The sequence below is a fragment of the Miscanthus floridulus genome, chromosome 1 (assembly GCF_019320115.1).
Source record: "Miscanthus floridulus cultivar M001 chromosome 1, ASM1932011v1, whole genome shotgun sequence".
Classification (NCBI taxonomy): Eukaryota; Viridiplantae; Streptophyta; class Magnoliopsida; order Poales; family Poaceae; genus Miscanthus; species Miscanthus floridulus.
Window position 1 is genome coordinate 30,252,291 of NC_089580.1, and position 72,089 is coordinate 30,324,379.

Consider the following 72,089-nt stretch of genomic DNA (forward strand, 5'->3'; position numbering starts at 1 on the left):
TAGCTCCCTTGCGTGGCTAATTTGGTTTTAGTAACCTTGTTAGTCACATTGCTTAGTTTGTGTAGCTAAGTATTTGCGCTCTCTAATTAGGCATTGGTTGCCTTGTTATTGAGCTTTGCTAGTGAGCTTAATTGGCTTTGTGCTTTTGCTTACTAGCATGTGTAGGAGCTCTCTTGTTGCTTAAAATACTAGTGGCATAGGTTTGTGTAACCTTGCTCTTAGAATTGTTTAGGAGAGCTCTAGCTAGCCTGGCACCTTTGTTGCATAATTGTTATCTTTGCAAGGTGCTAGTGAACATATATAGTGGGGTATAGTCTTGGCTAGACCGATAGTTTTAATTCCGCATTTGTATCGGTTAGCCGACGCGATTAAGTTTTAGAAAAGACTATTCACCCCCCCTCTAGTCGCCATCTCGACCCTTCACTAGCCCGTTAACTGCTAATCGAGCACCATGGTTCGTCCACCGAGGAAAACCTGGCACGGCTCAACCCCTCCGTTTTGTTGAAAAAACGCTTGAGGAAGAACGATTGCAAGACGAGGCGACCCCTCGATCGGACCCCCACAAAGTGCGGGGGCTCAGGGGGAATTGGACTCACGAAGAGACCGAATACGCGGTCGCGTGACAACGGCGGATCGATCGGGTCCTAAGAGGGGCCAGAATTAAGGACAATCCTCTCTAGTCCCCAAAGAAATCCCACAGCTACATGCCCTCGAAAGGAGTCTGGTCACAACAAAAAGGGATCGTAACCCACCAAGGCGTCCTACGGGCAGCAGAAGATCGAAGCCCTCGAAGTGGTGCGTGGCTCCGTCTCGCCCGACCCCTCGGGCGTGGGCTCCGTCTCGCTCGACGGGGTCCGTACCACCCCAACCACTATGGGTCCAAGCATGTGGGCCTAGGTCAAGCCTCTGGCCCTAGAAGGGGTGCGAGCATGCCTTGACATGACTCGCGACCACGACAGGCCATGCCTAGGGGTTCGCATCGCCAACAGTGATAGGTGTGTGGGCGCTGTGCTGCCTAATCCTCTTAGGACCGCTGACAAGCACGTCGGTTCACCACGCTGTCCCTCGGGACAGGATGGAACGCCACGACCAGCTGATGACGTCGAGGCATAGCACCAGTGGTGAATAGGAGCCCAACGTGGAGCCGTCCCTGTCACCATCCACAACATGAAGGAGAAGAAGGACGCGGTGGTCCCAGAGGGCTTCTTCTCCTCGATTTTCTCCCTCTTTCTCTCTCTCTTCTATTTTTCTGATGTAACATGCATCTTCCCCTTCTTCTATAAAAGGGGAACACAACACAACACAACAAGAGGGAGAGAGGCACGAGCACACGGCTGAGCAGCTAAACAAACTCTCAGCACTTTTCAATCCTTCCACCAGAGACCTGGGATCTGCTCTCTCTCTCTCGCCCATCTGTAACCCTACTACAGACAATGCCAATAACACAAGCAGCAGCAGACTGGACGTAGGGACGTTCTGCCCGAACTAGTATAATCCTTGTGTTCTCTGAGCACACCATCCAGGCTAGACACGCAAACTAGAAATTTACTAGTCGGTGATCCAAAACACCGACAATTAGGCATCTCTTTTACTATGAGCAATTTGAGTAGGTGCATGTCCAACTTGAGTGATGATCATTTGAAAGCACTTTAGACGGTTTTGTTCTACTCAAAGCTACGATGAGAGATTCATTATTTAAGACACCTAACTATGCTTGAAGGTTATAGTGATTTGAACTGATATCTGATGTTGATGAGTTTTATACCATAAGTGGGTATGTGTCTACTCTCGGTAGTGGTGCAGTTTCATGGAGGTCTTGAGAATATACCATTTTGACGAGGTCAACCATGAAAACAAAACTTTTCCTGCTTTGTATACAGCTACTGCAGAGCCAGAATAGTTATGTGAGCCCTTTATGGACTTTAATGTGATTGAAAAACAAAATTGGCTATCCTTATGAACCAGACAAGAAAGCAGTTGTTGTCAAAGTGAAGAGTGCTAAGGATTGCTTCAAGTATGTCACGAAACTCCAAAGTGAAAGTTGTGGCTTATGAACTAGTGAATCATGTGATAAAAAATACATCAAGGGCTATCACAGAATGTCATAGAAAATATATCGAGGGAGATACATTTAAAAAAAACTAGGAGATACTTTAGAAAAGGGCTACACAAAATGTGATAGAAAATATATTGAGGGAGATGGGTATGAGCCCCGTATGAGTTTTACCATAGTAATAATCCAACTTTTTTTTATTGGAGATCCCTTGAATAGGACGTGGAAAAGCCAAGTTGTTGGTTAAAATAGGAGAATAATCTACAACCCACTCTAAGTAAAGATGTAATACTCTCATAGTTGTAAGGCAGGTTGACGAGATGCTTTAATGTGTTTCTAATGGCTTTAACAAACAAAGATGCTATCATACAGAGCATTTTTGGAAGAACACAACAGTATGAGTCTGGCTGTTAAACATTGCGGTATATGAGACTTGGATGATCTATATATAGTAACCTCATGAAGAGACCAGGGAGTATGACGAATGTGCCACAATGGCTTTCTATTATTGATTATCTCCCCCTATGTTTTTATTATAGTTGTCGATGTCTTTCTTTGCCTCATGCCCAATGTCCCAAAAGCACTATTTCACAACGTATCATTGATGATCTCCCCATTCCCCATCCTACGATCATAGATGATGCCCTTTTCTCCTCCTTGCTTCAGCATAGGTTGTTCATTTGGTTAAGGACAACCTTGATGCTTTTGCCAATGCCACTGGTCTAGAACCAATTACCACAAAACTTCTTTTCCTCCCATTAATGTACCTCCTAGCTTTATAGACCGGTGATCGCAAGGTGGACATTCTTGGTGCTCTGGTTGGCTCCTTTCAGTAGCTTTACCCTAGGCTCCCCCCTACGACGCACATGATCATCGTCGACTGCCGCCCTCTCATTGCTAGCTGTGACAAATACCTTGCTAGTTCATGTGACACATTACTCAATTGCGCTGGGAGGCTTAGTTTCTCCTCTGTTGTCCTTAGTTCTCTCCCCCTTCACTACATGGTAGCCATCAAACTACCCAAGGGTGTTATTAAGGCTATTGACCGTAGGTGTGTCATGCTTTCTTTTGGATTAGGGAGGATACTTGCCATGGACACTAGTGGCTTGGGCCTAAAGGATCTCGTTATTAAGGCCTCTTTGCTTGGGAACAAATTTGTGCCCCAAGAACACTAGTGGCTTGGGCCTAAAGGACCTGGAGACCCAAAACAAGTTCATACTCATCAGATTTGTTGGTAAACTCTTCTCCAACAATCTCCCCCTTGGAAGCATTGGATTCTTGGAGAGGTCAATGAACATGGCCTCACCGCCCACATATCCTCTTTCCTACCTTTTGCTCATCATAAACGAACACCTTAACTCTTATCGCGCTCTCGCCAACATCTCCATAGGGAATGGGGCAACAACCGCCTTTTGGGTTGATACTTGGTTGGTTTCTAAAACTCTAGTCACTTTCTATCTTGCTCCTTTCTCTCACAACAATTGGCGTAATGTTTTAATTCAATATGTTTTTTAGAATGAGATGGAATTGCACCTTAGGGTGCAATCGACAAAGTTGTCTAGTGCGACCTGACTCTTTTTTACTTTCAAACCTCTATTAGGTATAAGCTAACATCTTCCACAAGCATGTCGTCGATGGAGAGGACTGCTAGCGGTGCGGTGCCACTACTAAAATGAGGGCTCGCCGTTTCTTCAAGTGCCCTGAAAGCTCGAGATTCTAAGACACTCCGTCTTGAAAATCTTGTCTAAGCACAAGTAGGCGAAATCTAGACTTTGACCGATCTTCTTGACGTCCCGCTCGCTTGGTTAGGTGGCACTCGATGCTCACGATTCTTTGGAGAATCTAGGAAGCAAGAAACAGTTTCACCTTTTGGCATGAACTGTTTGTTGTCCGCTGCATACTTTCGATTGTTTGTGGTGATCTAGACATTTGGATTCACCATTTTGTAAACCCGCTTCACTAGATCCCAATGTAATTTTCCAAACTCCTCCCCTTTATAGCTCTTGCTATCTCGCTTTTTTGAATAAAATATTCGGGTGAGGACCCTCTCCCCCCTCCTAGTTGCATTAAGAAGACAAACGTGCCCTACATACGGGGTGGTACTACTACTAGTTTGACTTTGAGTGGAACCATGATCAAAATAACCACACATCTCACTTTTCGAGGAGTCATTAAAAAAACTAAATTTATAGAAAATATTGTCAACATTTTTATCTTCTTATATTATAAAACTACTCTACTATTAATCTAATGATACTTATCCAAATCATAAATATATTTCCATATATAGTCTATCGAACTTTAAAAAGTTTTCTTTAAATAGTGTGATATGTATTTAGTTTGGCACGGAGGGAGTAGTCAGTAGCAGACCCAAAACCTTATACAAGCCTGGGCGGATCTAATGGCTATGTATGAGATTAAGTCTAATCTCTTAAATATTTAGGCTAAACAATATTTTTTCATAAGAGAATCGGCGTCGATGAGCCCGGGCGGCAGCCCAGGGTCGCCGGGCCCTGGGTCAGCCAGTGGGAATAGTTCAGAAATGTGATTGGTACCCACTAGGACAATTTTGGAGTATTGACACCAGTGCTATATTTGGCGCACAGCCGGTATCAGCTGCTCTTGTTGCCATGCATGCAAACGAGCAGAGCAGGAGCTGCAGACGGATAGGTAGACAGATACTGAATAAAGAGATTTGAGGCTGATTTTGCTGAATGTTTTCAGTATGCGTCCGGCCGGCCGGACGGATCAGATGGCAGAGCACGATACAGCCGATGATATCGGGATTGATTGCAGAAGCGGGTGTATGTGTACTAGTCAGCGTAGTCAATCCCACAACCAATAGCGTAAGATTTTGAATACTGAATCTACGAGATTCAGAAAACTGAATCCACACAGGCTTGACCACCAGAAAAAACAACGCAAATCAGTGAGATCTCGGCACTTAGGTGAGCAGTTAAATAAACATGGAGTGTATTAAGCCAAGGTCACCGAGACATCCGATGGCAGCAGTAAAAAAAAATAGCAATGGCAACAGAAATTGAATCCAAGTATAAGTACACAGGGTGATTCCCATTTGCTTGTATGTCAGGGTACGAACAAAGAGTGACTGCATGAAGGTAACTAGAACAATTTTGATGAGCTTCAGTCTTCACAGCTAAGCACTACAAATGTTGTACAGTGTTCCCAAAAACATTGTTACCAGTTAAGCACTACAAATGTTGTACGGTTAGCCCCCTCACTGCATAATAAGCAAAATACACCAGCGTTAGCATGTGAGAATAGATAGGGTATATGCATGCAATAAGCTGTCTGCTAAACAACACTGCGCAAAGCACATAATGAACAAAGGTTTAATTAGACTACACAATGGAAAGCTTTTTTTTGCTCAACCATTACAAAGACCTTTGCGATTTCATTATATGAACAAGAGTCAGGCAGAGAAGAATTCTGAGTCAGGCAGAGAAGAATTCTGAGTCAGGCAGTGAGCTTATGCTCAGATTCCAAGCCAACAAAGAAACATTGGATTGTCTAACTGTCAACCATATACAATGATATGAGTACCCATCCTTCTACAGTTCAAAGTTTAAAACCAACTAGATATCATCTGGTACTGTAAAATCTACAACCTATGGTATTCATGAATGCTGTCATATGATATGGGCCGGATAAGTTCACTTGGCAAAGCTTAGCAGAAATGCTGGCCCCATTTGTTGAGAGAACAGTTTAAAAGAGCAGTAAAAAGAATTATGGAATAACTGATCGAAACCTTTTCATCTGCCTTCCATTATAGTCATAAAGATGCAGATATGAAAATGAACAATTGATGGTCAATCAAACAACTAATATGGATCGTGAATAGCAGCAATACAATTGTTATTAGACCTGCTTCACAAATTGATCATGGAAGACAAACATGAAACAATAATACTATTTGAAAAAGTAAAATCTTGAGGACTAATTGGAAGAGATGAACCTAACTACATACACATACAGAAATACTTCATGTTATTAGTATAGCAAAAAGGTGAGTCTAGCCACATATTAAGAAAGAGTAGCCAAAAAATTTAATCAGAAGGTGATCAAGGAGCACTTACCAGTAAGTTGTTGGAATCTGACTTCACAAGGTCTGGTTTCATGCCAGTGGAAGCCGGTATGCCAATTTTCTGCTGACTTCCCTTGACGTGACTCAATCTGCTATCGTATGAGTTGTCCATTTGGTTCCCCATGTAGCCATAGTCTATGATTCCAGAAGGTGTGTAATGATAGGGATATGGGTATGGATAAGCCAAATAAGGACCATTGTAGTAAGGGACATAGGGTAAACTGTGCAGAGAGTACATTCCACCGTTGGCCATGTCCATTGAATCATAATACCTACTGTGCGGAGAGTACATTCCGCCCTTGACCATGTCCATTGAATAATAATAATAATGGTGTCCATTTTGATACCTGCGCCGATCCCTTGGTTCAGCATTTTTAGTTTCCACTTTTATCCCGTTCAAATAATGAAACCTATCCTTTAAAACCTTGACTGTAGCTTCCTTGGAATCAAATGTGACAAAGCCAAAACCCCTTGGCTTTCTTGTGTCTCTATGAGAAATTACGACAACATCAGTTATCGTGCCAAACCTCTCAAAATAATCTATGAGATGGTCTTTGGTGACATTATCCCCAAACCCTCCCACAAAGACCTTCAAATCAGAATTTGAACTTGAGGTAGTGCTAGTCTGTGCAGATCTTATTTCTTGTTTCTTTTCTGCCCTCTTCACATCGACCTATACATCACCAGCATCAAAATCATATATACAAAGAATTTTTCTAAGGAATAAAATTGCTTACAAAAAAAAAAGAACATAGTAGAATTTGTATAACTTTGGACCAATTTTTTTTGCAAAAAAGACACAGCACACAAGCTTATATCAGTAGATAAATGAAAACAACTGATTCAACAAACCGACCAACAAAATATTAAATAGAACAAAATAAGTTTGCATTAACCAGAAAAATATCACATTGAGCTTCTTCTTGGCAAGTCACAGACCTGATAGGCATACGAGTCAACTATCAGAAAGAAGAACATGATAGATCTATAGGCAGTAGGGACAAACATCTCTATAGCCACACTTCCTACAAAATACATGAAATCATCAAGAACTATCGATTTTTATACTTGAAAATCTTGCTTCTTATGGGTTGAAAACATGTGCCACCTCGCACATTCTCACTACACATATACAAGTAACCAAAGTATAAAGTTCTGAACTGCAGATAAGCTGCAGGCTGTGCACCTCCACCCTACAGATACCACATTGACTATGTAGAGTCCGAACTTATGGACCACGACAACCAAAATAAAGGGTGTGCCCATATAGAAGGATTTGAAATACAGTTGGTCAGCTTGCATTGGGGACAAGCAAGCAAGAACTAGTGGTTTTAGCAGAAGGATGCAATCCTCATTCACTTGCATCTTCTCTTACGAAGCAAGCTATGGATTTGGAGTTTACCGAAATTATCTAGACAGGCTTCAATTTTTCAACAGGAATTTTACATACATAGCTAAACTCAACTCGTGTTTTTTAAGCACCTCAATTTCACAGTAGTAGTGAAAGCTTCAATTTTTCAGCAGGAATTTTACATACTACATAGCTAAACTCAACTCGTGTTTTTTATGGACCTCAATTTCACAATAGTAGTGAAAGGAACAATCTGATCCACGAGGCTAGGCAAATCAGTGCCACACCACAATTCCCGTAAGCAAAACTTAGATTGATCCCACACTGTCTTAATGTCTAGTAATCCCATAAGCTCTAAGCGCACAAAACACAGTATCAACTACAGCTAAAAGTTGCGATTTCTTAGTAAGAGAAACACAGACCATCCAAACGTCGCAGCCGCAAAGCGGTTAATTTTAAACGCCGGCGATAAATTAATAAGGATTAAAAAACTCACCTTGCAGCTGAAAAAGGCGTCGTGCCTGTCGCTCTCCTTGGAGTCCAGCGCCCTGAGGACCGCCTCCTCGTCCTCAAACTCGACGAAGCCGAAACCGCGGCCGAAGCCGTCCGGGTACGCCATGACCAGCGCTTCCACCACGTGCCCGTAGCGGGCGAAGTGGGCCCTGACCATGTCCACAGTGAGCCCCAAACGCGGGATCCCGCCGATGAAGAGCTTCCGCGGCTCGTGCTCTTTTTTCTCCATCCCGCCCGCCGAAGAGCGCTTCTGCCTGAGCCGCTGCCGGTGGGGCACGAGATGGCGAGGAGTGGGGGACGGCGGTTAGAGAGGACTGGAGAGAGGGAGCGCGGTTTCGAAAGAGGCGGAGAACTGAAACGGCTTTGCGCTAGGGTTGGTTGGGTTTTGGGCTGCCAGAGATTTAAGCGGGTGAAGGGGTGGACGCGGCCCGTGTTTGGTCAGGACTCTGCTTCCTGGGCCAGTGTACATTCGACGCGCTAACGTCCCGAATTCTGTTGGACTCGGTCGGTCTTGAGACGGACTCCGCGGAGGCCGGGTCGGGCCTTTCTCGGGGAGTCAAGAGTCCATGAACGCGACGATGACGAGTGTTTTTGCCGTGTGCAACGCGGCGCGAGTTCTGTCGAGACTCTAGACAGTCCAACTACAGCTGCAGGTCTACTGCAGCACTACAGCCAGACGCGTAAGAGCATGTTTAATTTTTTACAATTTGATCTTTTTTTTAAAAAAAAATTTACGTTTAGCCCCCTAAAAGATTTAAACTCATCTTTGGATTCAGGGGTCGGCGCCAGGACTCATGGCGCCGAGGTAACACGTCTCGGCGCCACAGATCTTGGTGCCGAGGTGCCTGGCCGAGTACAACAAGCCATCCTAGGTAACGTTTACGTGGCCGGTACCTCGGCGTCACAGATCTTGACGCCGAGCTCAGCGCCACAGATCTTGGCGCTGAGCTCGGCGCCATGTATTCTAGCGTCGAGCATTGATTCAAAACCCGCGGCCGCAGCTCTCTCTCTCTCTCTCTCGTGCTCTGTCTCTGCCTCTCACCGCCGCCGTCTACACCCTGTCCGCGCCGTCGTCGACCGCGCCTCCTGCGCCGTCAGCAGGCCACCGTCGGTCGTCCGGTCTCTGCGCCTCCTCCCTTTCCCGGCTCCTGCGCCCCCGCGCAACCGCCCGCAGCAGGCCGCCGCGGCGCCCCCGTTGCCGTGCGAAGCCCGGCCGCCCTCGTCGCCCCTTCCCTCCTCCTCATCTCTGTCCGACGGTGAGGGCGGCCCGCCACCGCTCGCCGGAGCTCCCGCCGGCCAGTTGGGCTCCGGGCCCTGCGCCCCTGCCCCTCCGGTTCTCTGCGCCCCCCTGCCCCTCCGGGCCGTGCGCGAGCAGCCCATCCAGGTATGCTTATTTATTACATAGGTTTAGTTAATTAGATAATGTACTTTAGATAATTTAGTTAGTAATTTTTTAGAATATTTAGCAAATTTAATTACACAGGTTGAAAGTTAGATGCTTATTTATTTAGTTATATTATATACTTAGGAATATATGTATGTAGCTTATTTAGTTAGATTAGATTGTTAGAGACATAATTAGGGAGTTAGTTACCTATTGATTTAGTTAGCTAGTTAGTAAGTGTAGTTACCAAATCTCTTATCTTGTTATAGCGATAGTTAGACAGTTAGATACTTATTTGTTTAGATCAATAGTTAGGTAATTTAGTTAGCAAATGTAGTTAGATATTATGGTTAGTTATCTTATAATAATATACCCGTAATAACTTGGTTGATGTGCATACCAACTAGATGGACAACGTAGTAACCTTGTATCATGAAGAAAGTGTGGAGGAAGATGAGTTTGGTAATGTCAGTTTTGTTGTAATGCAAAGGGTGCCAGTGATATTCGATGATCGGCCATTGTTTTGTGAGTTGTTTGGTAGGGCCGGTGATGAGTTTAAATGCAATTCAAATGAAGATGCCATCTTAGTTGAGGGGGTACTTCAACATGGCAGGTCAGGGACAATTTTGAGGCGGTTGGTCCCAATTGCATCAGAGGCTCAATGGGACAAATATGTCAAAATTGTCATGAAGAATGAGTTTTAATGTTTGGATTTGGTTGTGCAGAAGTTGTCCAATGATCCCACCCCTCATGGGTATTCACCCCCTAATGTTCATTCACCCCCTCATGGGTTGTCGCCAGCACCAGAGAATCCGGCACCCTATGAGCCTCTGTTACCCGTTGGGACAAACGTGGAACCCGGAAGAGGACGATGCATAAGATGGTCATGGATCAGGTTTCTGGTAGAACGAGGCGAGGGAGAGCAACCCCCTTTCTTACTAACCCCAAGTAGAACTAATGTGGCAAATGTGGTAGACTTGGGCATAATTCACGTACATGCCATTGGCCGCTTAGTCAAGTGTAAATAACTAATGTTTCACATGCATGTTTACTAATACCAAAAAGTTATTTATTTGTTCATATAAAACTACTATGTACTTTGTCATTAGGATGGAGCCGTTCCACCTGCTGGAGCCATACTACGAGGAGAACCACCGAGGACGACTCACCACGGAGGGGGAGGTAACGACTTTACTTCTGCATGTTATTTTTTCTCTGCACATGTACTTGTGTTCATGAATTAATATAATAATTTCTATTTTTTGTAGGAACGGAACCCTCTTCGTCCTCGTTCCCATGATAAGTTTGAGGACATACGGTACGATGATAGGTACACTCCTCTCCTTGAGAGGGCTGGACTTGATGTTGTATCATTCTAGGTTCGCCGTGGGGTGCCTGCCTTCAACCCCACGACGATCTCTGCTCTAGTCGACAGGTACCAAAATTATGAACAAATTCACTTCCATTTATATTTTTAGTTCTCGATGTGCATATAACCTTAGTACTTCTTTCTTGTTTTGTAGATGGAGGCCGGAGATGCACAGCTTCTACCTACCTTGCGGAGAGATGACCGTTACTCTTTAGGACACGCAGAAGTTCCTAGGTGTCCGTATAAGTGGTCGTCCTGTTATCGGCCCCTGCACTGCTGCTGGTTGGAGAGGTAGAGTGGAGGCCTTCCTTCGAATAGAGATTCCTCCAGAGACACCGGGTGCCCGCTCCTCTGGAGTACTCATTAGTTGGCTAAGGCAGAACTTTGGTCAGTGTCCTGATCATGCAGACGAGCAGACAGTTACCTACTACTGCAGGGCATGGATCATGCATCTTTTTCGTTGTGTTATGTTCCCCGACGCGATGGGAGACACCGCGTCATGGATGTACCTGCCCTGTCTCACTAACTGGGACATGGCAGGGGCTACAGATGGGGTTCCGCAGTGCTGGGGTACCTGTATTGGCAGCTTTGCGAGGCTTGTCGCCGGAGTTCGGCGAACTCTTCATTAGGAGGATGTGTTTACCTACTCCAGCTTTGGATGTGGTCTCGTTTACCGGTCGGTAGGCCCCAAGTTGGTGATCATCGTCCCTTGTTCGAGGTGCATGGCCTTCGACGTCGGCCGACGTATGCCTACCTTTGGGACCAGGTTAAGGGTCCCTTCGCCCGGAGTAAACGCGCCTACATCGAGTTCGCGAACGAGCTCGACGCACTCACGCCAGGGCTGGTGAGTTAGCTGCATTTCACATACTAATTTGTTTTCCTGATGTAAGCACTACATGACTGAAGAATCAAATGCAGGTTACTTGGGAGCCGTACAACGACGAACAGTACGAGCACATTGGGTTCAGCATCATGTGTAAGATGGATGAAGACTTGTACCTGATGTGGTGTCCGTTGATCTATTTCTACGCGGTTGAGTTCCACCTGTCACACCGGGTTGCACGCCAGTTTGGGTTGAGGCAGGAATGGCCCGTGGAGCCATGCTCGACGTCAATAGACTTGCACAAGTAAGCGTCTTTGAACTGTTGTATACTTTATTGAATATGATGACGCCATTAGACAGAATAAATAAATTTACCACTTTTATAATGTTAGCCGTAAATATTAGTAAACATGCTCATTCAATATAAGAGAATAAATTGTTTGATTAGGCATATATACAATATAACTACTTAATAAATAAAAGAACATTTATGGCACACATCAGTTCTAGAAGTAAAAATATTGTCTCTGCTTCTTTGATTTGAATTTGGGACACCAGCGATGTTGTATAGAAAGCCAATAGCAAAATGGTACATGTTAATTGTTAAGCATTTGAATAATATATTCAACATCTAGCCACAACGTATCATTAAGGTAGAGAGAAAAGTACACGAGTCCAGAAGGACCCTACAAGAACACCACTCAAACCAACACCCCAGAGAGTAAGCTACAGACTCGCCACAGGCTACTAGAAAAATAGGACCAGTGGCTATAGGCCTAAAAACCAATGGCCAGCAACCTAGGCATGAGCTCCTAGAGCTTTGAAGGCCCTGCAGAACACAAGAGCCCACCCTCTAAGCTTACAGCCCTAAGCACAGTCTGAATGCATGGCCTCAAATTCTCAAACACACAGTCATTTGGGTGTTTCCAAACCTCCCATGCTACCAAGATTAAGGAGTTGAGGCCCTACGCACTTCTTTTGGTACTGCTTTGATTACTTTCCTCCACCATCTAGAGAAACGACTCACTGAAGGGCCAGGAACTAATTGCATTAAGCCCAAGAGCTGAAAAATCGATGCCCAGACTTGGTGAGAGAAGTCATTGCTTATCTTTAGGAGTCATCACAGATGACCATGCGTACATAGTTGAATGCTCACCCAATGATGCATAATCTGATTTTAGAACACCTAACTTATGTCCTGAGGTTTGATCTGCAATAGCTACACTTCCAAAAGTCGAACCAGCAATAATAGGAGGATACTTTGGAGAAGGTGCAACACAATTTGCTATGTGGCCACACTACTAGGACAAACCAATCTTTTTAACAGGCGACATCCATGTGTTTGTTTTTTTGTTTTAATCATCTAAGGCATGTTAGGGTTAGTCGAAGGAAATATGTACCCTTGTTTGGTACATGTTTTCACATGCCATTTAATGTGCTTGTTGTTTGTTTCAATTACCTAAGGCATGTTAGGTTTAGTCCAGGACCTCTGTACCCTAGTTTGGTACATGTTATCACATGCCATTTTATGTGTTGTGTGTGTTGAATTAGGTAATCCACTACTTCGTTACGTTTTATTTGCACTATGTGACCTCGTTTCACTAAATATGCAATATTAAACTCAATATTATGACAACAAATAATGAAACCAATAACACTATGAAAGGTCCAATAATAGAGCACATTAATCAACATAACAACATTTGAAGTATATGACGACAAACTAAAAGTACATTACATGACAACACAATGCAAAGTCCAAGATTAGACAACATTATTCATGAATATACTATAGAAATAGCAAGTTATGAAGACTACTGAGTGCAGCGAGGCCACTTTCTCTTCCTCTGGGCATCGGGATTCTCCTCCATCGCTGCCTTCGCTTGCTGCGCACGCTCAAGCTTTCTCTCCCTCTCCTCCCTGTGCGAAGCAACACGCCTCCTTTCCTCCTCTTCCTTGTGCTCCTTTTCTAGAGCCTCCTCTCTGCGTCTCTTCTCCATCATCTCCTTGTCCTCTGCCTCCCACAGTAACAATTTCTGCATCCACTCCTTGTCTTCCGGCTTGATCTCGGTGTTGATCCACTGCTCAAAATCACAGAGCGGTGGAGGGGTCTACAACAATGCAATTGTTACAAAACAAATAAATCATGCAAGACTTCATTTGACACAAAATAAATATTACACAACATCAATTTCTCACCATCTTGTTAATGCGGCGCTGACGAAGTGTATGCTCAAACGCAAAATTGGCACACATCCAATACCTCTGCCTATATGTGTCCTCTTCATCGGACTTGGCTACCTTGCAAGGATCACCACAAAAGCATATGGGCACTGGAACATCACTAGGCAGAGGCAACCGGTCGAAGGCATTTCCAGTCATCCGGCCATAACTACAATTGAACATAAATACAAAAAATAAAACATAATACAAAAAATAAAAACATAATATAACACGATGATAAAAGATTACCTTGGCTTACTAGCTTTACCACGTCTTGGCATCCTACCATCACATAATACAAAAAATAAAAAATCACTTCAAACATTAGGTACTAGCGTATCTAGGGTTGCAAAATAGACGTAATATATACCAAATCAATGCATAAAATTTGATAAGGGGAGAGGATACCTTGCTCGCGAAGATGTATGGATCAAATCCAAGTATCCAAGCTCAAATCCATCGATTCAAGAGATTGGGCGGGGTAGGGAGAGGAAGAAACCGAGAGGGGGATGAAGAAATGAGAGCAGCGTCGGCAAGGGAAACTTGGTTTTGGATTTTGAATCAATGCTCGGCGCCAGAATACATGGCGCCGAGCTCGGCACCAAGATCTATGGCGCTGAGCTCAGCGCCAAGATCCGTGGCGCCGAGATTAGCGCCAAGATCTGTGGCACCGAGCTCGGTGCCAAGATCTATGGCACCGAGGTACCGGCCACGTAAACGCCACCTAAGATGGCTTGCTGTGCTCGGCCAGGCACCTCGGCGCTAAGATCTGTGGCACCGAGACGTGTTACCTTGGTGCCTTGAGTCCTGGCGCAGACCCCCAGGGTCCAAAGATGAGTTTAAGTCTCCCAGGGGGCCAAACGTAAATTTTCTTCAAAAAAGGGTCAAATTGTAAAAAATTAGGTAAGAGCATGCATAAGCATGAGTATAACATCGTCTCTCTCTCTCTCTAAAAAAGCATGAGTACAACGGGGTGCTTAGAGAATGAGTTTAACGAAAAATTTGACTTTTTAGCTATACTATATATCATTGCACCAGGTGTGTCCAAAGAATATATAAAATGCTTTGCAAATGCTCTTCTTAGGGGCATCCGGACGCTTGGACTCTCACGTTACCATGGGCCATGATGGCCAGAATGGCCCAACTAGAATGTCCATGCTCGTCGTAACTCTATTCATTTGGCTATCGTCTTCAGCAGTCTCTAGAAACATCATTTCTACTCGCCGTGAGTTCCCTATGTCGGTGCGGCATGCTCTACCATGGCCGCACTGCCACTGCGCTCTCCAGCAGCCCAGCCGACCGCCATACCCTCTTTGCACTGCACTAGAGAGCCGTCGCCCGTGAAAGGATCAAGATGTCCAAGAGGGGGGTGAATTAGCTAATTCCAAAATTCTTTGCAATAATTAAACCCTACGGTTAGCCCAATTAACCCCTTGTGCCTAGAAAGTGTTTCTATTGATCTACCGTACAAAAGTTTAGCAACCTATGTTCCAATCCTACTCTAGCATAGCAATTCTATGAATGTAAATGACAAGAATTGAATTGCTAAAAGTAAATGCTCAAAGTAAAGAGAGAAGGAGGAACACAGCGATGTTTTGTCGAGGTATCGGAGAGTCGTCACTCCCCACTAATCCTCGTTGGAGCACCCACACAAGGGTGTAGCTCCCACTTGATCCGCGCAAGGATCAAGTGCTCTCTACGGGTTAATTCTTTGACACTCCGTCGCGATGAATCACCCACAACCGCTCACAACTTGAGTTGGGCCATCCACAAGCTCGGGCGAATGATCACCAAACTCCCAATCACCACCAAGCCATCTAGGTGATGGCGATCACCAAGAGTAACAAGCACGAACTCTCACTTGACCATGACAAGCCTAATGAGAAGGGTGGATGCACACTTTGCTACTCTTGCTTTCACTAATGAGGGCTTTCTTTGGGATTCTCAAATCTCAATCACCTCACTAGGACCTTGCTCTTCTTGGCACTCTCAAGGGTGTTTCTTAGCTGTTGGAATAAGCAAAAGTACCCCTATACACGAATGGAGGAAGTATTTATACACACGGCTGAAAAATGAACCGTTATGTGCCTCTGCGGGGTGATCGGACGCTCCGGTCCTGTTGACCGGATGCTCCGGTCAGTTCTCCCCAAACTCTAGTGTTTAAGTTGTGACTGAATGCTGGACAGCGTCCAGTTAGCACTGACCGGATGCGTCCGGTCACGATTTTTCCTCTCTGAAACCTTACTGGAGTCGATCGGACGTTGGGACTCAACGTCCGGTCACTCACCTCTCAGCATCCGGTCACACTAGACGAAATCACCTTGATCGAATGAACTGACCAAACTCTGTGGTAGCGTCCGGTCACTCCAGAACCAGCGTTCGGTCAGTATTTGACCCTCCATTCACTTTTAACTTTCGATCATATGTGAATGAAGTTTGCTCCAATGGATCTAAGGGCTTTTTAGGAGCTACCTAGTGCTAGATTTAGTAAGTGTGCACCACGCCTAACCCACTAGACTCACCTAGGTCAAGCTACCCGTCCATACCCCCCTTAATAGTATGGCCAAAGGAAAAACAAAGTCCTAAACTACTCTAAGTGTCTCCTCAACATCGAACGACACTTAGAACTAGTCCATCCTTAACCTTGTCATCCATCCTTTGAAAACTAAAATGATTTCCATCGTAGGGGCATGACCACCATGATAGCCCAATCGATCTCTATTACCATGATCTAACTTAAGTGCCTCTACAAAACACATATTTGTCGCAGTAATCACGTATTGTCATTAATCATCGAAACCCAACTAGGGGCCTAGATGCTTTCAATCTCCCCCTTTTTGGTGATTGATGACAATACCACCTCGAGTATGTGAAAGAGATGAGGTTTTTAGCATGCTTGGTTCATATAAGCTTTTGTCAACAAGAACAAAAGAGTTAGGCAAGCTTATATGACCCAAGCCAACATAATGTACTCCAAAGATATGAAATAAGCATGAGTACAAGTAATAAAGCTCATTTGCATCGGAGTAAAACATGGAAGAAAAGCGAATGAGCATAACACAAGTGATATGACATATAAATAATTCAAAGTAGAGAGCACACATGTCACATATCACATAAATATCATGATCACATTAATATCACGATTACGATCACACTTAAGTAGTTCAATGCATAATAGTAAACATGAGTGCATAATATATCACACATAAAACTCCAAATGTAATAGATAAGCTATAAGCTAATAGATAGACTTCCCCTAAATATATCGCTCCCCCTAAGACTAACATACTCGATCCCTCTCCCCCTTTGGCGTCAAACACCAAAACCTAAAGGTCGGTCGGCGAGGCTACAGCGGATGAGTCGAGCGCTGAGGTGCGAGGAGCAAGCTGGAACTATGTGCCATCATCATCTGATCTTGAGCTCTGAGCAGTCTGACCCCCTTAGCTAGAAGTGATGCTGAAGTGGTCTAGGTCGGATCTATAACTGGCGCTGCCTGCTTTGATGATGCAACTGATAAAGGGAGCATCTCTATAGTCTTGGTAATAGGTGCAACTATGGAAGGACCTAAGACATGTAGCTCTGGTGGAGTAGGCTGCCCTGTCAACTCACTGAATGAAGCACCAAGGCTCCTAGAAACTAGGATGAGCACTAACGAACTCTGAGGCGAAGTAAAGCCCGTATGAAGAGGAGTGAACTATGGGGCTAGCACTAGCGAAGCAAACCACTGGGACACCTGCTCTGTAGGTGAAGGAAACTATGGCGCTAGCTGTCCCTAACACTAAAGCCCACTAGGCTAGAAAGCTAGAGTCATAAAAGTGGTGGCAGGCTGACCAAGCTGGGGTGAAGGTTGTGGTGGTGGAGCCCCAATAGCTATCACTACATGCTGCATAAATCCAAGTAGCTGCTGCTGTGTGAGAAGCTACTACTAATGCATGGCCTACAGCTGCTGCTGTATAGCCTACTGTTGCTGCTGCTAGATCGCCTGCTGTTGTCGCTGGAAGTCATCCTACCGAGTCTAAAACTGTGCAAATATAGCAGCGGTCTCCTGAGCCTGGTGAGCCTGATCCTGCCTCATCCGCTCAAGTATAGCAAGTAGAGCGGGATCTGTCTATGTTGCAGGTGGAGCTAAACTAGAGCTACCGACCTTATGATCATGTCATCGTGGAGGCATCTGAGGGATAGGCTAGTAGTCATCATCTGAGCTATCACTAGGGTCGCTCACGACCATCCCCTCCTACTGAGCATCTTACTGCTCCTCAGTAGCTGCTATGCCCCTGATGGTCTCATCCTGCTGGACTACAGTCTCTGGCACCTCTAGACGACGGTGCGGCTAGCTAGGAGTCCTCACTGCACTATGGTGGATCATCTGAGTCATGTTGTATGTAGGGAACTCTGTATTAGCACCACTATACTCTACCAGCATCTTAGGTGACCTCATAGTAACTGCTCTATGGACCAAGAATGTAATATAGTGAGCATATGGCAGCTGCATGTGACCCCTGAACCCGTCTACAATAGTATCCTCCATCTCTGATAAAAGGAGATCACAAATGTCAAACACAGTCTGCTGCACCAGAGAGTTCAGTAGCCATAACTGTATGCGAGTCAAGCCCTCACAATACCCTATCCTCGGAAGCAATGTCCTCCTCATAATAGCATCAAGCACTCTATCAGTAGGAGTGAGATCACTAGGTGTCCTGCTCGACCCCTCACCGAAAGGCTCTAAGAAGCAATGGCAGACTAGATCTATAGGGGGCACAAGACCACTGTGAGGGCATCTAGGAGGCACTGTCTATCTATAGCAAACCTCATGTAGCCGGATGAGCTGCTCCTGAAGTCTAAGTATCTCTCTGACCCTAGAGCTCATCAGCCTATAATCTCTGCCTCTGAAAGCAAAGTGAATGAATCTGTGCAGCGGGTCAATCCAAAGTGTAGCATAGAACTCATGGACCCAAGATGGAACATATAAGCCTATCCATCTAAGTAAATCTGTCAGCCCTAGCAGGTAAGATAGGAAAGGGTGAATATGCTCTCTAGCTGCTGCTATAATGGACTCAATGTTGCACACTCTCTGAGATTTGAATACTGCCCCACTGTTAAGATGTGCATTATAAAAATCTTCCTGCAGTGGTGTATAGAAGCCCTTTGAAGCTCGGTCATCCCTCATCGGCGGGAACCACTGCTCAAAGTCCACAAATCTGAGTTGCTGCACCTGTTTTGCCGTGGCGGACCTCAAATCTAGATGAGTCACTGGAGGCGGACCCTATGGTCTAGGAGGCGGACGAGAACTCCTCCGCTATGTCTCTGGTAGGGATGAAAATGGATTGGATATGAACGGATATCACTCATATTATATTTGTTTTCATATTTCTGTTCGGATTCGGATTCGGACACGGATAGTGTTCGGATACATATATGAATACGGATTGACTCGGTTACGGATACGAATAATGAGTATTGAATACGGTATGAATTGGATTCGGAGAAGGTCGGATACAAATATCTATTTGGATATTGAGTAAAAGCAGTATATATATATATATATATCATACGTGCGCAAACCATTACACCACTCTATGAGTCCATAATCCATCTAGATTAAGCCGAAAGACTAAAGAGTAAAGCAACAAATAAGATAAAGATACAGATTGTCTCAAACGTTTGAACACCAAGTTTGTTCAGCTCATCAAGATCTACAATCCTTATATATGCCATTTTTTCATTTGAGAAAGTTTGAACAAAATGTAGTTCAAATTTCACAAGTGTGTGACATAGTTTCAGAAAGTCTATATGAGATTCAAGAATTTGTGACTAGTGTTTGATAAAACTTTCTCAAATGGGAAAATGAGCTATGTAACAATTGTAGATCTTGCTGAGATGATCAAACTTGGTATTCAGAGTTTTTTCATCTGAGGTCATTTAGTGTCTCATTTAAGCAAGTTTGACCAAGTCAAATTTGGTCAAATGAAAAAACAACACTTTGACTCTAGTATTATGAACTCTAAATGACTTCAAATTGAAAAGTTTTGAATACCAAGTTTGTTCAACTCATCAATATCCACAATTGTTGTTTTGGTCAACTTTCCATTTGAGATAGTTTGGACGGTTCAAATTTGTGATTTTTAAATTTCGACGCCTATAAACTAGTTTTCGAAACCCTAGATTGTCTCAAATTGAAAAGTTTTGAATATCAAATTTGTTCAGCTCATCAAGATCTACAATCCTTATATAGGCCATTTTTTCATTTGAGAAAGTTTGAACAAAATGTAGTTCAAATTTGACAAGTGTGTGACATAGTTTCAGAAAGTCTATATGAGATTCAAGAATTTGTGACTAGTGTTTGATAAAACTTTCTCAAATGGGAAAATGAGCTATATAACGATTGTAGATCTTGCTGAGATGATCAAACTTGGTATTCAGAGTTTTTTCATCTGAGGTCATTTAGTGTCTCATTTAAGCAAGTTTGACCAAGTCAAATTTGGTCAAATGAAAAAACAACACTTTGACTCTAGTATTATGAACTCTAAATGACTTCAAATTGAAAAGTTTTGAATATCAAGTTTGTTCAACTCATCAAGATCTACAATTGTTGTTTTGGTCAACTTTCCATTTGAGATAGTTTGGACGGTTCAAATTTGGGATTTTTAAATTTCGACGCTTACAAACTAGTTTTCGAAACCCTAGATTGTCTCAAATTGAAAAGTTTTGAATACCAAGTTTGTTCAGCTCATCAAGATCTACAATCCTTATATAGGCCATTTTTTCATTTGAGAAAGTTTGAACAAAATGTAGTTCAAATTTCACAAGTGTGTGACATAGTTTCAGAAAGTCTATATGAGATTCAAGAATTTGTGACTAGTGTTTGATAAAACTTTCTCAAATGGGAAAATGAGCTATGTAACAATTGTAGATCTTGCTGAGATGATCAAACTTGGTATTCAGAGTTTTTTCATCTGAGGTCATTTAGTGTCTCATTTAAGCAAGTTTGACCAAGTCAAATTTGGTCAAATGAAAAAACAACACTTTGACTCTAGTATTATGAACTCTAAATGACTTCAAATTGAAAAGTTTTGAATACCAAGTTTGTTCAACTCATCAATATCTACAATTGTTGTTTTGGTCAACTTTCCATTTGAGATAGTTTGGATGGTTCAAATTTATGATTTTTAAATTTTGACGCCTATAAACTAGTTTTCGAAACCCTAGATTGTCTCAAATTGAAAAGTTTTGAATACCAAGTTTGTTCAGCTCATCAAGATCTACAATCCTTATATAGGCCATTTTTTCATTTGAGAAAGTTTGAACAAAATGTAGTTCAAATTTCACAAGTGTGTGACATAGTTTCAGAAAGTCTATATGAGATTCAAGAATTTGTGACTAGTGTTTGATAAAACTTTCTCAAATGGGAAAATGAGCTATGTAACAATTGTAGATCTTGCTGAGATGATCAAACTTGGTATTCAGAGTTTTTTCATCTGAGGTCATTTAGTGTCTCATTTAAGTAAGTTTGACCAAGTCAAATTTGGTCAACTAAAAAAACAACACTTTGACTCTAGTATTATGAACTCTAAATGACTTCAAATTGAAAAGTTTTGAATACCAAGTTTGTTCAACTCATCAAGATCTACAATTGTTGTTTTGGTCAACTTTCCATTTGAGATAGTTTGGATGGTTCAAATTTGTGATTTTTAAATTTCGACGCTTACAAACTAGTTTTCGAAACCCTAGATTGTGTCAAATTGAAAAGTTTTGAATATCAAGTTTGTTCAGCTCATCAAGATCTACAATCCTTATATAGGCTATTTTTTCATTTGAGAAAGTTTGAACAAAATGTAGTTCAAATTTCACAAGTGTGTGACATAGTTTCAGAAAGTCTATATGAGATTCAAGAATTTGTGACTAGTGTTTGATAAAACTTTCTCAAATGGGAAAATGAGCTATGTAACAATTGTAGATCTTGCCGAGATGATCAAACTTGGTATTCAGAGTTTTTTCATCTGAGGTTATTTAGTGTCTCATTTAAGCAAGTTTGACCAAGTCAAATTTGGTCAAATGAAAAAACAACACTTTTACTCTAGTATTATAAACTCTAAATGACTTCAAATTGAAAAGTTTTGAATACCAAGTTTGTTCAACTCATCAAGATCTACAATTGTTGTTTTGGTCAACTTTCCATTTGAGATAGTTTGGATGGTTCAAATTTGTGATTTTTAAATTTCGACGCTTACAAACTAGTTTCGGAACCCTAGATTGTCTCAAATTGAAAAGTTTTGAATACCAAGTTTGTTCAGCTCATCAAGATGTACAATCCTTATATAGGACATTTTTTATTGGAGAAAGTTTAAACAAAATGTAGTTTAAATTTCACAAGTGTGTGACATAGTTTTAGAAAGTCTATACGAGATTCAAGAATTTGTGACTAGTGTTTGATAAAACTTTCTCAAATGGGAAAATGAGCTATGTAACAATTGTAGATCTTGCTGAGATGATCAAACTTGGTATTCGGAGTTTGAATAATATCCGGATAATATCCGTTTGAATAATATCCGGATATATCCGATACTTAACCGGATTATCCGATATCCGCCGGATATCGATGATATTACATCCGTATTTGATATCCGCCTAAGATATCCGTTTTATTATCCATATCTGAAAAAAATTACGGATATCCGAGTAACTATCCAGATAAGTGTTCATATTTGTTCGGTCGAACGGACGGTCGAATAAATATCCGTACCGTTTTCATCCATAGTCTCTGGCCTCGGTGTGACTGGAGCACGGGTACGACCAGAGCGGCAAAGCTGTGGTTGAGGTGGCTGCTCTATCTCCTCGGCCTGCTCTCCCTCCTGAGTCTGCTCTGCTGGCTATGGCTGCTGCTGTGACTCCCTTTGAGACTAACTCTCATCAATAGCCACATGTCGTCCTCCAACCATGACAGTCCCAGCTGGACCATCATGACGACGCTCAACCTGCTCAAGTGCAGCCCTCGTAGTTGGAGAAAGCTGATCTATAATAACAACACCACTCTGAGTACCTCCTCTTTCTATGCACTCTGCGGCTTCTGCAACTGCGGCTGCTCTCGTTGTATCTACATCAGGGTACTTGCGCTTCCACGTTGCTAGCTTCTTCATCGCCTTGCCTTTTGTATCTATAGGCAGGCGAGGCAGGGGTCTAGATCCTCATCATGGGGACCTCCTCTAACATTCTTGACATGAGCCATCTAATACAGCTAAAAAGAACAACTGCCCTAACAAGAATCAACTGCCAACTATCACTTTCGAGGCTTGGCCTCGATCTGTACTCGCGAGCTTGGCCCTGAGTTGACTAACAACAGCCAAAGTGACCCCAGAAACACTGACTCACTGCACATTGGAATAGATTGGATATATGAATAATTACAATATTTCTGGAGGTACGAAACCCTAACAAAGCAAGCAATAGATATGAAATTGGAAACGAGGGCCTGCTACCTGACGAATCTGAGAACCAAAGAACAAGGAATAGATCGAGGAACCACCGGATCGACACTGTGAAGCTAGGGTTCCAGCGAAGTGCCGTGATAGTCGAGAAGATGTAGGACAGTGGATTAGGGCACGATGGCGCTAGGGTAGAGGCGTGGGCACTGCGGCGGCGCTACAGTTGAGGCATGAAATGGAGGTGGCGCGCTGGAGCGGCTGTGCACGGGCACGACGACGAGGGCGCCGGAGCAGGGCGACACGGCGAGCTGGGCGGTGCGGCTAGGCCTTTGCGAGGCATGGTGGCTGGGGAAAACAGCGATGTCTGCACTGGTGCGATTGAGGGATTAGGCCATGGCACGTATGATAGTTATATGGTGGTTCCCTACGAGGAAGAAAAGGAAATGAAGAAGAAGTCCTAAATCCACATGATTTCTACTGACCGGACACTCTGGTGGCAATGACTGGACGCTGCCACCCAGAGTTCAGTCGATTCCAAAGAGGCCCAAAACCCCTAGAATCGCGACCAGACGTGCCCAGTGAACCTCGACTAGACATAGCCAGAGTCCGGTCCACACTGCCTTGATTGCCTTCGCCTGATCGGATGCTGAACCACCATCTGACCGAACGCTGAACAATAGAGTCTGGTCACTCCATCATAGCAGGTTCACCTCCTGTGAACTGACCGAACGCTGGACTTCAGAGTCCGGTACAGCGTCCGGTCTCACTTTTTCTAGCAAATCTACAAAGTCCTTCGTGCTGTCTGGTCTCAATCAAGTCCCAACTTCAATAAGATTCAAATAAACACCAATTGGGACTGATATGAGTGACCTCTCTCAAACCCTCAAAATTTTCAAAATATTTTGCCTTAGGCTATAATTCTTTTTAAGAAAATAGGCAATAAGAGGGCAATTGAAGATAAACGACAAAGCAACATTCATGCATATGCAATGCAATACTTGAAAGTAAATCTAGTTGCTTGTCAAGTTTGATCCAAGGTTAAGCTTCTTCACACGCTTTACGACGGTTATCTTAACCATGTTAGACAAGCCCTAAGTGCATTACCGTAAAGTAAACATGTTGTATATTACAATGCAATGCAAAGGACAACACAAGCTCAATTTTTAGTGAAGTTACTAAAATCAAGAACATTGAGCTCATTCCGCAATCGACAAAAAGTCTCCTCATCTAGCGGTTTAGTAAAGATATCCACCAATTGATCCTCGATCCTTACACCTTCTAATGAAATATCATTCTTTGCAACATGATCTCTAAGAAAGTGATGGCGGATATCTATGTGCTTGGAGCAAGAGTGTTGAACTGGATTATTTGCAAGTTTTACCGTACTTTCACTGTCGCACAAAAGAGGTACTTTTTCTAGAACTACACCATAGTCTAGCAAAGTTTGTTTTATATAAAGTATTTGTGCACAACAAGTACCCGCGACAATGTATTCCACTTCGACGGTGGACAAAGCCACACTATTTTGTTTCTTGGAGGACCAAGACACAGGTGATCTACCAAGCAAATGGCACCCTCTGGATATGCTTTTTCTATCCACTTTGCAACCAGCATAATCCGAATTAGAATAGCCAACTAATTCAAATATAGCTCCTTTGGGATACCAAAGGCCAATGCTTGGTGTGTGTGTCGACATAGAATTTCGTCCCGTGTCGAGGACACACGCAGCAAGCCAGAAGGGTTCGCTTGATGGAGTAGATCCGCCTAGCTTCAGCGTAGGGGTGGTCGATCCTGCGCAATTCTCCCGAGGCATGACAGTCAATTTGACCCTGCAATTGACAAGGAGAGAAAGTTCATCAGTAATTAAGGGCGGAACTTGTCGGTGTTGCCAGACAGTTCCGAAAGTACGGCTATGAGAGCCGATATGGAAGGAAATCAGCTAAATAGCCGATCCCAGTATATTTATGAGAATAAGTCAGTTAGAGCTCATGGGGTCGTGTGAAGAAGAATCGGTTATCATTCAGAATAAATATTATTTAAGCAAACATTAATCAATGGCAATAAGATATCGATGATGATTGGTTTATACTAAGCCAATGATTACAAGTAACCGAACTCCAGTTTATGTAAAGAAACAATTCAACACCGCTCAACCATCTAATAAAGATAAATCTAATGAACATGTTAGATCTCATCTGTCGCCATGACCAGTGGGGCATGAGGCAGAATCATGCAGGCCGTAGAAACAATAATAGACTCGATGACCCTAACTCATTACTAATATCAGTGGGGGTATGAGGCAGAATCATGTAGGCCGTAATACAATAACAAGATCATGGGGCTAACACATCTTTCAACATATCTCTACTTCAACGATCTCGTGATGTGAACTGTTCGTGAAAGCATTCGATATCGGCTAAACAGCCGATTTAGGCATAGCGCACAGTTAAGGTCATACCTTCTCAGGAACGGATCTACCAACTAACGATCCCCACTCCACGGTGCCAACAGTGGGGTGAGAGGCAGAATCCCACAGGCCGTGATGACGGGCCATGGAATGGTTCTCGCCAACCAATAGATCTATTCAAGATTGAACATGCCTTAACCGCACGCTATGCACGATTAAGATTGATATAAAACAGCCAATAAAAACATAACTCATCATTTAAGATGTAGATTAGATCAGTTTAAGATTAGCAAACGATGGGTTAAATAAGATATAAGGCCGATCCGGATCAATCTCAATCGGGCAGAGTGATATTGCTGTAATTAGATAAACAATGAAAGCAATAAGCAATATCGGTAACTTAATGAATCTATCAAAGACTGTCATTCAAAGGTAGAGCCGATAACTTGACCTCGATCTAATTCAAGCAGTGGGGTGTGAGGCAGAATCACACAGGTCATACTTGAATTAGGCAAGAGTCGATAACTAGCTTATACCAGAGCCGCAGTGGGGGTCGACCGGATCGATGCAGCCATACGAACAGAGGTATAAACCATGACGGTACTTACAACAAGCAGTGGATGTCAACCGGATCGATGTAGCCATACTTATTGAAGAACTCGCCGAGATCTACTCTACTCCTAGTCCTTAGGGGTGGCCGAAGTCAAAAAAAGTAATTGACTTGTATTTGATTAATTGTTCCTTACAATGGCGAGGGGTACATATTTATATCCTGGACTAATGACCTCTGATAAGCTACGTACATAACTTGGCTCAGAAGAAATATCTAAACTAAAGGAAATACTAAGATACATGGGCTCTAATTTTCCTTATGTAGAGTCCTTGTCAATGAAGCTTCCTCGACCGATGTGTCCTTTCTTATTTTGTTCAATCGGCAAAGATCCTGTGTGCACACACATCTTGCCGAGTACATATACGAACATGACAGCTAGCCGGCCTTGTACATGCACGTACATGATACGACATCCTTGCTTCTTCCTTTGTCGAGTTGCACCTGGACGTTATGTTTTTGTGTCAAATAATATAATATTCCTTTTCCTTCATGTACGGACTCCGGCGCTAGCAGCGTATATCCATATATCAACTGAATTAGGAATAGACGTGGCCAATTATGCTAATTGGCCGTACGTGCAAATAGCTGAACATGCAAGTCTTAGTGCTACGTGTGTATACATATCTCCTTTCCTTTAATCTTCTAGCTTCTCTTGCTTTTACCTTATCTTCACGTGAGGAATTCCTAGACGTCATACATCTCTAAAATATATTAAACAATATTTCCTAGCTGGCGAAGAGCTTTCTAGACGTCAAGTATTTCTAAACATATCTCCAAATATATTAAAGAATATTTCCTGGCCAGTTTGCAAATATTTATTGCTTTGACACCATCAGTAGATTCCTCTCTGTCCAGGGTAAACGTGCCAAATTTTGGTGTAAACACAGGCCCCCTAGTTCAAAGTATGAATTTTCATGCTTCAAACTATTTTGATCTGATGATGGTCTTTCCTCAGCCGTTGTCATTTGACTACAATACTGAGGACTGCATCGACCTCTTTCTTGGTCTTGATAATTTCAAAATTAATCTTCCTGTGCATTTTGTAATCGGTTTCTATGAGTCGATACTTCCGATGACTTGCTTGGATTCCATCTTCCTATGATCTCAATCGCTCGTTCTGCTTTAGCTGGTTAGGAGCTGGCCCCCCGAGTCTATAATTATATAATCGGCTATCCAGAGGCAATTAATCAAAAACATCAGTCCCTTCATTGCTATTGACCATCAGGCAATTGAAATTCTTGTCCTTAGGGAAGTTGCTGACTGATCAATGTTATATATCAATAGAATCCAACAACTCTTTAACCGATGGTCTTCTTCCAGAGAGCCAAGAAATTTGTTGGCAGCAATATTACCTTATCCCAAGCCTTACCTTCACATGTGAACTTTGAAGTGTCTACCACACCATCTTGGGTGGTTGAGGAATGAAACGGATTAGAATCCAATCATCCTCGCTTTTCCTGCTCAGAAAACTTGAGTTTTCGAAAGATTTTCAAAGTAAAACATAGCTTTGCTCCTCAAATGATTCTTTCAGACCGCTCGATGTGAATAGTTCCTTATCCAAGCATTGCTTTGTCTCTCTTTATCCTACTTCTAAAAAGCTTATGTGGAGTTTTAGATAGGGGTAAAACATGTAGCGTACTTACCTCGCATATATTGTAAGGTCCGATCCTGGATCCAAGGAAAGAAATATCATACTCTTAGATCAAGATGTGTATGTGCGTGGAATATTTGGTGGCTAACCTAATTCTACTATGCTCTTTGAAATGTATTTCTCTCTTGTAGAATATTTTTTTGCGAGAACATGGGTTATTTTTATTCTGATTTCTTTTTCTCCTTTTTTTTACTTTGGACCTCTTTTGTGTCCATCTTTTATATTTTGCATAACCCATGTTTTTTTTACAACAACTCTTTGAGAGAAATATTATCGAGAACTTGGAGCATTTATTCTGATAAAACCTAGCAAATATATTTTTGTCTTCTCCCAGCGTAGGAGCAGAACATTTTGAGGTGGATGAAAAACATGTTTTTGCGTACTTTCAGTATGGAAGCAGCACATATATGTGGCATGTACGTGATTTTGATCTTGCGAGCATGATAAATCTCTCAACAAGGGTCAACAAGACTTGACAAAACTCAACAAAGAGCAAGCAGCTTATATGAAAGGTTTTTAAATAAGACTAATATATGGCTCTGGTAGTAGATTCAACATCATTGAGGAGACAAGCTATTGATTTTAAATTTTTGTAAGAAAATTTCCCCAAGTACTTTGCAAAGAGAAGCAAGGTTTCTTCCATCATACCATATCGCATTCATCAACTACTTAGATAGCATGCTGTCTCTATGATAGATTGTTCACAAGTAGTAGGAAAAGCGATGAATAAAGAATATAGGAACCAACCATAGAAAGGCATGTATCTCATATCTGCATATATGCTCCTTCACTCTGAGCCAATGAATGCCTCTGCTTGAAATTTTATAGACATTGGCTCCTTTCTTGCTTGTCGGCCATTAATTATATGTAGAGCGACAATCCAAGACTCACACACTGACAACTTCATGCTTTAAATTCTAAGCTGGCTCAAATAACATTTTATTATATTTACGTCAGCTTCATGGATCATTCCAAAGGAGCCAATGGATGAAGATTCCGCCAAATGTTAATTAGCCGATTGCATTGTCTATTGCATCATTGGCTTCAGTGGGCTATCAGATGCTGAGCCGGTCAGAAGTAATATTTTTCATCTTTATGTATGTTTATAATTTCTGGTCGTCGGCTTTTAGCTTCCTTCCCTTTCCTCTTACCTGAGCAAGTCTGAACTCTTCGCCCAATCCAGATCTTATTTATCGAAGGGACGAGAATCGGCTTCAAGCTCGGAGCATCAAGAAAACCATTGATGAGAGTGAGGCATTGCCCGCCCAGCTTCTTGAGCACGTCAACAAATCAACTGAAGAATTGGCTGGGCTTATTCGTTAAGGTGCGCAACGACGTCAAGAAAATCTCCGGCTGACTGCTAGCAAACTCAAATACAATCCGTCCTCTGCCACTGATCATGCACCTCGTTGGCAGTTTCCAGATCGTTTGTCAACTGCTCTTTTGCGACTGACAAGGGTGCCGTGGCGGTGCGGTCACAGTCCACGCCTGGCTCTCCGTCGGCTATGCCCACATTGAGAAGAAAACTGAGTGCTGATGAGTCAGGAGCCGATGGAGAAATCCAACGTTTGTTTACTTTGGGTTCACCACCTCCACAAGAAAATATAATTGATGTAAAGGAAAAAAGCTCTCGGACCTGTTTGCCAGCAACACGTTCTTGTTGTCGTCGTTGGCCATGAGCTCCTTGACCTTGCTCTACGATAGCTTGTTGTGGCTGTTGCTAGCTTTGCATCGCCGCACACATATGGCAACATCCACCCGGTTGGCCATCGCCGATACGTCGTATTCCGATGAGAGATCGAGCATGCCAAGCAGGAATTCCATCGAGAACTTGTTGGCGTGATGCAATACGCCGAGTTCCCCGCTTGTCTGTCCACTCTTGGGGAGCATGGCTACGAACGACTCGGGCATCTCTATGTCATCGTGGACATCACTGCTGATGGCAATAGCGGCCTTTGTGGATCTTGTTGGCGGAGTCGAGCCTCTGCTAAAGGTCCTTATGCGCTTTTTCAGTAAGGCTGGCATCCGGGGCGCAAGGCACCGACAGCCACCATTTATCTTCCTTCCGGTGAGCTGACCTCCCAAACGATGATGACATCCTTGACGATAATGATGAAGTGACCGAGCCGAGCAACCTTGTCCCGGCGGCTGTTTACCAGAATTCGGCCTTTTGGAAGCTACCCAGAATGTTAACGGCGTCGAGCTTCCTGGTACGTATACATGACAGTAACTCATTCTCCGTTGCCGTGCTCCTAAATATATAATATTATATAGGGCCAATTCCTTTTTTCTTAATAGCCGATCCCACTCTTCATAAGATGCTGCCGCACAATGCTATTCTGGCTTAAGAAAAATAATAAGCTACTTCTCAAAGATCTCCTCATATATCTTGCTTCCTTCAGCTAATAGAGTCTGATGACCATATAAAGGGCTAGCTTCATCGGCTATTGGCATTGCTTCCCCGACAGTAGAGGACTAAAATATTCCACGGGCCATCGGCTATCCTTTGTTTAGTACCTCCATCGGCTATTTATCGTACCAAGAAACAATAGCCGATGGAAGAATCGAAGATATAACCTGACATATTAACTCATCATTTAAAATCTTATACTGACATCGGACAGGTGTCGTCACAAGTCTATCCCTGTGTTCGCATTATGTGGCTGCTTGTAGACAGTATCCTCGACGAACGTCACCAAATCCATCTTTCAACCAATAATGCACGTATACAAGCAGTCATACACCACATACTTGGATATATGGTGCGGTGCAATCTGTTATACCATTATCATCCAGACATCCAGCCAGGTGTATTTCTGTATATTTGGTCTTTGAGCTGATGGAAGCGAACGAATAGTCGATGGAGGTGAACGTACGTGCCTTTCTTCTGGTGTGAAAATTTTCAGGCTGTTTTAGGCTTTGCCGATGGTTCCGGCAATTCACATCTTTCTTTGTACAGGTAGCCTTTATTATAATTGAAGGATCGAAACGGGCGACCAGAGGGGGTGAATGGTCGCGGAAGCCAAAAATAATTTCTAACCCTTCCTCTAAACACAAAACCTGATTAAATCACGTTTTTCAAATCTAGCCAGAACTCTATGTACCTAGTAAACCTGGTGTGGACGAAAATCCGTAACTCCGATCGACCTAAAAATTTGTCAGATTAAACTAGATGAAATTACGAAACTAACCCAACTGGAAACACGTCAATCGGACTTACGGATCTTGAGATAAAAATAAAACAAGCAGACTATGTCAGATGCTGACGAGAATTGTAAAGACCCAATCGAGATGCACAAGATCAATCATTATAGATGAAAGATTAAATTGAGTAATTGAACTTACAAAAGTGCATCTAGCCTCCGTCCGAACATCCTCCCTCTCTTAATTGGAGAGATCAACAAAAACCTCTCACTAGAATTCAAACCCTAGGCTAGACCGGAGAGAGGAAAACTGAACCGCGGAACCCCGGGGCACGAGTACTGTTCACGCGTGAATAGTAACTCGCCGAGAGTCCAAAACGTTCCTCCCTTCTCAACCCTAGGTGCCACATATTTATATCTCCAAAGGGTGGCACGACTTATTTTCACATAACCCCCTACGCTAAATAAATCCAACGTAGGGGCGTAAATTCCAATTACGTCCTCCATGGCAAATTCCGCGATGTCCGCGATCCCTCCATCTCCGCGATGTGATCCTCGCGATGTCGCCGCACGACCATCCGAAATCGTATCGCGATCGCCAGAATTTCCATCTTCGGCCAACGCACGCCGCACGAGCGTCCCGGTACGATGCATGGCTTTGTGGCTCAACCAGCGAACCCCGGATTTTGTGGCGTAATCTGTAAACCTCCCTCGACGTCCTCCCGCCATGTAGCCAGGTACAGTAGACGTACACCGCACGATCGCCTGTCCCTCGAACGCAAGCCTCGATCCGCCCTTCTCCGCCCCCACGGTTCTTCGGCACGGCATCCTATCCTCGTTCTTCACTCGTCGCCGCATGTACCTTGTCTCCACCTGTCACCTACAACCACAACCTGCCGAGAGACACGTCACACGCACACCGTGTTGTCAATCGCTCATCACCAAGGTGCTAGCTCACCGGCATCTCAATCTCCCCCTTGATGAGTGCATTGACAACACCACACCGCACAAATTTATTGGAACAAAAAAAATAAAAAGAAAGAAAAAGAAACAATCTTGATCCCCAAAGACATGGGCTAGCAAAAAAACTAGGCTCAACACAATCAAGACAAAAAAAAATCACTCTCCCCAAAATGAATCAAAAGCCATATCAATTTCCCAAAAGCAATCTCAGCAGCAAAACTCACAAATTTCAGCAAAACTCCCCCTCAACCCCTCAAAACAAGCATGCCAAGTCTCAGCAAAAATGAATTCAAACTCCCCCTGCAAGAATAATCGAACTCCTCCTGCAAGAATGAATTTGTGCGCTACTCACTCTCCCCCTTATCGACAAAGCACTCCATCAAGATAAAATGCAAGGAACCAATTTAGAGAAAAGCATGTGAGAAAGCACAAGTTGAAGCTTCTAAGACATATGCCAAATACTTATAAAAGCTAACCAACAACACTAGCTATCCAGAGAAGGAACAATACAATGCTATGACCAATAAAATTTAGAACTGAAATCTGTTTGAAAACTAATGTGCTAGGCAAAAACATGCACATTCCAAACTCAGTGCAAAGCTGAAGACAAAACATATAGCGAGCTCACACGACAGATACACAGCTTCAGTCAAAGTTCACTGCAATGCCCACAAATACATTCACTTGTCATATTTAATTCTGACTTTTGTGAGCATGATAAGCAGGGATATGGGAAGCAAGAGTTGTGCCCAGCCAGTTTATTTAATTTTGTTTATGAGCGAGAACCAGCAGGGAGATGGGAAAAACAGAGTTGCGCCTATATTTAAATTTTTAGTAAGGCAAGCAGATCATGAGCTAAATAGCAGAGATATGGGAATTCAGAGTTTTTGCTCACAACCATACTATGCACTCCCGAGTTAAAACTTGTATTGTGAGTTACATTTGCAGTGAAAACCCATTAAAAGAAGCTGACTACCGAACCATGAGCAAGATATATGTCAAGTATTCAACAAGTCACTAGATCCAGAAAAGCAAGCATAGCCCAACATAATTTTTTAAGTATATATCTGTGCTGTTTTCAAAATAAAAATTGGTCAAGCAAAGCATTCAAACCTCTCCAAAAGCATCGATCGCAAACTAGCCAAAACAAGTATAAGGCATATGTAACTGAAGCAACTTACAATGATACTAGAATGGGTAACACACCCCGAACTCACCACGTAAACGTGCAAACGTGGTTTGATCGAGTGGTTTAGTCAGAATATCAGCAAGTTGCTGACTAGTATCAATGTATTTAAGCTTAATATCACCCTTCTCAGCATGATCCCTCAGAAAATGATGACGAACCTCAATGTGTTTCGTCTTAGAGTGAAGCACAGGATTCTTTGCAACACTTATAGCGCTAGTGCTGTCACACAAGAGAGGAACGCGAGAAAACGACAAACCAAAATCGCGAAGGGTAGCTATCATCCATAAAAGCTAAGAACAACAACTAGCAGCAGCAACATACTCAGCCTCTGTAGTAGATTGAGCAACATTAGATTGTTTTCTAGAGGACCAAGAAACGAGCGAAGAACCCAAAAATTGGCAAGTACCCGATGTAGACTTTCTATCCAAACGACACCCAGCAAAATCAGCATCCGAATAACCACACAAACTGAGAGTTGAAGCAGCAGAGTACCAAAGGCCAAATGCAAGAGTAAATCGAAGATACCTCATTATGCGCTTCACCGCCTGACGATGAGAAGTCCTGGGGGACGCTTGAAAATGAGCACACATACACACAACAAAGTGTATATCTGGCCTCGTAGCAGTCAAGTACAGCAGCGACCCAATCATGCTTCGATATTCCTTCTGATCCACGGGCTCTCCATCCTCATCAGCATCCAAAGCAGCGCTAGTCGGCATGGGCGTAGAAACTGGCTTCGCATCATCCATCGCAAACTTCTTTAGGACATCCTTCGTGTACTTTCCCTGATGCACAAATGTACCTTCCGAAGTTTGTTTTATTTGTAAGCCAAGAAAGAAATTCAGCTCACCCATCATAGACATCTCAAATTCTTTACTTATCACATCTGCAAACTTTTTCACAAGAGCATGAGAGGAACCACCGAAAATGATATCATCCACATAAATCTGAACTATTAAAGTGTCATTTCCTTGCCTGAGGAGAAAAAGAGTTTTATCAACTGAACCCATTTGAACCCGTTTTTAAGCAGAAAAGTTTTCAATCTAGCATACCAAGCACGAGGTGCTTGCTTCAAACCATATAAAGCCTTTTGCAACTTAAAAACACGATCAGGAAAATTGGGATGTTCAAAACCAGGCGGTTGTTTAACATAAACTTCTTCTTCTATAAAACCATTCAGAAAAGCACTTTTCACATCCATTTGATAAAGCTTATATCCACGTGAAGCAGCAAATGCAAGCAAAATACGAATGGCTTCTAAACGAGCAACAGGAGCAAAAGTTTCACCATAATCAATACCCTCTTTTTGAGAAAAGCCCTGAGCAACCAGCCTAGCTTTATTTCTAACAACATGACCATCTTCCCCTTGTTTGTTCTTAAAGACCCATTTAGTTCCAATTGGTTTACAAGAAGGAGGAGGATCAACCAAAACCCAAACCTGATTCCGTGCAAAATTTTCTAACTCCTCATGCATGGCATTGACCCAGTTAGAATCAGATAAAGCATGTCCAACATCTCGGGGTTCAAAAGAGGCAACAAAGGCAGTATGCGCAAAGACACAATAATTTTTATTTTTCATACCTCTGTTCCTTGTCGTGCGTTCATCCAAATTACCTATTATGTTCTTGGCAGGATGATGATTCTGAATGTGTCGTGGTGCTGTATGTTCTGAAATCGCCTCCCCCTCAACTGCAGCCGGTATATGATCAACAGTCGATGAAGCTGCAGGCTTTGCTGTAGATGTACGTGTCGGCGATGGTCCATCCTCCAAAGTGGTGGAGGGCGCCTGCTCAGGCTGGGCGCCAGGCTCCCCCTGCATCGCAGGCTGGGCATCATCGTCATCGTCGTCGTCACATCCATCTTCCTCTTTCTCATCCTCAAAAATATCCTGCCCGATCTCGTCATCACCTGCACACTCAAAAGCAGAAGAAAAACAAGGCATTGTCTCGTCGAAGGTGACCTCACATGTCTCATCGATGCGGTTAGTATCAAGATTAAGCACACGGTACGCTCGCCCTTGCAAGGCATACCCCAAAAATAACCCATCGGAAGAACGCGATTCAAATTTATCCAAATTTTCCCTTTTTCAATATAAAACACTTGTAGCCAAAAACTCGAAAGTGGAAAACTTTGGGAGGTCGACCAAATCTCAACTCATAAGATGTTTTTCCCAGAAAAGCTCTCAGAAAAATGCGATTAGCAACATAGCAAGCGGTGTTGATAGCCTCAGCCCAAAAACGTCTAGGAGTTTTATGTTCATCAAGCATTGTCCTAGCCATCTCAACAAGCGTACGATTTTTACGCTCAACAACACCATTCTGGGGAGGAATGTAAGGTGAGGAAAACTGATGATCTAAACCTTGTTCTAAACAAAAAGCTTTCATGTGAGAATTCTTGAATTCCGTACCGTTGTCACTACGAATTGCTCTAACGACATTATTTGACAACTCATTTTTCAGCTTCAGAACAAGATCATGAACATATGAGAAAGCCTCATCCTTAGATTCCAAAAAGAACACCCATGAATATCGAGAAAAATCGTCCACAATGACGAGCACATACCACTTCCCACCAGCAGACCGAACACGGGCTGGACCAACAGTGTCCATATGCAACAGTTCACCCGATCGTCTCGTCATCACCTGAGTCACAGGTGCATGAGAAACAGCAACCATTTTTCCATGTTTGCAGGGAGCACAAATCAAATCCTTTTCAAACTTGAGTTTCGGTAAACCATCAATTAAATCCAATGAACTCAAACGATAAAGCAAATCAAAGCTCAAGTGGCCCAACCGACGATGCCACTTCCAAATCAGGGGGGAACCATGAGCAACTAAACAGCGAGTTTCACCAAAAGATTTAGAAAAATCAGCTTTAAAAATCCGTCTAAAAGGAGAAATCTTGCAAACAAGGTTACCAGCAGAATCAAGAACACGCGAATTTCCTTTCTTAAAACGAACCTCAAAATCATCCTCAAGAAGTTGCGAAACAGACAGCAAATTATAATGCAAATTCTTTACCAATGCGACGTCCTTTAACATGTATTTATCTGTTACCTTGATGCAGCCATGCGCCATTACCTTACCTTGACTTTTATCCCCAAAAGTGATGTTTTCCTTTACGCTCGTGGGGGTGAGGCTGGAGAACCATTTATCATCTCCGGTCATGTGGCGCGAACAACCGGAGTCCATTATCCATATGTCCTCCTCGCCTCCAACCTACAATCAACAACGAGAGCGAGGGTGAGCTAATGACTCAACACTGGGGTTAGGATAATGTAATGAAAACCAGTGCTGAGCCACTTGCTCAAAAGAAGCGTTAGCAAAATCAAAGTTCTCAAAAAAACGATGAGAACCACGAGGGGGAAAACATGGTCTGTCATCCCGATGTTGTGCAAGAGCACGAGTACGTGAGCGAAAACCAGAAGAGCGAACAAATGGCTCACGTCTCAAAACAGGACGATCATGAGTACCACGTACAGGGTACTGCTCACATCTAAAAACACGACGATCATGAGTACCACGTGTGGGGTACTGCTCACGTCGTTCCGCACGCATCCTCCGATAACAGAACTCATAAAGATGACCATCATGACTGCAAAAATCACAATGATAAAGCTTGCGTGCAGGAGCGAAAGAAGCCTCAGCATTAGAACTAAAAGCAACAAAAACAGGCTTAGCAAAATGATCACAAGAAGAACCATTTGGCTTAGTATTTTGTACACCCTTGAAGTGTTTTGGCTTAGGCACCCAAACCTGCTTTTTAGGAGCAGATCTAGATGTCTCAACCAGCAACCCATCAGAGGTGACACCTGAACCCTTCCTAGGAGGTGGTCCAGTATATTTAGCCAAAGGTGGATTCTTCTCATCAACAGGCGGTCCACTTTTTTCACCAAAAACATGTTTCAAGTCATAACCGGGACCAAAACGCTCACTCCGTTTAATTTGAGCAATAGCCATACCAATTTGAGGCTCACGAATAGAACACCAACCAAGAATAGTTCTCAAATGCTTATTTTCTTCTTCCAAATCAGCAAGTTTGGCCCTTAAATCATTATTTTCAACAACAAAATTAGGACAAGTTAGGCATGAAGGAAGAACCGGACAAGTGTGTTTTTCCAACTCAACAATATGTGATTTAGCAACATTTAATTTAGATCGTAAAGTTGGACAAATCAAACAAACCGGCAAATCAGGACAAGTGTGTTCTTCAAAAATTTTTACCCGACATAAAGCATTATCCAAGTCAACTTTCAGAAGCGGGCAAGAAACACAAGTACCAAGCAAATTCGACCGAGAACGAAGTTCATTTAGTTCAGCATAAAGTTTATCTCGATCATCAACAATGGAAGAATACTTGGTTTGCAATTTAGAAAGCGAAATCATATGAATTGAGCATTCTTCACATTCATCAGGTTCAGCAGGATTAGATGCAGCATTTTTGAGAGTAGCTAGATCAGCACAAGTTTTATCATAATCAGTTTTAAGTTTAGCCAACACTTTATTTTGCTTATGAACAATTTTAGTTAAATTAGCTATTCTTTGTTCTGCAGAAGTATCTACCTCATCATCAGAAGTTTCATCGTTGCTGTCGGTTGATGCATCACCCTCCAAGGCCATAGTACATATCCCACCATTGATGCCAGCGTTAGTGATGAAGCAAAGTCCGTCTGTCTTCTTCTTGGGTGTCTCATCCTCGGAATCTGAATCGCTGGAGTCTGACGAGCCACCTGAAACATACTGTCCAAGAGAAGATAACAAAATATTTGTAGCCTTAGCGACTTGCTTGTCAGAGTATTTTTGTCCGCCTTTCTTCCATTGCTTATCCTTCTTCTTCTTCCTCTCCCTGAACTTCTCCTGGCGCCTGGAGGAGTTATTGCCCTGCTCAAAAGATCTCTGCTTGTTTGGGCAATCAGCAGCAAAGTGTCCTCGCTCACCACAGTTGAAGCAGCCATCTGAACGTCTTCTATTACGCCTGTTGTCATACACACGCTTAAACTTGTTGGAGAGCAGTACAAGCTGATCATCATCTAGCACCTCCAACTCCTCATCTGCAACATGACACAAAGAAGACAAAGCAAAACTGGAAACATTTGGATTAGCATTAGTGTTAGTCTTATTTCCAGAAACCAAAGCCATTGGAACGTCAGAAGAAGAAGCAGCTGTGGGATTTTTCAATTTACGCTTAGAAACAATTTCGATCTCTTTTGATTTGAGCTTACTGTAAAGCTCATCAGTGGTGAGAGTCTCATAACCTACAGATTCAACGATCGCCTCAACTTTCATATCCCATTCATCATTAAGTGAATGTAATAATCTAAGAGCCCTAGCATGATCATCATAAGGTATATTGCTATTCATGGCCTTCATCTTATTAACAATCACTTGAAAACGTGCAAACATGTCATCAATAGACTCACTAGGCAATTGGTAAAAAGCATCAAACTCTTTTCGGTGAATCTCAAATTTTTGGTTTTTCACAGTGTTTGAGCCTTCATGATATTTTCTAAGTTTCTCCCAGATCTGATAAGCGAGATCTTCACTAGAAACCCGGTCATATTCAGTTTTACAAATAGAAGCCTGTAAAATAGCAACATCGCGATGATTTGTTTCAAGAAGCCCGATCTCAGCGGTGTCAGTCGGTTCCTCAGCTGGAATCACATATGTGGCATTTTGTGTGATTTTCCATAGCTTCAGCGACTTGCCTTTGAGATAGTTGGTCATACGTGCCTTCCAGTAATCATAATCAGTCCCATCAAAAAACGGAGCGCGAACATCAAACTTTTCATTGGTCGCCATAGCTTTCAGCACCGATTAAGGTATAGAAAACCTAAACCGGCTCTGATACCAATTGAAGGATCGAAACGGGCGACCAGAGGGGGGGTGAATGGTCGCGGAAGCCAAAAATAATTTCTAACCCTTCCCCTAAACACAAAACCTGATTAAATCACGTTTTTCAAATCTGGCTAGAACTCTATGTACCTAGTAAACCTGGTGTGGACGAAAATCCGTAACTCCGATCGACCTAAAAATTTGTCAGATTAAACTAGATGAAATTACGAAACTAACCCAACTGGAAACACGTCAATCGGACTTACGGATCTTGAGATAAAAATAAAACAAGCAGACTATGTCAGATGCTGACGAGAATTGTAAAGACCCAATCGAGATGCACAAGATCAATCATTATAGATGAAAGATTAAATTGAGTAATTGAACTTACAAAAGTGCATCTAGCCTCCGTCCGAACATCCTCCCTCTCTTAATTGGAGAGATCAACAAAAACCTCTCACTAGAATTCAAACCCTAGGCTAGACCGGAGAGAGGAAAACTGAACCGCGGAACCCGGGGCACGAGTACTGTTCACGCGTGAATAGTAACTCGCCAATAGTCCAAAACGTTCCTCCCTTCTCAACCCTAGGTGCCACATATTTATATCTCCAAAGGGTGGCACGACCTATTTTCACATAACCCCCTACGCTAAATAAATCCAACGTAGGGGCGTAAATTCCAATTACGTCCTCCATGGCAAATTCCGCGATGTCCGCGATCCCTCCATCTCCGCGATGTGATCCTCACGATGTCGCCGCACGACCATCCAAAATCGTATCGCGATCGCCAGAATTTCCATCTTCGGCCAACGCACGCCGCACGAGCGTCCCGGTACGATGCATGGCTTTGTGGCTCAACCAGCGAACCCCGGATTTTGTGGCGTAATCTGTAAACCTCCCTCGACGTCCTCCCGCCATGTAGCCAGGTACAGTAGACGTACACCGCACGATCGCCTGTCCCTCGAACGCAAGCCTCGATCCGCCCTTCTCCGCCCCCACGGTTCTTCGGCACGGCATCCTATCCTCGTTCTTCACTCGTCGCCGCATGTACCTTGTCTCCACCTGTCACCTACAACCACAACCTGCCGAGAGACACGTCACACGCACACCGTGTTGTCAATCGCTCATCACCAAGGTGCTAGCTCACCGGCATCTCAATAACTGGTCCTTCTTGGGGGCGAGCTTAGCCTTGATCTTGTCTATTTCCTTGTCGGGGATTTGGAATGCTTTGGTGAGCACGCTGTCGGGCAGCCCACCGGTAGCTCCGAAGAACGTCATGGCAACGAAGCCGACGTCGAGCGTGCCGTAGAGGATGAAGATGAGTCCGACGCGTGGGCGCGCGCGCGGCGGGTTTAGGCCCCTCGACGCGTAGTTGATGCGGGAGATCGAGACGCCGAGCATGCTCATCCCAAGGATCTTCTCACTGTTGGTTGGTGTGACGAGCTGATCATTAGATTTGGCCATGACGTTGGAGAAGAAGTCTTTAACAGTGGCCGCTTTCATCTTGTATGGGACCCTTTCACCTTGACCTTGCCTTGTATCTGACATCTCGTGACAAATGTGATCCGATATCTTTAGCCGATGTAATATGCTTTATCATCGGCTTTTGTTTCGAAATTAGGATTATAGCTCTGAAAATCACACTATATGGAAGCATATTCTCTCTATCGACTATTATATATATTTTTTATCCCATGAAAATCCTTGCATGCAGAACTACGTATTGTACGTGTACAAAGTTTAGTCGATGCAATATCAATAGCCGATAGCGGAGCAGAGGGCAGATCCTCGAGAAACCAAAACATGATCAGTTCCTTCGTCTGATATTTCTCTTCACGTGCTTCCTGAAATCGGCTATCGTACGTCAGGCCTTGAACTTTAAAGTCAGCAGCCGATTCCACTCTCTATTGGCCAAATATTATAATATTTATTATTCTTGTCTCGCCTGTTTGCTGCTTCTTTGCCGGATGTGAAAGCAAAGAACCATAAAAAGCTTCATCGGTCTGACACTTTTGATTCTCCTTTTGAGTCGATGAGCATCCTCGTGATTTTCCCATCGGCCTGATGCCTTAAGGCCTGGTTTGGTTGTTTCATCAACAGTAACCGATGAAACTGAGCCAATAGCCGATTCCTTTTCTGAGCGTCTTCAGGTGGTGACTTCAGTATTCTCACTAGTGTAATTTATTTCCTGGATAGCTGACCACATCGGCTGTTCTATAGGTCGATGTCTCAACCACTTTATATATATATTTTAGTCACCGGATCATCAATGCCGTATGTTCCAATTTTCTGATTGATGACTCGTCTCTTTCTGGTTTTGGAGCCAATAATAAAATAGTCTCTTATCGGCTGTCCGGCTGCCTTGTAAACAATATATATATATTCCTCCTGAGTATGGATGAAAACGGTACGGATATTTATTCGACCGTCCGTTCGACCGAACAAATATAAACACTTATCTGGATAGTTACTTGGATATCCGTAATTTTTGTCGGATACGGATAATAAAACGGATATCTTGGGAGGATATCAAATACGAATGTAATATCATTGATATCCGGCGGATATCGGATAATCCGGTTAAGTATCGGATATATCCGGATATTATTCAAACGGATATTATCCGGATATTATTCAAACGACCTTGGATGGAGAAATGATCAAAATAAAAATTGTAGATCTCAAAAAGTTATTAAACTTTGTTGTTTATAACTTTTTCGTTTGAAATCATTTAGTGCTTCAAAATTTAAACCGTCCAAACTTTCTCAAATGGAAAACTAGTTTATAGGCGTCAAAATTTAAAAATCACAAATTTGAACCATCCAAACTTTCTCAAATGAAAAGTTGACCAAAACAACAATCATTGATCTTGATGAGTTGAACAAACTTGGTATTCAAAACTTTTCAATTTGAAGTCATTTAGAGTTCATAATACTAGAGTCAAAGTGTTGTTTTTTCATTTGACCAAATTTGACTTGGTCAAACTTGCTCAAATGAGACACTAAATGACCTCAGATGAAAAAACTCCGAATACCAAGTTTGATCATCTCAGCAAGATCTACAATTGTTACATAGCTCATTTTCCCATTTGAGAAAGTTTTATCAAACACTAGTCACAAATTCTTGAATCTCGTATAGACTTTCTAAAATTATGTCACACACTTGTGAAATTTGAACTACATTTTGTTTAAACTTTCTCCAATAAAAAAATGTCCTATATAAGGATTGTAGATCTTGATGAGCTGAACAAACTTGGTATTCAAAACTTTTCAATTTGAGACAATCTAGGGTTCCGAAAACTAGTTTGTAGGCGTCGAAATTTAAAAATCACAAATTTGAACCATCCAAACTATCTCAAATGGAAAGTTGACCAAAACAACAATTGTAGATCTTGATGATTTGAACAAACTTGGTATTCAAAACTTTTCAATTTGAAGTCATTTAGAGTTCGTAATACTAGAGTCAAAGTGTTGTTTTTTCATTTGACCAAATTTGACTTGGTCAAACTTGCTCAAATGAGACACTAAATGACCTCAGATGCAAAAACTCTGAATACCAAGTTTGATCATCTCAGCAAGATATACAATTGTTACATAGCTCATTTTCCTATTTGAGCAAGTTTTATCAAACACTAGTCACAAATTCTTGAATCTTATATAGACTTTCTAAAACTATGTCACACACTTGTGAAATTTAAACTACATTTTGTTCAAACTTTCTAAAATGAAAAAATGGCCTATATAAGTATTGTAGATCTTGATGAGCTGAACAAACTTGGTATTCAAAACTTTTCAATTTGAGACAATTTAGGGTTCCGAAAACTAGTTTGTAGACGTCGAAATTTAAAAATCACAAATTTGAACCGTCCAAACTATCTCAAATGGAAAGTTGACCAAAACAATAATTGTAGATCTTGATGAGTTGAACAAACTTGGTATTCAAAACTTTTCAATTTAAAGTCATTTAGAGTTCATAATACTAGAGTCAAAGTGTTGTTTTTTCATTTGACCAAATTTGACTTGGTCAAACTTGCTCAAATGAGACACTAAATGACCTTAGATAAAAAAACTCTGAATACCAAGTTTGATCATCTCAGCAAGATCTACAATTGTTACATAGCTCATTTTCCCATTTGAGAAAGTTTTATCAAACACTAGTCACAAATTCTTGAATCTCATATAGACTTTCTAAAACTATGTCACACACTTGTGAAATTTGAACTATATTTTGTTCAAATTTTCTCAAATGAAAAATAGCCTATATAAGGATTGTAGATCTTGAATCCATGACCATGACTCCATGAGACCCATGAAGCCATGAGCTTGGCTATTTCTACTCATGCCGCGAAGATTGGTGCTTGTATGATGTTTGATGTATGATGTATCTGTATCTTTATCTTATTTGTTGCTTTACTCTTTAGTCTTTCGGCTTAATCTAGATGGATTATGGACTGATAGAGTGGTGTAATAGTTTGCGCACGTATGATATATGCTGCTTTTACTCAATATCCGAATAGACATTTGTATCCGACCTTCTCCGAATCCGATTCATACCGTATTCGATACTCATTATTCATATCCGTAACCGAGTCAATCCGTATTCGTATATGTATCCGAACGCTATCCGTGTCCGAATCCGAATCCGAACAGAAATATAAAAACAAATATAATATGAGTGATATCCGTTCGTATCCGATCCATTTTCATCCATACTCCTGAGCGGTCAGGACCTCGTTGGCTTCATGAGCAGACAGTTCTGACTTTGTCCGAGAGACTTCTGAATTTGCTTCTCATCTCGGCTGCATCGTGTAGATTTATGCCATCACGGATGAACAGAGCCAAAGCAGATAACTTGCCTTCATTGTCTGCTTTATTCTTACGACCAAATTAGCAGTAGCAAATTAATGCTGCCTGAACGAACCCAAGTCCGGTTGACGTGCTGAGTACTGAGCCGATTTGAACATGCCATGATTTTGAAGATAATAAAGCATCTGACTTCTCATCAGGCAGTTGTGGGTTCGAGTCCCACCGAGCGTGCCAGAAACGTGTGTCGCCACATAATTTCGTCCCGTACCGAGGACACACGCAGCAAGCCGGAAGGGTCCGCTCGATAGAGCAGATCTGCCTAGCTTCAGCGTAGGGGTGGTCAATCCTACGCAATTCTCCCGAGGCGTGCCGGTCAATTTGACCCTGCAATTGACAAGGAGAGAAAGTTCATCAGTAATTAAGGACGGAACTTGCCGGTGTTGCCAGACAGTTCTGAAAGTACGGCTATGAGAGCCGATATGGAAGGAAATCGGCTAAATAGCCGATCCCAGTATATTCATGAGAATAAGTCAGTTAGAGCTCATGGGGTTGTGTGAAGAAAAATCGGTTATCATTCAGAATAAATATCATTTAAGCAAACATTAATCAATGGCAATAAGATATCGATGATGATTGGTTTATACTGAGCCAATGATTACAAGTAACCGAACTCCTGTTTATGTAAAGAAACAATTCAACACCGCTCAATCATCTAATAAAGATAAATCTAATGAACATGTTAGATCTCATCTGTCGCCATGACCAGTGGGGCATGATGCAGAATCATGCAGACCGTAGAAACAACAATAGACTCGATGACCCTAACTCATTACTAATATCAGTGGGGCATGAGGCAGAATCATGCAGTCCGTAATACAATAACAAGATCATGGGGCTAACACATCTTTTAAGTTATCTCTACTTCAACGATCTTGTGATGTTAACTGTTCGTGAAAGCATTCGATATCAGCTAAATAACCGATTCAGGCATAGCGCATAGTTAAGGTCATGCATTCTCAGGAACGAATCTACCAACTAACGATCCCCACTCCACGATGCCAATAGTGGAGTGAGAGGTAGAATTCCACAGGCCGTGATGACGGGCCATGGAACAGTTCTCGCTAACCAATAAATCTACTCAAGATCAAGCATACCTTAACCACACGCTATGCACGATTTAGATTGATATAAAACAGCCAATAAAAACATAACTCATCGTTTAAGATGTAGATTAGATCAGTTTAAAATTAGCAAACGATGGGTTAAATAAGATATAAGGCCAATCCAGATCAATCTCAATCGGGCAGAGTGATATTGCTGTAATTAGATAAACAATGAAAGCAATAAGCAATATTGGTAACTTAATGAATCTACCAAAGACCGCCATTCAAAGGTAGAGCCGATAACTTGACCTCGATCTAATTCAAGCAGTGAGGTGTGAGGCAGAATCACACATGCCATACTTAAATTAGGCAAGAGTCGATAACTAGCTTATACCAGAGCCGCAGTGGCGGTCGACCGGATCGATGCAGCCATACGAACAGAGGTATAAACCATGACGGTACTTACAACAAGCAGTGGAGGTTGACCGGATCGATGTAGCCGTACTTGCTGAAGAACTCGCCGAGATCTACTCTACTCCTACTCCTAAGGGGTGGCCGGAGCCAAAAAAGTAATTGACTTGTATTTGATTGATACTTCCTTACAATGACGAGGGTACATATTTATATCCTAGACTAATGACCTCTGATAAGCTACGTACATAACTTGGCTCAAAAGAAATATCTAAACTAAAGGAAATACTAAGATACATGGGCTCTAATTTTCCTTATGTAGAGTCCTTGTCAATGAAGCTTACTCGACCAACGTGTCCTTTCTTATTTTGTTCAATCGGCAAAGATCCTGTCTGCACACACATCTCGCCGAGTACATATACGAACATGACAGCTAGCCGGCCTTGTACATGCACGTACATGATACGACATCCTTGCTTCTTCCTTTGTTGAGTTGCACCTGGACGTTATGTTTTTGTGTCAAATAATATAATATTCCTTTTCCTTCATGTACGGACTCCGGCGCTAGCAGCGTATATCCATATATCAACTGAGTTAGGAATAGACGTGGCCAATTATGCTAATTGGCCGTACGTGCAAATAGCTGAACATGCAAGTCTTAGTGCTACGTGTGTATGCATATCTCCTTTCCTTTAATCTTCTAGCTTCTCTTGCTTTTACCTTATCTTCACATGAGGAATTCCTAGACGTCATACATCTCTAAAATATATTAAACAATATTTCCTAGCTGGCGAAGAGCTTTCTAGACGTCAAGTATTTCCAAACATATCTCCAAATATATTAAAGAATATTTCCTGGCCAGTTTGCAAATATTTATTGCTTTTGACATCATCAGTAGATTCCTCTCTGTCCAGGGTAAACGTGCCAAATTTTGGTGTAAACAGTATGCTTAAGATACCTAAGGATTCTTTTAACGGCAATCAAACGTGTTTCCTTAGGATGAGCTTAGAATCTAGCACACATACACACACTAAACATGATGTCGGGTCTAGATGCGGTTAAATATAACAAGCTACTAATCATAGAGGAGTAGATAGTTTGATCAACCGTGTTACCTCCCTCATCTAGGTCAAGATGTCTATTAGTTGGCATTGGTGTCTTGATTGGCTTACATTCATCCATCTTGAATCTCTTGAGAAGATCATTTGTATATTTCTCTTGAGAGATAAAAATCCCTTCTCTCATTTGTTTGACTTGAAAACCAAGAAAGAATGTAAGCTCTCCAATCATTGACATCTCAAACTCCTTTGACATCATTTCACCAAACTCTTTACAAGAATCTTTATTTGATGATCCAAAGATGATATCATCAGCATACACTTGACAAATGAAGATATATCTATCAAGCTTATTGGTGAATAGTGTGGTGTCGACCTTCCCAATGGTAAAGTCCTTCTCAATGAGGAAGTCCCAAAGACGCTCATACCAAGCTCTTGGGGCTTGCTTAAGCCCATATAGCGTCTTGGACAACCTATAAACATGATTAGAATATCTACGGTCTTCAAACCTGGGAGATTGATCAACATAGACTAGTTCATTAATAAAGCCATTTAAAAATACACTTTTCACATCCATTTGATATAGTTTCATTTCATGATGTGATGCATATGCAAGGAGGATACGAATGGCTTCTAGTCTTGCAACCGGTGCAAAGGTCTCTCCAAAATCTAAACTTTTAACTTGAGAGAACCCCTTTGCAACTAGTCTTGCCTTGTTCCTCACAACAACGCTTTGATCATCTTGCTTGTTGTGGAACACCCACTTTATTCCAATGACTCTTGCACCTTTTGATCGCTCTTCAAGAGTCCACACTTCATTGCGGGTGAAGTTGTTCAACTCTTCATGCATGGCGTTTATCCAATTTGGATCTTGAAGAGCTTCTTCTACCTTAGTAGGCTCAAAGCAAGATACAAAAGAGTGATGTTCAATAAATGAAGCAAGATTTTGTGAGCATGTCATTACTCCCTTTGATGGACTCCCTATGATGAGATCTTGTGGATGAGCTTGAAGTAGAGGTGAATTTCTTCTATCAACCACTTGAGGGAGAGGTTGTGGAGCATCAACATCTTGTGCTTATACCACCATTTGCTCATGGGAGACATGAGTGTCATCATTTTCTTCTCTCCCATCTTTTTCACCATCTTGTGGTACACTTGATGAATAAGGTGGATTGATCACTTGTACATCATCTTCATCATCATTAGGCTTGATGTCTCCAACCGGAATATTCTTCATGGCCTCTCTCAATGGTTCATCACCTACATCATCAAGATTCTCATGTGCTCCGTGGGAGCCGTTAGATTCATCAAATTCCACATCATATGTTTCTTCAACCAAGCCGGTGGCATGATTAAATACTCTATATGCTTTGGGCTTTGATGAGTAACCAACAAGAAAACCAATATCACAACGTCTTTGGAACTTCCCTAGATGTTGCCGCTTCTTGTAGATGTAGCATTTGCAACCAAACACCCTAAAGAAGGAGACGTCCGTCTTCTTCCCATTGAACAACTCATAAGGTGTCTTCTCAAGAAACTTGTGAAAGAATAGGCGGTTGGATGCATAGCAAGCGGTGTTGATAGCTTTCACCCATAGAGCTTCGGGAGTGTTGTACTCATCAAGCATTGTTCTTGCAAGAGTGATCAATGTCTGGTTCTTTCTCTTAACTACACCATTTTGTTGAGGAGTATATGTTGCGGAGACCTTATGCTTGATCCCAACTTCATCACAATAGGCTTCTATGTTTGTGTTGTCAAATTTTTTACCGTTGTCACTTCTAATCTTTTTGAGCTTCACTTCAAACTCATTTTGTGCTCTCTTGGCAAACTTTTTGAAGCATGATGCAACTTCGGATTTGTCATGAAGGAAGAATACCCATGTATATCTTGAATAGTCATCAACAATCACAAGACAATAAAGATTTCCTCCCAAACTCTTGGATATTGTTGGTTCAAATAAGTCCATATGAAGGAGTTCTAGCACTCTTGTGGTTGACATGAAAGCTTTTATTGGATAAGTATTTGCAACTTGCTTGCCAGCTTGACATGCACTACAAAGCTTGTCCTTCTCAAACTTCACATCCTTCAACCCTCTCACCAAATCATTCTTCATTAGCTTCTTGTGTGAGCTTATCCCAACATGAGCAAGTCTTCTATGTCATAGCCACCCAAGTATTGTTTTGGTAAATAGGCAAATCTTTAAATTAGCATCTTCGGAGGTGAAGTCCACTAGATATAGGTTGTTGTATCTAAATCCTTTGAATATCACTTGATCATCATCCTTCTTAGATACAACAACTTTCTTCTCGGTAAACAAGCATTGGAAGCCAAGATCACATAATTGTTCAATGGATAGCAAGTTGAAGCTCAATAAAGCAACATATAGCACATTTAAGATAGAATGATCATTTGAAATTGTCACTTTGCCCAATCCTTTAACCTTGCCCTTTGAATTATCTCCAAATGTGATTCTTTTTTGTCCATCTACTTCTTTATCTTGTGAGGTGAACATACAAGGATCACCGGTCATATGTTATGTGCAACCACTATCAATAACCCAATGACTTCCACCGGTCTTGTAGTTCACCTACACATAAGAGATCAAGCTTTAGGAACCCAAACTTGTTGATGGCCCTTCACCTTCTCAATAAGTGACTTTGCTATCCAAATTTTCTTAGGCCTATTCTTGTTGGGAGGTCCTAAGAACATGACTTTCATCTTCCCACTAGAATCCTTTCTAAGCATGTAATGAGCATTGAAAGCAAAAGGTCTAGCATGCTTGGGCAAGGGTTGTGGTGGTGGAGTTTGGCACTCATGGGCAAAGTGGCCTTCTTGTCCACACTCAAAACATCTCTTTGGCTTTGGCTTTGACTTGTGTTGTTGTTGAGCTTGAGCCTTCTTCTCTTGGTTTGCCAAGTACCCAATGCCACTTCTATCCATCTTCATGACGGAGTTCATTAGTAGCTCACTTTGAAGATGCTTGCCTCTTGTGAACTTGCTCAATCCAATCTTAAGATGCTCTTTCTCCAACTTGAGCTTCTTGTTCTCTTCCTTGAGAGCATCATTATTTTTATCTTCCTTGAGCTTCTTGTTCTCTTCTTTGAACTTCACATTCTCAAGAATCAAATCACTATCATGATCAAGAGTTTCAGCATAATAGTGTTGTGGCTTTTGATCTCTTCAAGATCTTTCTTGAGCTTTTCATTGTCATCCTTGAGCTTGACAAACTCATCATAATCTTCGATCTCAACCACTTGCTTGCCCTTGCTACTAGAACTTTGCTCAATGCTCTCAATGATCAAATCATCACATGATGTAGCTATATCAATCTTAACAACATCGTTAGTAGCATCATGTGGGTCATTGAATAAATATTCATGACCAATGACAAGATTATCATGATTAATCTTAAGAGTAGTATATTCTTTTTTAGCATGTTGTCGCTAGTGATGAGCTCATTGTGGATCCTCTCAAGTTTATCATGTTTATCTTTAAGCTCTTTCTTAGAAGATTTGACCTCCTTGAGTTTGGATGTTATAGCATCATTTGCTTCTCTAAGCTCAACACTAGCCTTTTTCGCTACATCACATTTAGCTAAAAGAGAATCATTCTTAGCTTCTAGCTTGTCATTCTTAGCTCTAGTCTTTCTAATGATCTTAGTATATTGATTTAGTAATTTTACAAGATCATCATAAGAAGGTGATTCATATTCATCATCATCACTATCACTATCATCATTGCTAGCATTTTCATCACCACTACTATCATCATCATTTGGTACCTTGTGTTCACCTTTGGCCATAAGGCATAGGTGTGTAGAGGATGATGGAGGTGGTGTCAGTGAAGATGATGAAGAGTCAATCACAATGGCGGCCACTTTCTCATTATCACTATCATCATCGGATGAGCAACTAGATGAATCAATGTCCGTGAGCCAATCACCGATGATGTATGCCTTCCCATTCTTCTTCTTGTGGAAGTCCTTCTTGCCATCTTTCTTCTTGTATGGCTTATTCTTCTTCTTCTCATCTTCATCTTCATTGCTAGAATCATCTTTCTTGCCCTTGTACTTGTTCTTGAATTTGTCTTTCTTGGGCTTGGTGCATTGGTGTGCTAGATGACCAAGTTCTCCATAATTGTAGCAATCTATCTCCGAGATTGGCTTCCTTCTAGAGCTAGTGAAGAACTTATTTTTCTTGCCATCAAACTTGATGCCACTCTTATTAAGCTTCTTTAGCATATTGGCGGTTCTTCTCACCATGAGAGCAAGACTTGCATCATCAATTTCATCATAACTTGAGCTCTCATACTCAAGCCTTGCTTTGCCCTTCTCTTGGCTAGCTTTGAATGCTAAGTCTTTTTCTTTCTTCTTAGTAGAGGATGAGCCATCTTGTGGCGTGATGTGAATGTACATCTCATGAGCATTGATCTTTCCCAAGATTTGTGTCGATGTAGTGGTGGAAATATCACCTTGATGAAGCACGGTCATAATATGTCCATATTTATCAATGGGGATGATACTCAAGATCTTTCTTACAACATCAGATGGTTGCATTTGAGTGAGTCCAAGCCCATTGACTTTCTCTACAAGAACATTCAAGCGTGAGTACATTTCATTAGCACTCTCTTTAGGAAGCATTTCAAATGAATTTAGCTTTTTCATGACAAGATGATAGCGTTCCTCATGCTCGCTCTTTGTTCCCTCATGGAGTGCACAAATATCCAACCATAGTGCATGGGCGTCTTTGTGGTTCCTCACCCAGTTGAACACATCTTTGCAAAGGCCTCTAAAGATGGTGTTTCGAGCCTTTGCATTCCATTTCTTGTAATTTACCTCATCGCCTTGTAGGTGTGTGACATCTCAAGGTTTTGGGAAACCTTGTGAGGCAGCTCTAAGTATTCCAACATCTAGAGCTTCTAGATACGCCTCCATGCAGATTTTCCAATATGGAAAATCATCCCCCTCAAAGATAGGAGGAGGTCTATCCTCGTGAGACATCTTTCTCTAGGCGGATAAGCCTAAAAACATGAGCATGAGGCTCCGACACCAATTAAAAGGATCAAGATGCCCAAGAGGGGGGTAAATTGGGCTAATTCCAAAATTCTTTGCAATAATTAAATCCTACAATTAGCCCAATTAACCCCTTGTGCCTAGAAAGTGTTTCCATTGATCTACCGCACAAAAGTTTAGCAACATATGTTCCAATCCTACTCTAGCATGACAATTCTATGAATGTAAATGGCAAGAATTGAATTGCTCAAAGTAAATGCTCAAAGTAAAGAGAGAAGGAGGAACACGGCAATGTTTTGCCAAGGTATTGGAGAGTCGCCACTCCCCACTAATCCTCATTGGAGCACCCACGCAAGGGTGTAGCTCCCCTTGATCCGTGCAAGGATCAAGTGCTCTCTACGGGTTGATTCTTTGACCCTCCGTCGCGGTGAATCACCCACAACCGCTCACAACTTGAGTTGGGTCATCCACAAGCTCGGGCGGATGATCACCAAACTTCCAATCACCACCAAGCCATCTAGGTGATGGTGATCACCAAGAGTAACAAGCACAAACTCTCACTTGACCACGACAAGCCTAATGAGAAGGGTGGATGCACACTTTGCTACTCTTGCTTTCACTAATGAGGGCTTTCTTTGGGATTCTCAAATCTCAATCACCTCACTAGGACCTTGCTCTTCTTGGCACTCTCAAGGGTGTTTCTCAGCTGTTGGAATGAGCAAAAGTACCCCCACACACGAATGGAGGAAGTATTTATACACACGGCTAAAAAATGAACCGTTATGTGCCTCTGCGGGGTGACCGGACGCTTCGGTCCTATTGACCGGATGCTCCGGTCAGTTCTCCCCAAACTCTAGTGTTTAAGTTGTGACTGAACACTAGACATCGTCCAGTCAGCACTGATCAGACGTGTCCGGTCACGATTTTCCTCTCTAGAACCTTACTGGAGTCGACCGGACGCTGGGACTCAATGTCCGGTCACTCACCTCTCAGCGTCCGGTCACACTAGACAAAATCACCTTGATCAAATGAACTGACCAAACTTTGTGGCAGCGTCCGGTCACTCCAGAACCAGTGTTTGGTCAGTATTTGACCCTCCATTCACTTTCAACTTTCGATCATACAGGAATAAAGTTTGCTCCAATGGATCTAAGGGCTTTTTAGGAGCTACCTAGTGCTAGATTTAGCAAGTGTGCACCACACCTAACCCACTAGACTCACCTAGGTCAAGCTACCCATCCATACCCCCCTTAATAGTATGGCCAAAGGAAAAACAAAGTCCTAAACTACTCTAAGTGTCTCCTCAACATCGAACGACACTTAGAACTAGTCCATCCTTAACCTTGTCGTCTATCCTTTGAAAACCAAAATGATTTCCATCATAGGGGCACGACCACCATGATAGCCCAATCGATCTCTATTATCGTGACCTAACTTAATTGCCTCTACAAAACACACGTTAGTCATAGTAATCACATATTGTCATTAATCACCAAAACCCAACTAGGGGCCTAGATGCTTTCAGCCCTCCTTCCACCCTTTCCACCGTAGTTCACCGAGCGCTCGCCATTGCACCACTTGCCTTTCCTAGTGCTGGGGCCGCTTGGGAGGGCATTGCATCCACCCATCCGCTGCCAAACACCCCCCCCCCCCGTGCCACTCCACGACATCGAGCTCTGCGTCGATGAGCGTCCATTCTTTCAAGTAGCAAGGAGATGTTGCGCTGAAAGCGCATGTTGTGAGCGTATGTTTCAAGTATTTTAGATATTTCTGAGGTACATTGCAATTGTTTCAGATGGATGTTGCAAAAGTATATCAGGATGTTGCTTATGTTGCAATGGTTTATACACGTATGTTGTAAGCGTTTGTTTTCAAAGTTTCATCTGTTTTCAGACGTATGTTACAAGTATGTGTTATCAAGATGTTGCATATGTGTTCACACATATGTTGCAAATATTTTATCTTGATGTTACGTACGTTGCAATGGTTTTCTAGTGTTTTTAAGTATTTTTGCAAATGTTTCAGACGCATGTTTCAACTTTCAAGTGTTTCATCTGTTTGCTTTTGTATGTTGCAAGTGTTGCATCTAAATGTTTCAAAGGTAGATTGGATGTTGCACGTGGGATGCAAGTGGAAAGCGGCTGGCGACGTGGGTCCGATGCTGGGGCGCTCGCTCGCTCGCTGCGCGGGCTCCTTCTTTTGTGCATGGGCACCGTTCGATGCTAGCATCCCGGATCATACATACGTGCACTAGCAAGTCCGAAAATGCTTATAGGCTCGCTCCTAATTAATTCTTAAGTGTGTCAAGTAGATCAGCTTATGTAAGCACCTTTCCCATATTTCCTTCAAAACGAATTATGTTAAAACTTGCACGGAATCTCCCCAAATTATATATGAAAAATTTGAAATAAAAAGATGTGATAATCTATCTAGATTCTTTTAGTGTTTTCTCCTATTGGATTTCCTTGATATAGGCAATGCTCTAGTTGACCACAGTCCTGTTAAAACACTAAAGCCATGGTACAGTCTTCGTGCCAAATGCGTCGATCAACCAATGAGGCCCAACATTCCAAAACATATGTGAAGCGATAAAGAACACCGAGGTGCCTGGGCTGGAGCCCCCTACACCGCCACCAAAAGCATAGAGCCCCTCTTAATCCTGTTCTATGTAGTTATTGAATCCTAGAACTGAGGGTTAAATGTAGAAAAATAAGGGTGAGAAATCAATCATATCGTATATTTCTAGATCCGCTGCTACCCTCTGTCGTCATGTTGTATACTTGAATTTTCTCTGTGCGACAGTGATGAGGTCGATGAGCTAAAGTTTTTGTTTTGTTTTTTTATGAAAGATGAGCTGAAGTTATTGTCAGCTGTAAATTGTTTGCTTATCCCAGAGGTCTTGAAGTCCCCATCCAGGGCGAGTCCGAGACTCGCCGGGGTGGTGGCTGAGCATACCCTGCTGAAGGCGGAGCGTAGCATGCAATCCAGGAACCTAGAATTTATTGAAGGTAATCTCTCGGCTGATCCCTTAGGCTCTTTACCTTTGTCAAGTGTTGTAGATAAACTACGGGCTTTGGGTCTAGGAGTGAGCAGTAATAGTGTAGATCCTTTTGAGCTAAATGTTCGGGACCTGTTGGCAAAGGATTTAGCGAACAATAGATCTTGCTCTGAGTTTGGGGTGGGGGACGGAGAGTTTTCAGATAGTGACTCAGTAGATCCAGAGATCTTTGAGAGAAAAGCGTTAGAGCACCTGTGTGGGGATTTAATGGAGGAAGTTTTTTATGAGGTTAGTTATCACCTAAATGGTGATTCTAAAACAGTCCAAAGGAAGCCGGGCGCTAAGTCGTCAAGGAAAAGGGCTTCGAGGAAACTAAAGGTTAGGATTAACAAATTTATTTTGTCATGAAGGGAATTTTCTAGAATAGCAGAGGTCTTCGTGACTTGGCTAAATCCATTTTTTGGGTAATACAGCTCGAGAGCGGGGACTAGACTTCATTGCTCTTTTAGAGATTGGTAAAAAAGATTTTACTCAAGCAAAGTTGGATAGGATTTGTGGAGGGAGGAATTTTGTGTGGCACTGGACTGACCCTCACGGAAGGTCAGGAGGTATGCTATTAGGGGTTGTTGATGCAAAAGTGGATCTGCAAACACAAAGGGCTAATACCCAAATCGATATCCAAAGTGTGCCAGTCGATTTGACCTGTTAATCGACAAGGATGAAGATACGAGCACTTTGGTCCTGACAACAGCGATACGCCCGGAAGTCACGGCCAAGAGGTACTCACGTGGAACTCGAGAATCGCCGAAGGTCGCACTGAAGCGATGCAACTCGCCGAATCAATGAGAACTCGTAAAAAGAAAAAAAAATGCAAATTGACGAAGTCGCCGAAAAGTAAGTAGATGCAAATAGGAGTAAAAATTGGTTTTGATATTGATTGATATCTATTACATTGCTCCTCAATCTATATTTATACCCTGATCTAAAGAGACATAACCAAATACGACTAGGACACCAAGTCCATATCTAAGGAAACACGTGACTCTTACATGAATCATACTCTAACAAATATAGAAAAGGAAATCAACTCCTATCTATTTCCCTGTCCGCCTCAATTACGATGGAATTCTCACCGACCTCCTTTCCATCGGCATACTTCCTGTTTCATCGGCAGTAGTTTTCAAGCCTTCCTTCATCGGCATCGACAATAACATCTCCAACCTTATCGGCAACGCCCGAGTCTAAATCAACCTTTCCATCGATCACCACCATTCATCGGCAACCATCTTTACAAGCTGATTTTCATCGGCTGTCAGCGTATACAGTAACTTTCCTCCTGCCGATTAGCCCACTCTGATCATTTTGACACGTGCAAAAAACGGTGTCAACACATGCCCCCCAATTTCAGAGTATAAAACCATTAATGCTCCGAAATTTAGTCCAGATAACGTTTGCCTTCGCCCAATTACCGTAACTCATCCTCTAAGCCAAAACTTGATCTGTTATCAAATCTAATCAAATCTAGTCCTGATTCACGCACCTCAGTAAATATTGCACAATTTCCAACCACTCTTGCCCTGATTATGGTTAAGATACCAAAACAATAATCCATCGGCAAGATCCTAACATAATAATGCCGCCATTTTCAGAATTAAAATATCCTGTACCGAGATCTCTTCCAAGTCATGATTACTTGCCATCAAATCATCTGTACAATCCCTTGATTATCGTGCGAACAGTTACCATATCCATCTGAACCACCTCGACCCACATGTGTGCGGCATAGAGATAAGTCCAGAATACCCCTACTCCAAGCGGCTTATAAATAGATTTCTCCGGAACGCTCGTCTTCTACCCTCAGACTCCAATCTTTGGCATTCTCTCTTTCCGGCGGCTACTCCGACGAACAACTGCGTGACCTCAACCAACAAGAACTTTTCTCCAGCGTCAACCTCGAGTCTCCAGCTCGTGCCCCCATCTACCTCAAGATAATGGCAATCAACTTCGACGTCCCTGCGGTTCGTTCCACTTCCGTTACTTTTTACCTCGATTCCTCTGGTCTTTGCGAGTTCATACAGTTGGTAATTTTTCTCTTTTTCTTTGTTCTTCGGATCCTCTAAACTTAGGAACTTCGCAACAAATTAGTTATTCCAACTGATCAGCCGCATTTCCAATGCCTAGGACCAATGGGCAACCCAGATCCAACTGATCTGATTAATGCAGAGGTTAACAGAATCCCTTTTAGAGCCCAAAATTTCTCTCTGAATTTATGGAAAGATACATTCCGATCTTGGCCCAAAACCACCAAAGGGTGGAAAGATTGGTACTTGAGGGCCAACAGGTCGATGCAAGTACACTGGGCAGAACGGAAGCTAGACCAATGCATTAGGCTATCCATTGCCGATATGCAAAAGAACGAGTCAATGATGATTGCAGCTGCTTACTTCTGGTCAGACACAATAAACACTTTTATGTTTGGACATGGCCTAGCTACTCCCACACTTGCCGATGTCTACATGCTCACTGGCTTGGACATTTCAACAGCCGATGAAGGCTCCATCTATGGTAGAAAATCTGAATATAGGGTGAATACCCGCAACATCGGCGGTTGGATGGGATATATTCAAGAATGCCAGAGGACCGGGACAGTTAACCAGAGGGAACATGCCATATTCTTGAATATGTGGTTAGAAAAATTTATCTTCTATGGTCGATCAGTAGGACCAACCAACACCTTCCTCCCCGCGGCTGAACTCTTGGCCAATGGTGTAAGGTTCCCTCTTAGCCGATACCTTCTGAGCTCCACTTATCATCTTCTTCATCAGGTGTCTCAGAAACTTTTGCTTGGCGAACCCATCGGCAACTTAGGAGGCCCATGGTGGTTTATCAACATGTGGCTGAATGCCCATATGCACAAACGTTTGCAATGTGACTTCTTTGCCCAATAATTCCCACGAGAAATTGCTGAAGACCACGTGCTTGGGGATGAGGAATCGGCAACACGCTCACCCCTCAATTTTGGTGAAGCCATAATTGTCCTCCCTGGAACAGAGGCCAATGAAGACCAGATCGACAGATTCTTCCAAAGCTTCTACAATGGTCTTTCTCGTGATCATAGGGCCTGGGTACCTTATATTGACGAAGAAAACAGATTCCCCCTTCTTTTCAACTTTGCTGATGACACTCTGAATCAAGATAATGAACTCATGATGGCCATCATTACTCCCAGGGCAATCCCAGTAAACACATTCGGTAGCGGGAAAAAACACCAATATCACGTATGAATTTTACAATCCATCGGCAGTATCCCGTCAATTGGCTTTTGGGCAACTACCAATCAAACTTTGTTTTGCCGATGTGATCAAACCCAGAGAAATAATCACCTGCGGAACAGATTGGAGCAGGGTAGTGCGACTCTCCCCCGATGCCGATACTACAGATGTCGATATATCCATCTGGATGCCAGCATCTTTCATCACCGAATCATATAAGCAATGGTGGCGAGAGTGGAGGGAACAACTATTTGCAACATCTGCTCACACATATTGGCATATGTTCGACCCTGAATACGCCATTCCCGATGACGCAGTAAGTTTCTTTTAACTCCCTTCTGCTTTTTCCTTTCATATATCGGTAACTAACTTTCTCGTGACAGGTTAACAACCCAGCACCATCTATGAGCAAAAGTGAGAAACCCTTCGATCTTCGGCCTGTTTCCCCGATATCACCGATCAGCTACAACGCCCCCACCTTAGCTGCTTTGACTCACCAGAAGACCCGTGCCAAGACCATCACCTCCAAGTCCAAATTGGCTACAGCTAGGGCCACTCCATGGGCTGCTGCTACAACCCTGATCAAGGCATTCAAGGTAACAACCCTGTTTATTTCTACTCATGCCGATCACAAACTGTATTAACATTAATCATCAGGGTGTAAGAGCCGCTGCTGGATCGTCATCGGCAATTCCTCCGACATCAAGCACCACTACCTCTGACAAACCTTTAGAGGTATTCCTTTGATTTTACATTTTATCTGTTAAATATCATACCTTACACTTGTTTTGCAGCAACAAATGGGTACATCGGCAAGCGTACCAGATGTTCAAGCTCCACAACCAACAAGTGTCGATGCCCCCCAGCCAACCGTTGCTGAGGCCCAAGCAAAGTGCAAAGCCTTAACAGATGCCGAGGCACAGCCAAAATGACAGAAGTCCATGCCGATCCCCACATCTGCCCCAACGTCTGCAAGCCGGCCAGAATCAGTCGATGCAACTGAGCAAGCAGTTAATCCTCCTATATAGGACATACCATCGGTCATCATACCCCAAGGGCCAACCACCGATGAGGCCACATAGGATATCCCATCGGCAAGCTCAGCCGATCCTCCATACAGCATACTCCAGGCTGCTTCCTCCAGCCAAGTACAGGAAATTGCCTTGAAACAGGTAAGCCGATTGACCTAGTCGATTTATAATATTCATACTTATCCTTAACTGACCTCTTTTTCTTTTTCTTAGGAACAAGACTCCCCAAACAGCCTATTTTCCTTTGCCATTGACATTTCTGACGATGATGGAGAGGAAACAAGTTCTTCCCTTGCATTGGGAACAATATCGACAGAAATTAAGTCCAAGTTGGAAGCTCTCCTGGACTTGTTACAGTAGGATACCGCCCAACTGGTAGATAACTCGGACCCCGCAAAGGCAATTTTCAAAACAATCCGTGGCCAGGTCCCTGCCGATGTTGAAGAAGCACTCTTCCCAGCAGCCCATTTAGAAAGCCGCCAACTGCAGTATCAACGGGCTGCTCAACACATTATCGGTAGAGCAGCTCAGGCTCAACTCAAAGAAGAGATGCTACAACTGAAACAGATTGCCGATGAGAAGCACAAGGGCATTGGCAACTTGCAGACTTCGGGCGCTGAACTTAAGCAGAAAATCTTAGATTTATCGGCAAAGAGGATGGCTCTATTGGCTGAATTGAAAGAAGTCGAGGCAGCCTTAACTCATGCCCAACAAGAAGAAAGCCAGCTACCCGATGCCATCAAGGCCCTTCAGCAAGAAAGAGACATCTAGGCTCGCAAAGCCTTGGCCATGAAGAAAAAACTCAAGCCTGTGGAGGGTGCTACCGATGAAGACATCAAAGAAATGAAGGAAGCCGACCAGATTCGCCTGCGTGCGATATTGGCTATCCAATCCTTGTTAAACTTATAAATCTTGTCTATTGCATCGGCACTTTATGAGACATTGACATCCTTGTATAATTTTAGCCGATAGGACTGTTATCGGCACTTATACTTTTATGCATCCATCCAGATATTAGGGTAATATTTCTTTAAATATTTTCCATTTAATGCTCTGGGAAACACAACCCCTTCGAGGGTTTCTAGAATATATGCGTTACCAGGAACAGACTGATTTATCTGATATGGACCTTCCCAATTAGGAGACCACTTTCCAAACTTTGAACTTTTAGTCCCAATCGGTAAAATCAATTTCCAGACCAGATCTCCATCGGCAAACTCATTTACCTTCACCTTCTTGTCATACCATCTGACTACTCTTTTCTTATTTTCTTCGATGCTAACTAAAGCCCTTAACCGATGACCCGCCACATCTTCCAACTCATCCTTCATAAGAGTATCATAATCATCGGCTGTCAGCTGATTTTGAGAACGTATTTGCCTAGAGCCAGTTTTAATTTCCCAAGGCAATACTGCATCGTGTCCATATACTAACTGATAAGGCGTTACTTTGGTTGTACCATGACATGACATCCGATATGACCACAAGGCTTCATTTAATACTGTATGCCACCTCTTAGGATTTTCTTTAATTTTGCGCTTAATGAGTTTGATGATCCCTTTGTTAGAAGCCTCAGCCTGACCATTAGCTTGAGCATAATATAGAGAAGAATTTAAAACTTTAATTCCCATACCTATAGCAAACTCATCAAATTCTCCCGATGTAAACATAGTACCCTGATCGGTAGTGATAGTTTGAGGAATACCAAATCGGTAAACAATATGCTCTTTCACAAAATCGATCATATTAGCCGATGTCACCTTTTTTAAAGGAATTGCCTCAACCCATTTTGTGAAATAATCGGTAGCAACCAGAATAAATTTATGTCCTTTGCTCGATGGCGGATAAATCTGACCGATGAGATCGATAGCCCATCCCCGGAACGGCCAAGGTTTAATTATAGGGTTCATAGCCGATGCAGGCGCTCTTTGAATATTACCAAACTTTTGACACCCCTGACATCCTTTAAAATATTTAAAACAATCTTCAAGAATAGTCGGCCAATAGTATCCATTCCTTCTGATCATCCACTTCATCTTGAAAGCCGATTGATGCGCTCCACACACTCCTTCATGAATTTCACCCATCAAACTTTTCGATTCATCACTGCTAACACATCTGAGTAAAACTCCATCTATAGTTCGATAATATAATTCATCATCGAGGAGCACATACTTGGTAGCTTGGAACCTTATACGTCTTTCAACCTTTTTATATGGTTCCTTTAAATAATCGACAATCTCCTTTCTCCAGTCATCGGTATCGACTGCCGATGTTAGCACTTCCTGAATAGGCTGATACCCTGAAGCATGCTGAGCTAGTCGATTAGCCTCCTCATTATGTAGTCGAGAAATATGTTCAAGACGAAAATCTCTAAACCCTTTCAACAATTGCAAACATCTTTCATAATACGAAATTAAAACTTCACTTCGGCATTCATAAATCCCAGCCAATTGATTTATAACTAGCATAGAATCACCAAAGATTTCAACAGCATCGGCATGTATCTCCTTCAGCAATTCTAACCCTTTTATCAAGGCTTGGTATTCAACCTGATTGTTTGTCGATGTAGCAACAATCGGCAATGAAAACTCACTTCCTTCCTTGAGGTAAAATCAACACAATGCCGATACCTGCTCCTTCACCACATGTGGACCCATCAAAGAAAAGTGTCCAAGGAGCAACCTCCAGAGAGTCCACTGTATTACAATGCTGAGTGACAAAATCAGCCATAACTTGCCCCTTAACTGCCTTAGTCAATTCATAACGTAGTTCAAATTCTGATAATGCTAAAATCCACTTGCCGATTCTACCACTTAATATCAGCATCGACAGCATATACTTGACTACGTCGTCTTTGCATATGACCGTACATTCAGCAGATAACAAATAATGTCTTAATTTGACACAAGAAAAGTATAAACACAGACATAATTTTTCGATGGCCGAATACCTTGTCTCAGCATCCACTAATCTTCTGCTCAAATAATAAATAACACGTTCTTTCCCTTCAAATTCTTGAATAAGAGCTGAACCGATAACGGTATCATCAGTTGACAAATACAACCGATCAAAGATTGCAATTCAGTTTTATTGGCAGGAGCAACCACCTTGTTAATTGCATCAATAGACTTCCTACTGATTTCGATGCCCCGCTGATGCACCATAAAACCCAAGAATTGACCTACCGATACACCAAATGCACATTTATTAGGATTCATCTTCAATCCATACTTCCTTGTGCACTCCAGTATCTTTCGCAGATCGGCTAGATGTTTTATGATATCTCCAGACTTAATCACTACATCATCAATGTAGATCTCCACTAATGTGCCGATGTATTCATGAAAAATAAAGTTCATAGCTCTTTGATAAGTAGCGCCGGCATTTTTCAAACCAAACGTCATGACTATCCACTCAAACAACCCTACATGACCTGGACATCTGAAAGCAGTCTTGGGAATATCTTCTTCAGCCATAAATATTTGATTGTAACCTGCATTACCATCCATGAAGCTGATAATTTGATGTCCGGCTGCAGCATCAATCAACAAATCAGCAATTGGCATTGGATAGCCATCCATCGGTGTGGCTTTGTTAAGATTCCTGAAATCAATACAAACACGAAGTTTTCCATTTTTCTTATAAACAGGAACCACATTAGAGATCCACTCTGCATATCGACACTACCGAATAAACTTTGCCTCAATTAATTTAGTTATTTTGGCCTTAATGTCAGGAAGTATATTAGGGTTGCATCGGCGCGCTGGCTGCTGATGTGGCCGAAATCCAGATTTGATAGGTAACCGATGTTCAACTATCGATCGGTCTAATCCAGGCATCTCAGTATAATCCCAAGCAAAACAATCTTTATACTCTTTTAACAAATCAGTTATTTGCTGCTTACACTTGGAATCTAACTTAGCACTAATAAAAGTAGGTCTTGGCCTATCGCCATCACCAATATCTACTTCTACTAAATCATCTGCCGATGTGAACCCTTGACCTAATTTTCCATCATCGGCAAACCTATCCATTAAAACTCTTCTTCAGAACCGACTGCTTGGATCGGTGGAATTTCATAATCAGCAACTCTAAGGAACTCTTTTTCCCAAACTTCTCCTGATACGCATTTAGTTCGCTCATAAGTATCTGATTCTGCCGATGCGATGATATAAGAAGAATCACCAGGGACAAACTCAATCTTATCCCCAATCCACTGTACGAGGCATTGATGCATTGTAGAAGGAACACAACAATTAGCATGAATCCAATCCCTCCCTAGAAGCAGATTATATGCACCCTTGCCATTAATAACAAAGAACGTCGTCGGCAAGGTTTTGCTGCCGATGGTCAATTCAACGCATACTGCCCCTTTAGCCGGTGACACATTGCCTTCAAAATCCTTCAGCATCATATCGGTTTTGGTCAAGTCTTGATCTCCCTTACCAAGTTTCCGATACATCACATAAGGCATAATATTAATCGCAACCCCTCCGTCGATAAGTATCTTAGATACAGGCTGCCCATCAACTCTGCCTTTCACAAACAAAGCCTTAAGATGTTGTCTCTCGTCATCGGTAGGTTTCTCAAAAACAGCCATCATTGGATCTAGTGTCAACTGAGCTACTTGATCAGAGAGAACAACTTCTTCCTCATTATCAGATAGTGCCAAAAACTCCATTGGCAACATGAATACCATATTAACATCTGCCGATGGACCCTTATTTTTGTGTTTTACCTGCCACTGCTGATGACCAGACCTCTCATTGGAGGAATTTTCCTCTTGGTATAAATCCTCCTGATGCTCACGTTGCATCCTCCTTTTCTGTGTCTTTGTCAGACCCTTCGGGCACCATCGAGGAAACTTGGTTTTCCAAACCAGCTGATAACAGGTCCTAGTTGATTCTACACGGCGTATATTAGGGTCCCTGTAGAATATTTCTTCATCGGGAACTCTTGCGTTTGCCATCTCCTCAAGCTCCTCTTGATTCCTTGGAAAATATCTAGCGCGTTTACCAAGCCTCTCATGTACACTAAGTCTGCCCCCCAGCCGATCATGCACTGATGCTCTGCCTCTAATCGGCTCATTGATAAATAAACCCTGATTGCCAGGTTGAAACCTCCTTTCTGACCGATTGACCCCATAATAACCATTGCACTCAGGGCAATTTTCAACAGTTGGCAATTTAATATCTTCTTCCCAGCAATGGATGAAAAACGGGCACCTCCAATGATCTTTATGCCGATACCATTCTTCCCGACGTCTCTCTTCTTGCTGTTGTCGATATCGGTCCTTACGCTGACGCCAACCTTCCTGCTGCCTTCGATGGGTAATCACAATGCCAGGTCGAGGAGGGTTTTTGGAACTACTGCTTTCTCCCAGCAAACCCTTACTTTTTGCATCATCGGTAGTTATCCGATGTTGGGGATCCACTGATGCGTTTTTCTCAGCAGCCTCTGACGTCAATACCTTGGTCTTCCCTTTGGCCTCCAACATATTTGCTGGAAAAGGGTGTTGATCAATTTTCATCAGCTTCTGGGCCTTGGAAGTACCAAAATTAATTCTCCCAGATTCAATAGCCGATTGTAACTGTTGCTTGAACACCTTGCACTCATTTGTACTGTGTGAAGTTGCATTGTGCCATTTGCAGTACAAGATCTTCTTTAACTCTTCTGTCGATGGGATCACATGATTAGGTGACAGCTTAATTTGGCCCTCTTGAAGCAGAAGATCAAATATCTTGTCGGCCTTGGTGATATCAAAGGTAAACTTTTCTGGCTCTTTCTGACCAAAGGGACAAGATATCGGCTTTTTATTTTTAACCCACTCAGCTAAGCCGATAACTGGTTCTTCATCAGAATCAGAATCTCCTACTTCTTCAACAAATGATACTTTTTTACTCCAATTCTTTTTAGGTTCAAAAACCCTAGTATCTTGATTAGAGATCCTTTGCACAAGATGACTGAGGCTTTCAAACTCCTGAGAAGCATATCTGTCTTTAAGATATGGCAATAACCCTTGGAAAGCCAGATCGGCAAGCTGCCGATCATCCAACACCAGGCTGTAGCACTTATTTTTTACATCTCGTAGCCTTTGCACAAAGCTTTCTACCGATTCATCATTACGCTGTCTCAATTTTACTAAATCGGTAAGCTTCTTTTCATGGATTCCAGCAAAGAAATACTTATGAAATTGTTTTTCTAGATCAGCACAAGTAATAATAGAATTTGGTGGTAATGAAATGAACCATGTAAATGCCGATCCAGACAAAGATGATGAAAATAATCGAACTCTTAATTCATCTCTGCTAGCTGCCTCTCCACATTGAATAATGAAGCAATTGACGTGTTCCATTGTTGATGTATCATCTTGCCCAGAGAATTTAGTGAAATCTGGTACCTTGTATCGATTTGGGAGAGGAATTAAATCATATGCAGGAGGGTATGGAGTCCGATAAGAATAAGTATTGACCTTGGGCTTTATCCCAAACTGATCCTTCATAATTTCTGCTATCTTATCGGCCCAAAAAGCATCAGCCTCCTGCTGACGAACTGGCTGAATTTCTATAGGAGGTACCTGCTGATATCCCTCCACATATCTTCATGGCCCACGATCTCCAGCAATCGGCATATTTGCCGTTACTTGTGGTCCATTAACCTGCTGGAAAGGATTCATCGGCTGAGCTACCGATGTTTGATTCTGGAAACCAGCTTGCATATGACCTTGTTGAATCCCTGCAACCTACTGATTTTGTTGAACTGTATGTTGAATAGGTAACTGTCCTGACCAACCATTATTAGAACTCATCGGTATAAAACTTACCGATGGCTGGTAATTTGCTGACATTGTTGGATAATTATAACCAGCTTGAGGCATGAACTGAACCCCAGTTTGACTCATAGCAGGGGCTTTCTGCTGCATCAGCAGTAAGCTTGCCGATGGACTTGAATTGGGTGTTTGAACCAAAGGCATCTGGAAACCTCCTGGAGTTGGTTGCACAGTAGTTGCTGTGGCATATTGAGGCACTTGAGCCATCGGCGAAACAGCCGATGGTATAGGAGCTTTTCCTACTGCATCAAACACTTGAGGTAACCCAGGATTGAAAGCAGATGACTCTAGAGGCATACCATATCCCCACCAATTAGCAGGAATCTGGCTATTCTGAGACACAGGGCCTGACATAGCTGATGCCGATAGATCTGTATTAAGCTGAACTCGTCCTCCTGGTAGTACCGGATCTGATCGTATCGGTGTAGATTGAATATTAGGTAAGCCTGCCGATACTAGAGGAGAAGTAACTTCTGTACCCACAATGGCCGAGGGAGCCGATGGAGTATTGACAGATGCCGGCTCTGGTTGGTGATAGGCAGGCCCAACGTAATGCGGTGACGCTTGTCCTTCTTTGAGAGTTCGAACCACAGCATTATGAACAGTATTGGACAGCATATTGGAATGATTAATCAAAGCATGATTTACTACAGAATTAACCATCTCTTGAAGTTTACCAGGATTGGAGTCAAAGGTAACCTACCGAGGCAACGGCAAATCTTGCTTCTGGATGACTTGTCCACTCTTGTTCAGGCTAAACGATCTCAGACAAAGCTGCCTGTATTCTTCTATAGCCTTTTCCATAGCCTGCCTCTGCTCTTCCTTAAGATCTTCTTCTGATACCGCGATAATGTTCCCTGAATCGATCTCGGGATTGAACATATTGATCGGATTGATTTGTCCCACCGAGCGTGCCAAAAGATGTGTTGATGCAAAAGTGGATCTGCAAACACAAAGGGCTAATACCCGAATCGATATCCAAAGCGTGCCAGTCGATTTGACCTGTTAATCGATAAGGATGAAGATACGAGCACTTTGGTCGTGACAACAGCGATACGCCCGAAAGTCACGGCCAAGAGGTACTCACGCGGAACTCGAGAATCATCGAAGGTCGCACTGAAGCGATGCAACTCGCCGAATCAATGAGAACTCGTAAAAAGAAAAAAAAATGCAAATTGACGAAGTCGCCGAAAAGTAAGTAGATGCAAATAGGAGTAAAAATTGGTTTTGATATTGATTGATATCTATTACATTGCTCCTCAATCTATATTTATACCCTGATCTAAAGAGACATAACCAAATACGACTAGGACACCAAGTCCATATCTAAGGAAACACGTGACTCTTACATGAATCATACTCTAACAAATATAGAAAAGGAAATCAACTCCTATCTATTTCCCTGTCCGCCTCAATTACGATGGAATTCTCACCGACCTCCTTTCCATCGGCATACTTCCTGTTTCATCGGCAGTAGTTTTCAAGCCTTCCTTCATCAGCATCGACAATAACATCTCCAACCTTATCGGCAACGCCCGAGTCTAAATCAACCTTTCCATCGATCACCACCATTCATCGGCAACCATCTTTACAAGCTGATTTTCATCAACTGTCAGCGTATACAGTAACTTTCCTCCTGCCGATTAGCCCACTCTGATCATTTTGACACGTGCAAAAAATGGTGTCAACAGGGGTAAACCTGGATGTTTGTGATGTAGGGAGTATAGAGGAGGGTGATTTCTTTATAAGTTTCATCTCAGAAATAGGAGTGATGATTTTCATTGGTGCTTAGTGGCGGTGTATGGAGCAGCTCAGCCAGAATTTAAAGAACAGTTCCTGGCTGAGCTTGTTCAGGCCTGCAGGAAAATGTCCCTACCTCTACTGATCGGTGGGGATTTTAACATCATTAGGAATCCCAGTGAGAAAAATAATGATAGGTTTGACAGTCGAGGGTCCTTTTTATTCAATGCCATTATAGATGGTTTGGATCTAAGGGAAATCAAAATGTCGGGAAGAAAATATACTTGGGCCAATTCCAAAAGTGTTTCGACTTATGAGAGATTAGATAGGGTGCTTGCCAGCACAGAATGAGAGCAAAAATTTTCACTAGTCACTGCTGACACTTTGAATAGGGAAATTTTGGATGACACTCCTCTGCTACTAAGTACGGGAGAGAAAGTACACACAGCTGGTCAGCCTGTGTTCAAATTTGAGCTTAACTGGTTTCTTCGGAAAGATTTCTTTGATACGGTTGCCAGGATTTGGAAAAGTGTAGACTATGGTTCTACTGCTATGAAGAAATAGCAGAATAAGATTAGAAGGCTAAGACAATTTTTGAGAGGCTGGGCTAAGAATGTGAATGGGAATTTTAGAAGAGAAAAGGAGGAACTATTTAGGTGAGCTGAGGAACTGGACTTGAAAGCAAAAACCCATGTTCTGAATCAACATGAACTGGATTTGAAACAAAGCCTGAAGGTAAGAATTACTCAAATGCATAGGGAGGAGGAAATCAAATGGTTCTAGAGGGCTAAGACCAAAAATCTGTTAGAAGGGGATAATAATACACAGTATTTCCAAATGGTGGCAAATGGAAAAAGTAGGAAAACAAGGATTTTTCGGCTAGAACATGAGGGAAAAGTGATTGAGGGACAGGAAAACTTAAAAGATTTCATAACAAAATATTATAAAAAGTTGTTTGGGTCATCACAAAGAAATGAATTCTCGCTTGATGAGTCACAAACCGAAGATGTACCTCAGATTAATGAAGAAGAAAATAAGATGCTAATAGACGAATTTATAGAAAAAGAAGTAAGAGAGGCAATCTTTCAAATGAAACATAATAAAGCATCCGGTCCTGATGGCTTTCCGGCGGAATTCTTTCAAGTGTTTTGGTCTCTCATCAAAGATGACTTAATGGCCATGTTTCAAGAGTTCCATGTGGGTAATTTGCCTCTGTTTAACCTAAATTTTGGTACAATCAGTCTAATCGAAAAACAAAAGGAGGTCAAGCAAATTCAGTAGTATAGGCCCATTTGCATGCTTAATGTGAGTTTTAAGATTTTTACTAAGGTCTTGGCTAATAGGCTAATGACAGTAGTTTGGCAGAACTGCCTAATCTAATGCTCTCCCAAGAGTATTTGTCTTCTATTAGACACTAAGTACCTAAGAGAGTGCACTAAATCGTGCCGTTCCGTCGAGCACACCTCAAGGGAGAACTCGAAAATCCACATTTTTCCGTTAGGATCATAAATGAGAATATAAAGCTTACAACATCTTTAGCCATTTCGTACATCACTTTATTAAAGTAGCAGAATATTACCTCAATTGATTATAACATCAGGATATAACAATGTTATCAGAATTTTCAGCGAAAATGTATATAACGACAAGTTTAAGCGCTAACATGAGGAACATTTATATACATGGAATGATAACAGACTATAAGTCTTTTCCTTTGCAAAAACATTTTGTGAAAATTTTGAATAAACTCCACGTCAGCAACGTAAGGAAATCCTCGCTGAGGCCACCAGGAGGCTCCCACACCCAAGTGTAGCTCAATTGTGCCTATCACCTACAACAGGGGGAATAAAACCTTAAGTACTCAATTGTACTCAGCAAGACTTACTTGACAAGAGAAAAATAAAAGACTCTAAGGATATGCAAGGCTATTTGGCTTGCTGGTTTATTGCTTTTGTAGGAAGCATTACTAATAGTGCGTCCTTATGTTCCAAGTTCTTAGCAATTGTGTTTAGTTAATTAGCTAATCATTCTATGTAAGCACCTATGCTACTTTCAAGCATGTGGTAAGCAATCAGAACCATTTTACAATCTTTCATATTTCAGTTCTTACTATGGTGCTAGACCATAGCCAAGTTGTACCGTCTCAGAGAAACGGTGATTCACGAATCAATGTATCCTAGCTAAGTACCCCGAAACACACGCCTCGCTTTCATCCCAGGCACAAATGGAACCAACTCATCTCCCTCATGTCAAGGGGTCTAGGTCCCCGTCCAAACTTGGACTCTAAGCCTCCAACACCTGAGACCCGGTCTCGGTATGGTGCTCAGACCTCCACCTAATACCCACCCCTAAAAGTCAGTCCGGAAAGAGTCGGAACCAATGATAAGACGTAACCATGGATTAGCATTCCACCGTGGTGACACGATCACCAAAGCACCACCCTTGCCGCTACTCCGATCGGCTCCATGATCCATCATTTTCCTATTATGATATTCGCAAATACAACACAGAAAACGTAATTAACCAACGACAACCGTGACTCTAAGCATATGATTATGACTCGCAAGCTAACGAGCTAGCTCTAATAACTAACATACTAGTCTACATATCTACGTCTGGTTGCTCCTAAAGCGGCACACTTGGAACTGTCTGGGCAAAGATTGGCATGTTCCACCTTAAATTACCGATAAACTTTCTCTCCTTGTCAATTGCAGGTCAAATTGACTGGCACATCTTGGGAGGAATTCACAGGATCGGTTAACCCTGCGTTGAAGCCAAGCGGATCTCTGGGCTCATCCTAAGTAGATCCTTTCGACTTGCTATGTGTCGACACAATTTCGTGATGACACACATTTTGGCATGTCCGGTGGGACCCCACAATCGTCATGGCGGTTTACAACAACAATGGCATCCTTATGGTGCCTTATGAAGACCTACCTGATGGAGATAAAGACATCATTAGCAAAGCTATAGAAGAATTTTAGAACAAGTGTTATTGTCCTACACCAAGACATGTGACAATAAAATTATTTAGAAATATCCACTACCGAGAGTTCTGTTGCATGGGTAGACGGATGCAGATGAAGCTGAAGACAGGTGTTTCTTCGTAGAGGCTATAAACAAATATGTTTATGATGCCATGTCGAATCATAATGAAGTTTTCTTGAACACATTCCATAACACAATGAAAAAGGTGTTTCATGGGTTTCCAGTTGATCAAGTTGGGCTAGCTTATTACATTATTCCACATCTATCGACTCAGGGGTCTAATCAAGCCAGTACTAGCCATCAAGAAGTAGCACCGGCTGGTAATGATGATGTCCAGGTAGTTCAGAGCAAGTTCAAGGTGCTACTACTAATCAGATACAGTATAATCCTAGATCGTCAGAACAGCATGTGCAATAGCCGATGGGGCAAGTTCAGAATCAAATGGTCAATTTTGGCACATCAGGCCAGGTACCGTCGTCGGCTCAAAAAATAGTGCCATCAGTTCAAAGGATTCGTAGAGATGTAGATCCTAATATCTATAACCAGAGACTTCAAGCAGCAAACCAGCAAAGGACCCAGCAGATAGAGATTCCACAAGGGTATCATTATGGCATAGATTACAACACCCTTCGTATGATTCTAAATCCGAGGTATCAAGGTACCCAAAATTTTAATCCATAAATGGGTCAACAATTGTAGAGAAATCCAAATTCAAATGCTGATGAGTTGTTGCTTAGAGTGACCGAGATGATGAAGAATCAGTTCGGTTTGAAGCCAAAAGGGCAGACCTTCTCGTACAAACGCCCATATCCAGAATGGTATGATTTGGTCGCTCTTCCTACAAATTATAGGCTCTCGGAATTTGCTAAGTTCACTGACCAAGATAGCACAAGCACAATAGAACATATCAGTCGGTATCTTACACAGTTAGGCGAAGCATCCATTGAAGAGGCCCATCGAGTTTATTTCTTCTCCTCGTCTCTGTCAGGGCCAGCATTCACTTGATTTTCATCACTGCCAGTTAACTCTATTGTCAATTGGGCTAACCTAGAGAAGAAGTTTCATACATATTTTTATACTAGGATAAGGGAAAAGAAAATTACTGATTTGACAACTATAAGACAGAGTTTCTTCAGAGATTCCGAGAGACCATAAATTTGTGCTTCTCACTAAACTTAACTGATGATCAGCTAGCTGCATTGGTCATTCAAGGAATGTTGCCAATGTGAAGAGAGAAGCTGCTAGGGCAAGAATTTGATAATTTAGGTCAGTTGGCTCAACGAGTGGTAACGCTCAATAGCCAATCTTAGAATATGCGCAGAGATACCCGATTCCAGAAGAGTACCACAATGGCAGAAGTCTATAATCCATATTCAGTCGATGACGACTATGAGGACAACAAAGAAGAAGAGGTTGCCGCGTCTGAATTGAATTGGGGTAAGAAGACAGTAATAGTGACAAATCCTTATGGAAGAGGAGTCGAAGAGAGCTATGACTTCGATGCCATAAAATCAGACAAGCTCTTCGATTTCTTGCTTGAGAAGGGACAAATTAAGTTGCTTGATAATCAAGTTATGTTGCCTTCTGATCAGTTAAAGAATAAGAAGTTCTGCAAATTTTACAACGCCACTTCTCATTCTACTAATGAGTGCAGAATTTTTCGGCAGCATATACAGAGGGCTATTCAGCAAGGAAGGCTCAAATTTGATATACCTCAAAAGATGAAAGTTGATGATAATCATTTCCCAAGAGATCATAATATGGTTGATGCTAGATTGCTTAGAGGAAAGACTAAAGTCCT

The 72,089-nt window shown here is 42.3% G+C and overlaps 2 protein-coding genes and 1 pseudogene across 2 annotated transcripts; 1 reads left to right on the forward strand and 2 right to left on the reverse strand.

The window, feature by feature from the left end:
• Positions 1–5,050: 5,050 nt before the first annotated feature.
• LOC136477275 (RNA-binding protein 1-like) lies at positions 5,051–8,371 on the reverse strand. Its single transcript, XM_066475402.1, has 3 exons — positions 8,006–8,371; positions 6,151–6,831; positions 5,051–5,294 (listed from the first exon to the last, which is right to left on the reverse strand). Exons 1-3 carry the CDS (start codon positions 8,249–8,251, stop codon positions 5,292–5,294), a joined length of 930 nt encoding a protein of 309 aa, XP_066331499.1. The 5' UTR covers positions 8,252–8,371; the 3' UTR covers positions 5,051–5,291.
• A 2,145-nt stretch (positions 8,372–10,516) lies between these two features.
• Positions 10,517–11,906, forward strand: LOC136477279 (protein MAIN-LIKE 1-like; annotated as a pseudogene).
• Positions 11,907–40,182: 28,276 nt separating this feature from the next.
• On the reverse strand, positions 40,183–40,587 carry LOC136453884 (rhicadhesin receptor-like). The gene has a single exon (XM_066454440.1). The coding sequence runs from the start codon at positions 40,585–40,587 to the stop codon at positions 40,183–40,185; it is 405 nt and encodes a 134-aa protein (XP_066310537.1).
• Between the last annotated feature and the right edge of the window lie 31,502 nt (positions 40,588–72,089).

Bases quoted from the DNA above. Each gene is read 5' to 3' on its own strand.
- LOC136477275 (XM_066475402.1), bottom strand. From the start codon at position 8,251: ATGGAGAAAAAAGAGCACGAGCCGCGGAAGCTCTTCATCGGCGGGATC. The intron at 6,832-8,005 runs GTGAGTTTTTTA...GGTGATGTATAG, and splicing joins ACGCCTTTTTCAGCTGCAAG to GTCGATGTGAAGAGGGCAGA.
- LOC136453884 (XM_066454440.1), bottom strand. From the start codon at position 40,587: ATGTCAGATACAAGGCAAGGTCAAGGTGAAAGGGTCCCATACAAGATG.